This window comes from Vanacampus margaritifer, chromosome 1 (genome assembly GCF_051991255.1).
Source record: "Vanacampus margaritifer isolate UIUO_Vmar chromosome 1, RoL_Vmar_1.0, whole genome shotgun sequence".
NCBI lineage: Eukaryota > Metazoa > Chordata > Actinopteri > Syngnathiformes > Syngnathidae > Vanacampus > Vanacampus margaritifer.
Genome location: NC_135432.1, coordinates 6808764 through 6877157, shown reverse-complemented (window position 1 = coordinate 6877157; position 68394 = coordinate 6808764). Strand labels below are relative to the sequence as shown.

Below are 68394 nucleotides of genomic sequence, written 5' to 3'. Positions count from 1 at the left end.
GGCTATGACGGCGTCATAAACGCGGAGCACAATCGAGCACGCACAGGCGGACGTTTGATCGGACGACGAAGAGTGCCCCGAGTCCAATGCATATTCATCGGAGGAGTGTGTACAGTCTGCTACTTGCTATTTATTCCCCGGAAAAAAAGGCGGTCAAGAAAGTGTAACGTTTGCACGCGAAACGAACAAAGTGAAAGTAAACTTGTGCGAGTCCAGCGGTGTCTCCTTGCACGCAGGAGAGCGTTATAAAAAGAAAACACAATGCACACATTTGTAATTAGTTTGCGAAATTGTTTTGTCAAATTGTTACACTGTTGAATGGAAATAAACGTATTTTGCAATCAAAAAACACTTTTTCATTGTTGGTGAAAGCGTTTTACAGAAGTAAAGCACTATTTAGGTGTTTGTGGCATCATTCATGGACAAAAAGAAGTGTACAATTCACTGAAGTGCATGAAATAACATCGTTTCACAAAAAGCCCTTTTTCTCCGTTTTTTGTTTCAAAACAGAGAATTTCGGTGAAAGTAACCATTTTCTATTGTTGATTACTGAGGAACGGAATAAGGTAGAAACAAACTCTTTTCTGATGAAAGATGAGAGTCCAATCTTTCATTTGGTAGTATGTGTGTTTCCATAGTCCAAACACAACATTTTCTGTGGACCTTGAAAGATCACTCAAAATGCTTAAATCGGCTGGCACTGGCGACAACCCGTTTCTGAAAACGTCTGGCAGTGAAAGAGTTAATGTAAAACGTTGTTAGTCATAATGACTTAGTTAGTGGACTGAGCAGATAAGCTTCTTGTGCGGGATTTGATGCAAATATTAACAGCAGCACGTCTACAACGTGGCCTTGGGGTAAGTTTTGAATCATGAAAAATAAAATCAAGCAAGCGACTTGTGGATGTCATTGATTTCTGTGAACTGTGGACGGTGAAGCCGTGTGAGACTTCACTTGACAATGAAAGATGAGGAAATCAGCTCACCATAGTTGGCCTGAACACAATATAGTATAGAAAAGGATACGAGTTTGATTTGGAGCAATTTCTGAAGGGACTTAATATTTAATCACCACAGCCCAATAAACCGTTCTGTCAATGACAGGTAACTGTCCTTAGAGCTTAAATATTGCATTGTTCCATTTTGCCTCCAAGCACCACTAATTAATAATCAAGATGAAATAAATACTGGTGAAACAATGGTACCGACAATCATTATTATTATCATGTGATTGGTTGTATCCAGTATGGTATGTAGTTATTATTTTTATGGTCCATAAATAGAATGAAATGTCAAAATTTAACTCAAGCACACACTATTCCACTTTTAACAAACTGTCCGTTTCTTTTCTTCTTCCTTTTTAAAACTTTACATCCACTGTCACATCCTCACATTAGTTTGTCGCCGTAGTTATTACCATAATGCATTAATGAGCGAGCGACAATTTTGAATTGCTCACCTGAGTCAAATGGCCTGTGCTGTATTAGATATTTTTATGTTCCGCATCACACTTCATTCACCACGTGGCTTCAATCAAACAAAGCAGGAACAGGTCTAGTTTAAAAAGACAATCACAGCAATCTTTTATTTTATTTTTTTACTTTCAGTGACAGTTTTGCACCTCTCAGCTTCGGTTGTCCCTGGTTTGAAAGGGTCTATCGCCAGACAACATGTTTGTGCTACTTCCACAGATGTTCAGGATTGAGATCAGGGCTCATAGGAGGTTGCTTCAGAATACTACAATGTTTTGCTTATGGGTGAATGGCTACCTTCCAGGTGGGGAAGCAGCTTGAGACGGAGTACCAATTAGACAAAGTTGGGCTGACCTTTTCTTTGTAATTGCTCTTGAACCAAACACCTTGGGCGGGACTGCACCACGTTTCCATCATAATTGAATGAAACTGCTGTACTGAGCAGTTCAGCTGCAAGCACTGAAAATCTCTATTTTTACACAGCTGCTCTACTTTTTCTCTTTCTTTTGGTCTGGCTACACAACCACGAGGCATCAATTCGACAAGAATTACACAAGATTGGTTTTAAAAAAAGATTTCCGATTGGTCGTCCAAATGTGTTGTGAATCAGTTCTGTATTGGGTCAATGATTGCTAGAGTACAATCTTGTCATTCTGTATAAATTAGGTTTGTCCGAGAAACTAAAACAATCAGAAGAAGGACGAGCAACACAACATAATGGTACACTTCAAACCTGGTAACATCCTGAGACAAGCAATACGGAGAAAGATAAATTTTTGATTATTTTTTTTAATACATTTTTTTTTAGCATTAAGCCTACATTTTATCATTACATTTGTACATACTTTGCAAATATGATCAAATTTTGTTAATAAGTCCCACAGACCGCAATGACCTTGTAGAAAAAATCCCACAGTAGAGTGAACTTACTCTCTATGGGAGTTCAGGTTCACTTTCTCTGAATCCGGAACGTGAATCTAAACATAATATATCTACAATGCAATAGAGCCGAAAGCTTTAAGCAGACCTCGTCTTAGAAGGCATTGATGTAATTGAAAAACAGTGAATGATTAAATCAAGAGTTCATCATCAAGGGAGTAATAAATGCAACGAGATCCCCTTAATGCATATGTTTAAAGGCAAAGATGAAGAAATGACCTTGACAGTACTTGACAATCTCTGAAGCCATAATTATCTGACGGAAAGATATAACAAAGCTATCACATATATGCTGAAGATGATAGCTGACCAAGGTTGTTCATTAGAGCCCATGAGTATTAGCATTTCTTGTCCTCTCATCTTCTTCACTATTTGATTGTGATCAAGGCTTCAGGCTTTATATTTGCACTAAAAAAGGGAGATGTAACCAAAAACATGCGAGTTCTAAGAACACAACCAAAATAACTGCGATACAAACAATGTTAACAGGTCTTAGTCGAATCGTCTGCTGCACTGCCTACATCAGCCTCAGGCTAGATTTTCATTTGCATGCTACTCATGACTTGTCGCTCTGAAGGCATGTGCATCTAATGATTAATCTAATAAGTTAGGCCCTTCGGACATCCTGAGGTAGTGGCTCTGCTCTTCATGGCACTTAAGGCTTATGAAAAATGGCTGATGATGATGACAAGCTTCATTCCCCAAAACAAAACAATGGAGAGTGCTGCGGGTCCTTGTTGCACTCTGAAATGTACTGTTATTAACTAGTGTACATACCGCGCGTAGTAATTTTGCTTGTGTGCATTATCATGCACTTGTGAATCTGTTTATTGTCTTCCAACATAGGGGGGCTGAGACAGAGATTTTTTTCCCCATGTGGTCACACTGGCTTGCGAGACGCAGCAGAGATGGCCAGAGGGACGTGTGAGCAGCATGGTCTGTCTCAGTTGGATTCCTCTTCACGGTTGTTCAAAGGCACACAACAAAGCCACAACCCTTGGCAAGGCAAACAAGTACGTTTTGAGATTTGATTTCAAATGAAAAGTGCTTTACAAATAAAATGTGTTGTTATTATTATTATTATTATTATTATTATTATTAAATACTGCTCGTAAAAAAATTCAGTTTATCACTATAACAGTTAAATTTTTTAACAGACATTTTTATAATATTCTTCTCATTATAATAGCCATGATGTCACTGGGTATGCACATGCTCAACTCAATAGCCAGTGACATTATGGGAGGAAAAAAATGCAGAAAAGAAATCATGCACTGCAGACTTAATAATAAATCATAAAAATGATGAATAAATATTATATTGTATTAAATTAGATTTAGAGCTGTCAAACAATGACATTTTTGAATCAGATTAATCACATCTTAGAATTTTGATTAATCACTTAATAAAAAAAAGAAGGCTTTTTATCAACATTTTTTGCCCACCAAATTTGAAGAGCACCTGTTATGAGTTAATTCGTTCGACATTTAATGTTATGAGGATGTCTTCCACATTTATGATCCACTGCACACTCTCAACCTCCTCTTTTTCTAATCAATTAGTTAATTACGTGCACAAATTTAAAATGAAAACAAAATGACCCTAATATCTTGACTAGAACAAATATTCTAAATGTCATACGAAAAAAAAAATAGTAAATGCTTTACTGTAACGCATGTAGTTATGTTTATTGCTTAAACACAACCTGTGCTACCTTAAACGTAACCATCCGCTATCAAGCTAAAGGATTATCTGCGGTCAAAATTAACAGTGTGGTTAATCTGCGTTAATACATGATCAATGCAATTTTTTTTGCAAATAATCAATGAGCTAATGCTATAACATTGACAGCCCTAATTATATTGTATTATTACTTATATGTCTTAATTTTTGAACATACTGTATTGGTATAATGTAGGACAAATGCAAAAAAAAAAAAAAAAGAGGACATTTTAAGTATTTACAAATAAACTTGCCAGCATGATGAATTCTCGCAGCATTTGTGAGTTCACAAACTCCGGAGAAGATGAATGGATGCTGCAATTCATTATGTTCTCGCAGAATTACTCACCGTTTCCTTGTTGAATTTGAACAGCGAGACGAGTTTCGTGCATTTTTATCTGGTAAAGATGTCCGTGCCCCCCAAGATGAGACGGAAGACGAGATTTTCATCCGTTGCCTTGCCTTGATTGGTCAAAACAAAATGTACAAAGGTGCCGCATCGTCCAATCAGCTCGAAGTATTGTACAGCAAGCCCCGCCTTTCCCAAACTGGGTCTGCCAAGTGAAGTACCAGATTGATAATGTGAAGAACTCCCTCGAGTGAATCACGATTATCAATTTGGCTGGCGAGGTTAATTTGCAAGTACAGACGCTCCCCACCTTACGAACGAGTTACGTTCCGGACGATCGTTCGTAAGGTGAATTTGTTCGTAAGTTGCTTCAGTGCTATATTTTGTATTATAATTTATGTTTAAAGCCTACATAAGTATATTGAAGGTTTATATAAGTATGTTTAAGGCTTGTACAAGTAACCTGCATTGGTTTGTACTGAAAAAAACTTTTAATAAAATGGAGAGAATACGTACAGTACTGTACTGTACTACGTATGTTAGAGAGAGAGAGAGCGAAAGACACACACACAGTATGTACATGTACGTAATAAGATAAATAAAATGAAGTTTAACTTACTTTTGGAAGATGTACTCGATGCTTAAGGAGATGATGGAGGAGGAGGAAGAGGAGGATTTTATATCATGAGAGATTCTTCGTCGTCGCTGGAATCGGCTTCAAAAGTTATTTCATGGGGACCGGCGTTTTCTTCCTCCTCCTCCTCGCCACGTTGCTCAGCCTCCAATGAGCTCTCACAGCGCCAATCGTCGGTATTAGCGGCGGAAAGAAGCACTACGCGCAATACAAAATCTAACTTACAGCATTTCTTTCCGAACATTTTTCGACATACTGTACGCGCAGAAATGTTCGTATGTACCGTTGTTCGTAACTCGAATGTTCGTAAGTAGGGGCGCGTCTGTACATTCTTGAAAATATGTCTGAACGTATTTCAAAAAGTTCATGCGTACCTGCAAGTACAGTACATTTAAACATATTTGCCAGTCATAATGTTTTTTATTCCACATTGGCAGTTCCACGCTTCCAAAGATTAGACTGTGCAGCTGAGTATATTAAAAAATGATTCACAAGACCCTTGCTTGCTATATTCTATTTCATGGACAAATAACTGAAAATATGTCTGTGATGCAAATGAGTTATGCCCTCTTGATGAACCTGCATTTCCTCCACTCACACTTAATAGCTGCCTCTTAGTGCACCCAGCGTATTAGTCATTAACAAAATCAATTGACCGAACAAACTGGCTTGACAGATTCCTTCTTAAGGTACCCAAAAACACCCACCAATTGCTTCCAAAGGAGATGACAACATATCATTTCTTCAGGAAAAGAATGAAGTTGTGCATTGTATACTGTAGTATTTAATCAAGCTACAGTATATACTTGTAGTAATTTAAAAAAAAAAAAAAGAAAGAAGAAAAAAAAGGTTCAGCCTGTAAGAAAGTGGCCTTCTTGTGGGCAGAGGTAGTCATGTAAGCCATAAGTTACCCATCCAGGACATGAACAGATGGTGCAGTGAAAGCAAAGGATGCCCCACAATGGCAGCGTAGAGAAAGACCCGAGAGGAAGAATTTGATTTATCATATGCTTCTCACGTACGTTTATACTGTCCAGAGAGTAAGAGAAAAACAAAAAGGTCTGCTCACACTTGATATGATTTGATTGAATTCTTACTGGAAGGCTTCACAACGCTCATTATCCCTTAACTCGCCGTGAGGTCCACAAACATCAGTCTAATTATTAAATTGATTACATTCGAAGGTACTGTGGAACATTGAAGGGGAAAAAAAACATTTTATGTGCTTATATACATTTAGTTGGATTTCTGGGGTCAATGCTCATCCATCAAGTGTGAAACTAAACCAATGGAATCTTTTGTGAATGAGACACAAACTGACTCTGGTCGAGTAGGACCAAATAGACTCGGAAGAGCGTAAAAAAAAAGAAAAGAGAAAAAGTAACTCTCACTAACTACCAACTGAGTTAAAGCTGGGGAACAATAGTCTGTGTGAGGGGGGTAAATAGAAAGAAAGGGGAAAGAAGGGGGGAAGAAAAGGAGAAGAGGGAGAAAAGGGGGATTTTTTTATTTTATTTTTAACTCTCCGTCAGTTGAGGGCTGAGAGATGCAATTATGATAAGCTATATTGTATTTAAAATATGGAACTTTAAAAATTGTCTCCTAACAATGCATACCTTTCAAAACGTGTAGACAACGCCACCGTGTGGTGTAACCTGTTTGTATTCCCTTATTCTTAGATGTATCAGATTCGCACAATAACAATTGCATTTGTGAACCCATTTTCAGATGCAGATAAAACTATAATGTTATTTTTGAGGAAACTTTGATGTAAGTAGACAAATATTTTCTTTATGTTTAAATCGAAGCTCCTCTTCGCCGTCTGTCAGCAATGAATGTCCGTGCGTAAACACAAAATATTGTGGTCGCGAAAATATGTTTTAAAAAATTTCTGTACAAAGTATATTAATGTAAATATCGACTTTAACGAGGAAATCCGACTTCAGTCCAAATTCGGGTTACATCGCCAGCGTAGGAACGCAACTCCGCCGTAACTTGAGGACTACCTGTAGTCTGCTGTTTTTGTTCAGTCTGCGTGGGTGCATTGTCGCTGTTGTGTCGCTGTCATGGTTCACCTTCTGTTAAGTCTAGTTATTTCCTTGTATGGTTGCTCTTGTTTTGGGCTTTGTTTTAACTAGTACCTGGATTGCCTTTTTGTTTTTGTCTTATTAAACAACCCTTTTTTGAGCACATCTGCCTCCTCACTGTACCTCATTGCACTTGACTCCTCAATCTTGCCTCAAACCCTGACAAAAATGGCATGATTACTGTGGGAAATTAACGAAAAAGGAGGGACTATGGACGAAGCATGGGCGCCGTAAAGTCAAAACGACGTAGGTCGCATACGACCTGGGCCGAGCCACACTCTTTCTCCTTCAGTAATCAAGTAAATATAGGAAAGTCTGATTCAAAAACAGCTGGCAGTGACTGAGTTCATGTCTGAAGTCCTCCTGGAAAAGAGAGATTTGTTGTACATTCAAAGACATGCATGAATTGATGTTTACATTCTACCACTGTACGCCTAAAATGAATTTTCCCCTTAAAGATCACGCGGTCATTCACTTCCCTCCTTTCAGTGCAGGACAGACCAAGGATGGGAAGTCTTTTGTTTTGCTTTTTCTTTCATGAATTGTGCTCACACTCATGTCCTCTGGAGTTTTCAAAAATTGCATTTGAATTGAACATGGCACATGTGAATATAAAAAAACACGCAGGCGTGCTTTCGCCACTGGCAACTATCTGGCCCGACTAGCTAGCATTAAACGTGACATTTCTCTTGCCACCCGTGTCACCTTCACCCACTCTACAGGAACCCTCATGTGAGCAGGTTTCGAATTTTGCCATTATCTTGTATCTCCTTTGTGGCATCCCGCTGTCCCATCCTTGGGTATTCCCATGTGAAAGGCGAGAATCTGATAACAAAATGATTGTTTTAATCAATAAACTGTGATATTGGACTCCATGGAAAGACAATCCGCATTGTGGGGAAACCACCCTTAGTGAGGGTGGGAGGAGGGTGTGCATGTGAGTGCCATGAATAGAGACCGAGTGGAGAAAGAGAGCAAGAGATGCAGTGTGGAGAATCCATGTGTGTACAAGAAGGAGCTTTAAGTAGAGAGGGGGGAAGCAGAGCAGGCAGCAGAGATCGGGAGAGTCGAGGAGAGGGAGCAGCAGCGGCAGCAGCCCGTCTATCTCGTTCTGCCGCCTTTCGGATCTGCCCGAGCTGAGCGCAGCTGCGGGGCTGCTGCTTCGTGCTGACTGCGGGTGGATTCTGTAGCTCTGCACACATCCCACATTGCCCCGTGGCTCTCACACACAGTCCACAGATCTTCTCATCTACTTCCTTTACTGCCACACAAGGTTGACGGTTTGATGCGTTTGCTCTGGACTTGAAACACCAATGATCCCGAGGCAGCACACCCTCTCACTAAGGTAGGCACACAATTCTTTGTACCTTCAATCAACTTTGGTTTAGAAGAAGCAGCGCAAAGTGACTGTTCAACTTTATCCAAGAGGTGCTTAAAAGCACTTCATCACTGTACTTATCAGTTTCCGTCTCATTGTGCCTCAGCAACTTTGCGGCTTGCTCCCAAAGATTAACATGATGGCTTTTCATGAGCCCTCAAGTGCTGTCGATTCAATAAACTTGTTATGAAATTGGAGGGCGCGCGTGCCACATTGTGAGCACTGCGCTGCACAGTTGAGGAGGTGACAGCAATTTGGAATTGGTCATGTGGATTGCCGAGCCTTGACCTCTTATGTGTCTTAATGTTCTAGTAGCAAGATGAGGTGGATGTTTCACACATTTGTGAAAAGTCACGTTCAGCCTGTATACATTCCTTGAGGTGGTAATCAACGGGCAACAACGTGCTCCCCCGTCTCCATGTGACTGCTATTCTGCTTGTAATCGAGACGCACTCCCACAAATAGGGACAACTCCAATTATCACCTGGGTTTGCACAGCAAACACCTCATGTACTGTACATGTGCATCTAAACCGCGTCTTCCCTTTCCATCCATGTCGTCATGTATTTCTAAAGCATGCATGACCTCTGACACCGCCTAGTATGCGTAAATGTTAATGTGAAGTTTTGTACTGCAAGTCTTTGAAGGCTTCTCAGACTCATTATTTTGACAGATGGGACACTAACATAAACACTTAAGCGTAATTCTTCACATACCTTCAGAAGTCCAAAACAGTTTGTGTACAAACATACAGACACAATTGGAACAAGCATCAATGTCTGTCATTACTTTGAAAGGGTATTTGTCACTCCAGGTTGAGGAACAGACACACATAAGTGTTTTGCAAGCTGCAGTATGATGATGAAAGCCCATATCCAATATTCCTCATGAGAGACAAAATATTTGTCAGTCATGCTGCCAGTATAAAAATATAGGTGGCATCATCTTCTGTTTGCCAAATGTATTCTCAATTCCCATAATGAGGACCGCAAAAGGCATTCATATTAAAAGTGTTAGCTGGACTTCAAAGCAGAGAAAGCAGGCATCAGAATTCTTTGGTTGGATACAATCTGGAAACTACAGACAAAATGCCAAGTATAATCTCTCTGCAAATTCCAAGAGAGAACACTGACGGACTTTTAAAAAAGTTTCAAGCAGCGACTGTTTGAAAAAATAAACTTTTTCTGACATCTGCTAGAAATAATATTTCAGTCATGGGAAGTGAATGAGAATCAGCAGCTGACACCGTAGTGCTCAGTCGAAAAATGGTGGTGTGTCCATTGTGGATTGGGGGGTATCCTGCCCCAAAAAAGGGACTTCAATTATATTGGGGTCTTGTTCACAAGGGAGGGGAGAATAGAGCGATGGATCAACAGGTGGATCAGTGCAGTGATGCAGACTCTTTATCGGAAAGGTAGAGCTCTCTATTTGCTGTTCGGGAATACATTCCCAACTTCACCTACTGCCACAAGCCTGTCCAAAACAACTAAATGGCGGAAACAAGTGTGAGCTTCTTCTGTAGGCTGCTTGGACTCTACTTTAGAGATAGGGTGAGAAGCTCAGTCATCCCGGAGGGACTCTGAGCAGAGTTGCTACTCCTCCGCATCAAGTTGACCATGATAAGGTCGCTTTGGAACCTGGTAAGGATCCTGCCTGGACGCTTCCCTGGTCAGGTATTCCAGGCACGTCCCATTCATGGGTGACCTACAACATGCTTAAAGACTGTCTATGGATGGATGGAGGATAGTAGCGGGAAAATAGCGTGAAAATGTGATGACATCGCTTGCCACTCAAATATACGATTTTCTGAAGGTATTTTGTGGAAAAATCAATTAAGCACAAATGGAGTCATAATTGGTGGTGGCTCGATTCATTTAGCAAGTCAACATCTGTGAGCTCCTCTTGCGCTTCAACTGCATGTGTGTTTGTGTTGCAATTATGCAACCTAGTTATTACCACCATGCGACAGTACAAAGGCGTAGGCAACCGTTTCCACGTCTGTGTGGGAAAGATGCCGTTTTGCAGTGGCATGTTAGGCCAGGGTCATGAACATAATGGTTAATGGATTAGTTCAAGAGGGACTGTTGTACCTTGTAGATTCAACAAAGCAACATCGAGCTCTATCAGACCACTGTGCATTTGGTGTTTTCTGGATCTCCGGCGGTCGTATTTTCCCGGATAAAACACTTTCCCATGCTCTCTGTTAAGGTGCTTACTGTGTATATGTCATGTTGTTTCAAAGAGAGGTTAAAGATCAAGGCAGGTGCTATTAATCTTCATGTGCAGTTAGGGAATTCAACATCGTGATAAGACGTATCCATCCATTTTTTTCACCTCCTAGCTTGCTCAACATCAAGGGGAAGCTGGAGTCTATCCCATCTGATATGGGTGAGAGGCAGCGTACATTATAGCGCAGATCATCATTCAATCACAAGTCACCTAGATAAATGTTGCACTAAACTTAGCTGGAGGGAGAGTTGCAAAAATCGCACTGGTAAAGAGCCTACATTATGATTGTTTGCATAATCCACCCTGTCTTTAGACACTGTATTCTTCAACCTAGACTGCTGAACATGAATATTGCGCTTTTTTTTTTTTATTGAGATCAAGGATGCACTGTTGACTGGACACAATTGTACATAAAACAGGTATGTTTAGTATGGAGGACCAAAAGTGCCAAAATTAAATAAATGAATACACCATTAAATAATTAAATAAATGTGTCATTAATCAATTAAATGTTTCATTTTTTAATTAAATATGGAATTAAATAATTAAATGTATCATTAATTATTGAAATTACCTATGATTATTTCCATGTGTGTATGTATATATATATATACATAGAACATTATTGATGTTGGTTTTGCCCAACAAGCCTAGATCACTCTATATAAAAAAAAAATTTAAAAAATCCATCACCGTAGCCACCATGTTGCTAACCACTTCGGGCCGAAGCAGTCGATTAGACAAGATTTGAGTGAATCAGGCTTTAGCCCCGCCCACTAACTTTGACGGGCGAGTTTGACAGATAAAATAAATTCATGAAACGCTGCAACACAGGACCATGAAATAAATAAATACAGTGATGAGTGACACATTTATTTAATTATTGGTTTATTTAATTCCATGTTTAATAAATAACACATTTAATAATTTCATGACACATTTATATAATTATTGGTTCATTTAATTCAATATTTAATTAATAAATGACATTTAATTATTCCATGATACATTTATTTATTTATTTAATGGTGTTTTCATGTATTAAATTTGGGCACTTATGGTCCTCCATAGTTTAGAGGCACAGTTTTGATATTTGCCATCTACAGTCACTAGCACATCTTGACTCAATTTTGACTCACCTCAGTGTATGTTTAACGCAAGCAACAAAAACGTACAATTAAGTAGCCCAACACTAATTTCAGGTGTCAGTCTTTAAAAGGTCATCAAAGCGGAATGGAGGCTAATTGGTGTAAAATGTTGCACGAAACAGCAATATTTGTTGAATCAACAGCCCAATGACAAAGTGAAACCAGAGCAATTTTGAAAAAATGTCATGGACCTGTGGCTAATCAGCTTGACTTTACTACAGTTATGCCGATCAATAAGTCCTCAGGCTTCACCGGGTCAAGTTTCTTTCACATCTAACCCCTACAATTATTTTATAGTATACACACACTATTGTGGGTATGTGAATGAAGTGATGACATCAATGGTATGTTGAGCAATAATGACATTGGCCTCACTGGCATGGGATTTATGCGGCCAGCAAAGTATTCTAGTGTGAAATGAAGATTAAAAATAGCACAGTTAACAAGTTAGCACCCTTATGGGCATACCGTAGAACATATAAGTTAAGAAAACTATTAGATGTGTTGAATGACGAAAGGTTTTTAGGAGGTTTGTTTATACCTATCTTTACGTTTCCTACTTAAACAACTTTATACATTTAAAAAAAAACACACTTGAAGAGATGTAAGGCATGGATAAATCATCATCAACATTATTATTTTAGTCAGCAATTATTGCTGTCCTCTCATTTTACATGTGAAGGATGTTTAGGCCTTAATGCTCTTGTTGGTGTTGTTCCAGCTACGGTATCACTTAAGTTTTACTGAAGCAATGCCATATAAAGTAACAAAAAAAGAACACACATTCTGATAAATACAGAGGGAGAACAGCGCACAAGCGATCTTAACACCGCGGTGTTGTGACAGCCATGTCACCCACCACCCATGTGCACTCCAGTTTTCTTTTGGTGTGGTTTAAAAATATCAATGTGATTCCAGCAGTAAGCCACGCGAGCAGCTGCCATCTACTTGTGGCTGTTTGGTTCTCGTGCTGTGTTGCACTTTCTGTTGTTTTGTGCTTCATGGGTTTAATCCATTCTCACTTGTTTTTGTATTGTTTAATTAAATGTTATATTAAATGTTATGGAAATGTCTCGGGGACAAAACATGATGGTCACATAAATGTTGAACCGTTTGAAGGGAGAGTTTGCGGTGCTAAAACTGCATGTAGCCATGTAGCTGCACATCTCACTAGCGTTCACGAGTGACTTTCAAACATAGTCGTTCATGATGATGATGTGATCATGCCATCCCTTGTAAAAGTGAGTTGTTGTGAACGCATATCCATCTTTAACGAAATAACAGCGCTAGCATTAGTAAGCTAGCATTAGTAAGCTACCATTGGCACACTGAGCAAGCCAACGTTAACCACCCAGCTATGTTTTCATGATGTCTTCTTTGTAATGGAGTGTTACCATAACACAAATTGCGTTTTATGGAATGTACAATCAATTAAAGATCAAAAAGAGGTGATGGACATACATGTTGAGAAAAAAAAATCTTGCAAATTCTGCATATCCTAAGGAGCAAAAATTGCCCATGCAAACAATAATTTACGTGTCATGCACAGTTGGCAATTTAAATAAATTAATATTTTTTTCTTTTTCTTTTTTCGAGGGGGCAGGGGTGTTGCCTCAACTGATCAAAAAATATGGGCATTTTTCTACCAGAGTCAAGGGTTCCCATAGTTCATTTATCTCATTTACTATTCCAAAAAAGCATTTTTTTTTTTCTATAAACAAACTGAAAAATGTGTGAACAATTTGGAGCCACAACTGTCAACCGTGACTCAGGAAAGCACTCAAACTTCATTGTATGGTCTATAAAGATGTATTGGAGGCTGCAAACATGTCTTATTTGTCATGCCAGGACTGTCTTAAAGGCATGGCAGACACCTGTGAAACATTGCTGCACCCACGCTGTGTGCAAAGTGAGTTCCACTATACGAGATAAAGCAGAGGTTAATATATAGTGAATGGGCATTGTTAGGCCCTCAGGCAAGACATATTCTGACTGACAAGCATCTTTCCCCCCACCAATGGCAGCTACCCTTATGTACTAAATGCATTATGTATGCCATTCATCCACACATGCGCGTACACAGATGCATTAACAAAAACATGCATGTAATTAGCAAAGCCGACTAGAAGGGTATGGACGTGAAATTAAATGGTTTGCTTTATTGCTGTTGGCCATGAAAAACAGACTTCGCACATTGCATTTAGATGAGACAAGATCAACATAAATTTAAAAAATAAATAAAAAATCATACATAGAGGAGTGCGGAAAAAGCCAGTAAGAAGCTGGATTTAACATCTAAATGGCATAAGGCGGAGAAAAAAAAGTGAAGTGAAGATCATCAAGCATGGCATAAATAAATGCTCAAATTAAATTTTGTAGGAAGCTTGAAGACTCCTGAACACTAAAGACAAGCAGGTTGCACATCTAGATATAAAGCTGAACAACTAGATTTTTTTGCATATTATGCTGTGGCAAAAGTTGGTTGAAGTCGATCATTTTATAATGTTATTGATATTTATTCATAAGGCATATTTCGACAAACAAACAATTAAACTGAATGTGCAGTAGTTGTAATTAGTGGGAACCCTGCGCAAAAGTCTGTGCTACCTTTTCTCATTGTCTGCAAAACTGCATGTAAGATATGCCAGCCGTATACACTGACGTCAAGTGTTGCTTTCAGCGTTGTGAACTAACAAAATTGTCGCAATGTTGGTTGTGTCGTGTTACGCAATCAATGTCCTGTGTAATTTGGCATTGACAAAAACGCATGATGAACGATTAGTTCAGCTGAAGATTTTTCAACAGCGATGTAGTTTAGTAAAGTTGGGGTGGGACGTCAACTTCACTACTTTTGGTAAAGCTCTCCTTAAAGTCATTGCCAAATGTTGAAGGTTGAAGTGAATAAATGAATATCCCAGTTTGATGGGCCGTTCTGACCCGGTTGAAATACAGTGTTTAAAAGACAACATCATAAAAAAGGTTTTCATTGTTTGCTTAGCTACGCAGTGTTGACAACAGGAGGGGAATATTCAAAATGACGTTAACATCCTAATTTTTTTAATTTATTTTATTTTTTTAAATATATAGTTTCTTAATATTAATGTGCTAGTATTTTGATATTTTGAGTGACTGTAGTTTAGCTGCTGAAAGTGCTTTGATACAAACGTCTTCCATGGTACAAAAGCTGTCCTGTTACCAAGATTGGTTACATACTGTACTGCATTTGCAGTCAAAAAATACCTCATCAGATGCATTCACATTTAAATAACATCAGTACAGGAAACTCCCCAAACATGTATTATGCAGAGAAGCCCTCACAAATCATTAACTTTGAAATGACTTCCATGGTTGCCTCTTTCCATCTCTCTTCCCTCTCTTTGTTTTGTCACGACTGCACGAATGGTCGATACTTACCCTTAGATACAGTACAATATTTAAGTACATATCTTACTACAGTGCAGTGCACTCAAGGTGGGCAGATCCTGTTAATCGTGGCCCTGCACTTCCTCTGGCCACCATTAGGTGCTCCCGTTTCACCCAATTGTCTTGTCACACCTGGCATCATGTAGCACTGTAATTAGGAAGAGATATAACAGCGTGGTGAGGAAGTGTAGGGTGCACATTTGTTCTTTGACATGAGATGGCACAATGTTAGAGGTGAGGTCCTTTTTTTAAATATCTTTGTTAATCTAGATTTTTTTTTTTACCTTTTCTTAAAGGTGCATTGTGTCGTTTAAATCATCCTCCACCAATGCCCAGATGAGTGCAAAGAGCCATGACTGTTTTACTGTGACTGCACCTATCAACTTTTATACTTTTTCATACTTCTTACTTTTTTAGAGTGTGCAGACCCCACAGTGTCTTTGGGGAGAGGAGTGGTGGAGGGTGACGTCATGCGCATCCCCGCAGAGTAGCGGACATGTGGCGCTGTGCTAGCATTAGCCTGCGTTGTTAGTTAGTGTACGACACTGCACGCATGAGCTGCTAACTTTCCAAAGTTGGGATGCTGCAGTTACGCTTTGGGCCAGAGATAGCAGTCGTGAGTAAAAGAACGACAAACTGCACAAAGATCCTTTAAGTTAGCGGGATAACATTGGATCCAATAACCTTCGATAATGGTTGGTCCAGTTTTGGCCCCACTTTTTTCTTTCCTTTTGGCTAGGGTTTCAGTCCTTTTTTTGTTTGTTTAAACTTATTTTGGACTTGGCTAAATAAAGCTTGTGGTTTTGACCTCACACTTTTTGTCTGGCGTCCCTTACATGTTGCTGTCTCTTAATGATCCAAAGCGGCCATAAAATTCTGAATATGGAGTTGGAGTAGTTCAAATGTAGTGAAGATGGAAAGAGATTAATCCTAATGTGTAAAATGAAGTCACTTTAAACACGCACAGATTCTTAAAACTTAAAATAAAGCATTTATGCATGTAAAAAAAAAAAAAAAGTAGAGTTTTATTGTCCTTGCAATGTGTCCTCTCCAATAAACCGATAGATCCGCAGGTGTCATGCGAATGACCCAACTTCTTGGTAAAATGGGCCATCATTCTGCCATTTTTTTCTTTTGAAAAATGAGAGGCGCAGTTTGGGCAGTGAACTAAAATCAACTCACTCCACAACAATAGTTTGACAGTAGCAGTAGTTTGACATATACTGAATGATTAAAAAGAAAAAAAAAAAGGGGGCTTCAAGCTGTTAATTCCTACTCCCAGTTGAAATTTGCATAGAACATAGAACAAAGAGAATTACTATACAAGTTGTCCTGTATGTTTAAAATAACCACACAAAATTGCCTTCCGCAGGCTAACAAATAAAATTGAGAGCTGCTCTGTTACAACCACAAGCAACCCCCCACCCCCCACCCCGACCCACAAACCTCACTGGCAGCGGCAATTCTAGGATTTACTTTTAGGGGGCCAGTAAGGGGCCACCATTATATTTTAAGGTGCACTCAATTACTGCAATATTAATAGATGTAGCCTATAGCAATATTTTGAGTTTTTGTAAAAAGATCTATTTACTTAATTTTAATATTTAATTTAGACCTTACCAAATTAAAAAATATCGGATGGATAGATTGATTGATTGCCATAATTATGACTGAAAAAGAAAGTCGCTTTGCTCTCCTTTGTTAATGGCCTTTGCACCCACCGCAAATGTGAAATATGTTTTTCTTTACAAACAAGTGCATTCATCATGTAGTAATTCAACACGACCTGCATTGGCATCATCTGTTTTCAATCTTTATTTTGGTATTGTAATGTGGCTTTATGAAACACTTCATTAAGCACGGAAGTGAAACAAGGTGAAGTTGAACATTTCTTTGTGGTTGTGCTGCACTTAAAAATCACTTATGTGAAAGCAGACTGCTTGTGTATTCAGAGTTCAGAAATGGATGACTCAACCTGGTCTGGCTTGAAGAAAAGCTGAGTGAGTCAAGCTCACTGATCCTGGGAGTTGGTCATCATTTGAAAATGTGTTTCCATTTACAGTCGCTTTAAATTACAATTTTTAAACTTATCTAACAAAGATGCGGTTTGTTTCCAAATCGAAAACAATTGTGTATCTTTTTTCCAGGAACCTTTGTCAGACACTAAAAAGCCTCTTTAGATGGTCAAATGCCACCTTAAGTTACCTAATTCTTTACTATTTTAATGATTTTAATTAAATAAAGATAAAATTAATACAAGCACTGTATGGAATCTTGTGGAAGTTTGATTGAATTACAGTGGTGCCTTGAAATCTGAGTTTAACGTGTTCCTTGACCTCTCGTAACTCAAATCATATTTTTCCATAAAAATGACTGGAAATGCCATTAATGCGTTTCAGCCTTCCATTACAAACAAACTAAAAAGTTGTGATGTGCTTTTAAATGAGAAAAATAGCACTCTATAATATGATACTTGGAACAATAAAACATGTAAAATAGAGGTGTTACAAAAAATTATTCCATCTGGAAAATCGGTATTGATTTGGCAAATCGAAATGGAATCGTTCGGTTTTAAAGCTTGTTGAATACTTGAATCTTATTGTTCTGCATTTATCAAGGTATGTATGGAATCGTCTTTTATAAGAGATGTACACCAGATAGAAATTGGTTTGACACTGCTGTTGATTCGTTGTTTCTTAGAATTTAATTAACTGAGCAGCTTGGGTTTTGGAGAGCTTTCACATTCATATTACATATTACTGGACTGCGACAAAAGCTACAGCCGTACAATATCAAATTGAAATGTAATCCCACTGATGGAGAATCATATTGCATGTTTATATAATATTAAACAATGTTGCTACTTGATGCTATTTGTATGTTTTTTTATGTTTCACCTGCTTTTATTTATTTATTTATCATTATAGTACGTGATGTCTTCCTAATATTGTATATTATTGTTGCTGCCATAACCAGTGCATAACTCCACAGTGGGATCAATTGTCTTCTCGTGGATAATATATTATGATGATTTGACATGTCTTTGCTTCTGCACATCATATTAATTAATGTTAAATTGAGATTAGACTTTTTAATTTCCCCCGTCACACCTTGTTTGGATGAATGAAATTACACAGCAACTGTGGTTAACGTTATTATTTCTCACTGAATTTTACTCTACAGTGCCTCCACTGACATTGCATCAGCATACAGTACGTAGATACTGTTGACCTCATCCCAAAATGTGGTACAATTGAGCTTGTACAGCTTCACTTGAGATGGCCATTTATTACAGTGTAGCCACGCCCCTCACGATTGTGCAGCAGCACGATTCTCATACATGGAAATTCATATGTGCATGCCTCAAGAACGTGCAGTCATGATAAATAGTCACAAAGAATGACAGCTCTAGCAATTCTAAGTTTGCATTAGCATCGTAATAGAGCTGTCAAACTATTATTTGTTTTAAATCAGATTAATCACATCTTAGAATTGTTATTATTTTATGCCGGGAAACATATATATAATGTAATGCAAGTAATAGAGAAAGACTTTGAAAATATTATGAAGCGGTTTAACGCCAACAGACTGTCTATAAACATACTGTAAGTAAAACCAGATTTATGATTTTCAGTTGTAAAAATATAGATGTTGTAGCAACACTGACTGTGCAGGGTATAGAAATAGAAAGGACTGATGCAATAAAGTTTCTAGGTATTGTTAGTGATGAACATTTAACATGGAAAGCGCATATAGAACATGTCAAATCTAGGGTATCCCAAACCGTAGCCGTTTAACACAAGGTTAGAGAATCAATGAACAAGAATGCTTTGGTATTGTTATATAATTCATTGATTGTTTCATACCTGAACTATTGCATTGAAGTGTGGGGGTGCAAAGCCAAAACCTACACTGAACCCATTTTTCTTTTGCAGAAACGTGCTACTCGTGTCGTTTTCGGTAGTGGATACAGAGACCACACTAATTCAATGTTTATACAACTTAAAACATTCAAATGTAATGAATTGATGGAGTTTAACCGCCTTAAAATAATGTATAAAGCCCATCAGGAAATCTTACCAATTAACATACAAATCAAATAAAAAAAAGGGAAAGTGAGTACAAATTAAGAGAACAGATACTGCATTTTTTCCAAACCTTGCATAATTTAAAATGAAAAAACAAACAAACAAAAAAAAAAACAATATTTTGACCAGAACAAATATTCTGAATGGCATACACAAACATTTATTAAATGCTTTTGCCTACTTGAAAGCATGTAATGTTTACTGCTTAAACACAACCTGTGCTACCTTAAATGTAAACATCCGCTGTCAAGCTAAAGGGTCATCTGCCGTCAAAATGAATAGTGTGATTAATCTGTGTTAATACATGAGTAATGCGATGATTTTCTTTTTGTGATTAATAATTGAGTTAACGCTTTAACTTTGACAGCCTTAATTGCAAATAAGCTGACGTTAGCTACAGCTGCTACGTTGGTAGCATGACTTATTCATCACATTTTGAAGTTTTATTTGAATTCAAAAACAAATTAAAAGTCAAAAAGAAGTGATAAACAAACGTACCCGGTCGAGGTGTAATTCCACACTGCAGATCAGTTTGCTGGTCTTATGCAACTTTCTTTGGCAAACACTACATTTTCCATACTTTCAGCAAATCCAAGTTAACAGGTTATCTCTGCGGAAGTAAGTAAGTGCGCCTGCAAGGGAAATAAATTGATTGACATTTCGTTCCGTCTCTAACTGTCTGTTTTTCCCTTTTGACGCTGTTGGTCTTTTAAAAATTAAATTAGAAGTACTAAATTGGACCAGCGAGGACAGTTTTTTCCCCCTCACATTATTTTCCTTACTGTCAGGTTATACTGACTTCACAAATGTGGCAAAAACTATTCGTTTTTTCCCTCCAACTTGCAAACATTTTCAATTGCATGTCCACTAAGTATGATACCGAATGTTTGTAGGGTGCCTCCCACCTCTTTAGTTAGCAAAATCAGGCTCTTGATTATCCCGAATGAGGATACACAATATAGAAAATAAATGGACGAATGGGATGGAACAAATTGTCCACGCAGGGTTTTCAGTCTCCAAACACTTTTGCCATCCAAGTATTATCAAGCGCCTTTTGATTTGAGCAAAATTGAGAGCAGCTAATTTATTTATGTTTCAAACTTTTTCCCAGCTCTGCCTTGCGACAATCCTATCTCATGAGCTCTTTAAAGCTCTCTCCTCAACCTCATTAATTTCTCGCAGCTATTTGTCCAACCATGGAAGCTATCATCGGGTCATTAAAAATATTTCACTTATTTATGCGTTCGTTACAAATTTTTTTACTTGAGAATGAAACTTGTTTTTTGTTTATCACTTGCGGTAAAACGTTGTGTAGTATTAGTACAAAAAAAGCAGGAGGTCAATCTATAATGTAGTATTTACAAAAAGAAGTTCCCCATTTTTCAAGGCTTATCATTTTGTCTTTATTAAGAAATAGCAGTTTAAGTATTAATGGAAGAATTTAAGGTTAAATCTCATATTTGGCCAAGAAGACCAAGGCAAGCATGATATTCTCCAAACTGTCTTTTGGTGTATGCAGCAGTACAAGGCCATCCTTTTGCTTAGCTGCGTCTTGTGGGTCTGTTTTAAGTTCTGTCTTCTTGTGCTGGCTGACTGTATTGTGACGGGCGGTGTCAACCTGTCAATTATCATACTGATCGTGATGTCACTCAGCTTGCGTACGTCATTCATTATGCAGCCGTAAGGATGACACTCCAAACCTGTTTTGCTATACACTAGCACATAGAGTATTTGAGAGTAATTATTAACTCTTTGACTGCCAGACGTTTTCAAAAACGGGTTGTCGCCAGTGCCAGCCGATTTAAGCATTTTGAGTGATCTTTCAAGGTCCACAGAAAATGTTGTGTTTGGACTATGGAAACACACATACTACCAAATGAAAGATTGAACTCTCATCTTTCATCAGAAAAAAAAGTTTGTTTCTACCTTATTCCGTTCTCACCGAAATTCTCTCTTTTGAAACAAAAAACGGAGAAAAAGAGCTTTTTGTGAAACGATGTTATTTCATGCACTCTAGTGAATTGTACACTTCTTTTTGTCCATGAATGATGCCACAAACACCTAAATAGTGCTTTACTTCTGTAAAACGCTTTCACCAACAATGAAAAAGTGTTTTTTGATTGCAAAATACGTTTATTTCCATTCAACAGTGTAACAATTTGACAAAACTATTTCGCAAACTATTTACAAATGTGTGCAACTGTGGTACTAACAATTATGTGGATGTTTCAAATACAGTTTTTCCTTTTGTAACGCTCTCCTGCGTGCAAGGAGACGCCAGGACTCGCACACAGTTTACTTTCACTTTCACATTGGTCCGTTTTGCGTGCAAACGTTACACTTTCTTGACGGCCTTTTTTTCTGGGGAATAAAAAGCAAGTAGCAAACTGTACACACTCCTCCGATGAATATGCATTGGACTCGGGGCACTCTCCGTCGTCCGATCGAACGTCCGCCTGTGCGTGCTCGGTTGCGCTCCGCGTTGCGACACCGTCATAGCCGCCGCGTCAGCGGTTCCAATTTCGCCGACAAGCTCGGATTCACCTTCATCATCATCGAGGATGATCACCGTCGTCATCAATGTACTATTTTAGCGTTGGTCGATGCCTTTCGTCTTGTAAGTGTAGAGCTGCTTGCAAACGCTCGCCATTGCCCGTTCCCTCCTCCATCTAGCTCCATCTAACGTCTTCTACTGCCGCGTCAATGCTTTCCAACCACGGAGTCACCCTCATCTTCATCATCGATGATGATCATCGTCATCAACAATCTGCTTTTTTAGCGATGCTTTTGGTCTTTGAAAAAAACGGCTCTGGCGTTAGCTCCTCGCGACCGGCCGCCATTTTTCCTTTGTTTTCCATTCTGATCTCCTGCTCAACGCTCTAGCTCCGCCTCTACTGACGCCCACCCGATCTTGTCAAAAGAGAGTCATCGCTGCCCTCTAGGGGCCAAAAATAGTCATTAGGCTCACGAGACCTGCTTAAAACTTTCAGGAGAGCTCCGCAAGCCTTCCCAGCACCCGTTTCAAAAAAAAAAAAAAAAAAAAAAAAAAAAAATGGGAGGACGTCTTTTAACATCTTTGGCGCTCCTCCGTAGGTTTTTGCAGAACGTCATTTAACGTCTTTGGCAGTAAAAGAGTTAATTATGTTGCTAGTGTTTTTGTTTGTTTTTCAAATGGGGTGTGTACAAATGTTCTCATGCATTAAACTTAAATGTCATATTGTCGAATATTGCGATAGTTGCAATGCAATTATACTGTGGCAAATTTCAATTAAATTCATTGACAGTTGTTTTATAACATAGCTACTAATTACCTTTAAACGTCACCGTAGCTATTAATACTATAACATATTTATACAATAGCTCATAAAGATGTACAATTGAAGCTTTAGAGATAGTTTAAAAAAAGATTTCAATTTAAATCATTTTCCTGATGCCGTTCAGCACAAATAAGAAACAACCTGAATCCAAACTGCCTGCCTGACCAGATGTTTGCAGTAGTTATATTGAAATTGATGTTACAACAATAGTTGAGAGCCTGCATATTGTCAAGATTCCAAAGGCAGAATGACATGTTTGGAACGAACAGTTGCCGGTTAAATTTACCAAATGTATGAATTGAATTAGTTATTTTTCACATCCCTCCTAAACCATATTGTACTTTTATAATGTAATATTGCAAAATGCCACCTGATGGGTATTAATTATAATTTGCATGACCTTTAAACATGTTTTACAATGTTGCACTAATCATATATCCAGTTATAGTGCTCAAACAAGCAATAACTTAGCACACAATTAAGAGGAGTGCTGCTTTAATTTTTGTCAGCCGAAGGCGGTTGAACGCTGCCGCATGTACAACAGCATAACATTATTCTTCCTTTGAACGAAACAATAAGTGTAGAACAATATTATGACACTAATTAGTGGCTAAGTCCTTCAAAAGATTGAAAAAATAGCTTAACCACTCTATTTGTAGAGTTTTTGTTTTCTGGCTCTGTGACAAACAGATGGAATTACTTTGTGTGTGTGTGTCATACATTTATGCACTCGCAATATTTTCACATAAAGCAGAAGGGGACGTAAAGCAATAACTCACGTTTTTCATATTTTATTGTTCGGTGGTAAAATGGATTTCCTCATAAAAGAGTCATTTTGATCTTTTTTTTTACGTGAATCTTGTGCTGAGGAAGGCATCTCACAAATTGAAGGTTCACGAAGGACATGAAATGTTTTCCTGGAAGATCGATAAATTGGATCCTTGGATGCTAGCTGCCACAGACAACCAGCTGTTTGGGAGTGTAGATGCAATACCGTTTAGAGTTTAGAAACACAACTTTAAGCCATTAATACCGTATTTTACAAATTGGCCATGTATATAAGAATGTTTCTGCCTCATATTGGCACTTAATGTTGTGTTCCTAAATCCTAATTGGCTATATTAGACATTTTGAATTGATTTTCTTTCAATTTAATGGGAAAAAGCATTTTACAAAATAGATCAAGACAAAGTACTATTTATCTTTTTTTTTTTTTTTTTTTTTGTGCTGATTCCAAAAATTATCCTATCCGTGACTCAAATCCGTGATCCGATCCCAACCGTGAATTTTGTGATCAGTTGCACAACTATTGCTAAGTGTATACAGACGCTCCCCACCTTACGAACGAGTTACGTTCCGGACGATCGTTCGTAAGGTGAATTTGTTCGTAAGTTGCTTCAGTGCTATATTTTGTATTATAATTTATGTTTAAAGCCTATATAAGTATATTGAAGGTTTATATAAGTATGTTTAAGGCTTGTACAAGTAACCTGCATTGGTTTGTACTGAAAAAAACTTAATAAAATGGAGAAAATACGTACAGTACTGTACTGTACTACGTATGTTAGAGAGAGAGAGCGAAAGACACACACACAGTATGTACATGTACGTAATAAGATAAATAAAATGAAGTTTAACTTACTTTTGGAAGATGTACTCGATGCTTAAGGAGATGATGGAGGAAGAGGAGGATTTTATATCATGAGAGATTCTTCGTCGTCGCTGGAATCGGCTTCAAAAGTTATTTCCTGCTTCATGGGGACCGGCATTTCTTCCTCTTCCTCCTCCTCCTCGCCACGTTGCTCAGCCTCCAATGAGCTCTCACAGCGCCAATCGTCGGTATTAGCGGCGGAAAGAAGCACTACGCGCGCAATACAAAATCTAACTTACAGCTTTTCTTTCCAAACATTTTTCGACATACTGTACGCGCAGAAATGTTCGTATGTACCGTTGTTCGTAACTCGAATGTTCGTAAGTAGGGGAGCGTCTGTATACTTGTTTGCTGCGGGAGAATAAGACATACCATAGAGCGCAACAAGCATTTAAAGGAAATGAAAGGACCTGCATTGATTGGCCATAATTGAAGTAAGTTGTGACCACCCCTACAATGGTGCAGCCCTCCCTCTCGCAGATCCGGCGGCTTGCGCTCATCTGCGAAATTACCAACATTGGCTCTAACCCACCTCCATGCAAAGATACATCCCGGTCCCCGCCGGTGCCCATATAGTCAAGAGGCACTTGGAACAAATCACTTAAACATATACTTTGGTACACTTGCTTGTGATTAGGAGAATGGCGTCTCTTTCAATAGTGGTCTACATACTGAAAGACATCTCTTGTTTGTGCAAGCATTTGATGTTTTGCTACGGTTCTCCATGTCAAAAAATGGTCCACTGTGTATTGTGTTATGACAAGGCTCTTAAGTATACATGGGTGTGCTTCTCTCATGTGGGTTTATTCAAATGGTTTTGACTCCAATACTCTTAAAAATGGACCCAGAGGCAGTGACCTTAATACCCAGGCTTGTGCAAGCTGTGGCGTGGCGGCGCTGTGTTTATCTTGTTGCCGCTTCCATGTCTTGTATTTGTATAGCATTGTTCCTTAAGTCAAAACTAATCATCCATCAACTCTGAAGTGAACCATGTCAAGCTTAAAGTAATGGCATCCTGATTGCCTCGTTTTCAACATGGCTCACATTCCTTCACCTGCATGGTCTTTTGACTCTTTTTGCCGTTTTGTTTTTTTGTACAAATTATTCATCACCTGAAACTCAGGCATCTCTCTCAGAATTCTGAAGTTCATTGCCCCCCCCCCCCCCCCCCCCCCCCCCCGCCCAAAAAACAGTCTAAAACCTGAAACTCTTACATGACATATGACTTCTTTGCAGCTGGCGGGGGATCAATTCCCATTTCAAAGCCGTTCAGATTAACGGTCAATCTCTCCAGTGTATAGTTCGTCCTACATGAGCTAAAATACTCCAATCCCAGATGTGATACTAAACTGATTCAGCATTAGAAAATTGAGACCCTGGACATGTGGGGACCGCTTAGAATATTTCTAGTGATGAACAGCAAAGAATTGGCTTTTGGACAGGAGGGCAATGGGTTCAAATCTCTCTGTGGGTAATCATAAGAGAGACGAGCACTGTTGAAGTCCCTTTCAGGACTTGGTGACAGAGTGGTCAACAGCTGTTGGGCTCACGTTGCCTCATTCCGGACATCCTCAGTTAAGCAATTTAATTTAATTCATGTATTTATTTGATCAAGAGCAGCTTTGACTGAGCTTTTGAGTCTGTCTCTGAGTCTTTGATGCAAAAGTTATTCACAAGCTCACCTTAAGTGGCCTCATTTGGTGTTTTATTTTAATTAATTTTTTATTATTCATTAAGTCTGTGGAATTTAATTGATTATTCCTAGTGAATGTAGTAAATTACAGGAATGTGTCAACTAATTAACAGTTCCTCACATTTCTTTTCAGTTAATAAATGGTACAATCCTTTTAATTGCTTACTGGAAAGTGGTTTGTAGTTTTTTTTAGCCTCGGGTATCCATACACTTGGTAGTATGTTTCATAAGCACAAATACATGTACAAGAGTGAAGGCATTATTTTCGATATGAATAATCAAATACCTCCACAGTTAAATGTATTGTGCTCGGGGAGTCCAGAAGTGCTTCGTGGGGGCTTGATGCTCACATAACTCAAACCCCGCTTTGCACTACATTTTGGAGTACTTTACGCAACTTGTAAGGCACTAAATGTTCATGTAGCCTACTTGAAATGATTTGAACCAAGGTGAAAAATAATAAGTAATAAGACTAAATGAGTGTGACCAGCCCTGCAACTCTGAACAGGACAAGCGGCATTGAAAATGGATGGATGTTGCTTATAGCGGGGCTAAAATGTTATAGTCTCATGCATAAAGTAAACACAGACAGAAGTGTCGAACGTAACAAGGTTTTTGCCAACACAAACTTGACAGAGGAACCCTCACTCACAAGCGTGTGAATCAAAGCAATACTCAAGATTCATTTTCAGTATCACTTAAAAATCATTTTCTTTTCTTTTTTTTTGCAACCTTAGCCTATAACGGATGTGTTTGAGTATAGATGCAACCAATGCGGTCAGCAAAGAGAGCAAAGATCCAAATAGAAGATGACAGATATATGTTGAGTAATGTTTGCAACTGTCCATGAACAAAAGCTGAAGGGCTTCATGTCAAGTTAAAGTGAGGAGCTACAGGCCTCCCTGAAGCGAAGCATCGTCTGAGTGACCGACCACATTGAGACCCATGCTAGAAACAAGAGGAAGGTGGAAGCGGACGTCGCTTGGAACACTGTTTGAAATGAGATGTGTGCTCAATCCACGCATATACGATTGAGCGTCACTGCTCTCATCAGCACAACGTGGAACCAACAGAGCAAAGGCGATGTGACATTGCAGGATCAACTAATAGCCAACAAAAAGGAGACATTCTTTCCAGCGAGGTTTTTTTTTTCTTTTTTAAAGCTATGATATAAATGTAGCACCAATTGCGCTTTCACTAACCTGTCATGAATTTTAGTGCCTACAGGGTGACCCGATTTTCAAAATTAAAAACCTTGACAGTGCAATTTTGCTGAAAATCAAATACAATAAGTTATCACCAGGAACTATTTATAACAAATGTAATTGCTCATCAATCTGGTTGTGTTATTACTTTAGCTAATGCTAAATACTATCTTGAGTTGGTTGACATTTTAACTGCTATAAATACGTCAATGGACTAACCATTAGCCAAGCATTTTTGTTCAGTCCTGGCGGCTATTGGAAGCTAGTTGCGCCGCTCCTGAATTGTAACATTGGAAATATGCGTCCAGAAAAGCTCAGCTTGTGTCGGGTCTGACTGACGACTGCAGCATTAAACTAGTATAGGACTACATTTCCCTCGCTTCTTAGGCACGGGAGCAGGACGTACAGTAGCTCTAGTTCCGGTAGGATGAAAACACATCTGCTATAGCGGTGGGTGGATAGATACAAATACAGATATTATCAATACCAAGCCAGTATCGATATCGGATTGATACTGGCACTATAATATTGATCTAGAAGTTACGTTTCAGTTTGGCCTCTTTTATGCAATGCTTTTGTTTGGCGTCTCAGCCAGAGCTTGTCTGCGAGGGGAATAATAACAATAAAAGTGTTAACGCTATCACTACTATGCTAAATGACGAATGAACTCCATCTTTACAAATCACGTGATTGATGTCGGTGCGTCCCGCTGATCTGATTAAACGGGGGAGCATATGAATGGCAGATCGGAATGGATCACGTCACATGTAAACAGGTGACCAGAGATCTTCATTCGGAATGATTTCAATCGGAATGACTAAAAAGTCTCCTTGTAAACCCGGCTACTGATACCCTGTGTTTACTTGGTATCGGATTGATACCAACATTTGCAGTATCGCACACCACAAGTCTGCTAGTGATTTAACTGTTAAATTCCTTTTTAATTGGTTTATTGTATGAATCACTATGACAACTGTGTGATTGACATGCACATCGCCCAAACAATTGACTTGCTGAATGGACTAAAAGAAACAAGACGCTGGGGTGGGATCTGTGTAAAATGAGAAAAAAACGCTTAAACCGCGGCTCAAACCAGTTGAGCTCAAACCAGTTTTCCAGGACAGTCGCGGTTTGAGCCTGGTTCAAACCGCGACTGTCCTGGAAAAAATGGAGATATCGGACCACTCCAGCTACATTATTAAAAATATTCTAGGGGCGGCGTGGCTCCGTGGTAGAGTGGGTTATCTTCCATCTGTGAGGTTGTGGGTTCAATCCTCACTCCTGGTGACCATGTCGAAGTGTTCTTGAGCAAGACACTGAACCCCGATTTGCTCCCAGTGGACCTAGCAGTGCCCTGCATGACAGCAGTCGACCACTGGTGTGTGAATGTGAGGCATTGTAAAGCGCTTTGGGCACCATATGGTGTAGATAAAGTGCTATATAAAAAGCAGTCCATTTACCATTTAAAGTTTTTGCTCACAAGTAAAAGCAAAATTTTGCTTGAACGACAGCTCATATCTTGAAAACAAGTTGTTGTTGTTTTTTTTAATGTTGTTTGTTTGCTGCAAGAACATTAACAATGGTCTTTGTCTACATTTCTCCTTTTCCTTTCCGTCCTGGATGGTGATTATCACCTTTCTGTCTGCTTTTGTGCTGATGAAAATGTGTGCCTATAACGCCCATTTTCTTATCACATTTGATTCTGACGGTTGGGGAATTGGAAAGGGATAACACAATGAGAAGCCAAACTGGTTTGGATGCCACTACAGACTGCTGTCTGGCACGAAGACAGCACTGGTGATTTGACTGCCACATTTGGGCCGCAGAAATGACAGAATTGTTGTGAGGCCAAAAAGTAAATGAAGGAACTGACAGTCATGCAAAATGAGACACCGGTGCCGACTTTATTCTTCCTCAACAACAAATATACAACTTGGAGATTTTTGATCGAAAATCAGAAACATTCTGAGAAAGGTCAACCCTCCTATCAGGGTTGGCTTGAATCAAACCAGATATCTTTAAAAACAAAAGCTGTTTTTTTTCCTCCAGGAAAGAAAGGGAAAACAAGGGGGGGTGGGGGGGAAGCTGTGAGAGGGCCTGCTGAATTTACGTCATCCATCATATGTTGATTGAAAACATATCAATTTTTTGTAACTCTTCTCTCCATTGCACTCATTTAATTATTATTTTTTTCAATTGATTTATTTATTTAACACTGATGGCACCCTGGACTCTACTTTTGTAGACAGCGCACATGTGCTCGAGCATAAAAACTGGCACATTTTTCATGTCAGGGCAAGTCTAGTTTTTAGCAAGTTTTCGAATTTGGAAAACCGTATTTTATTTTTATTTTTATTCCACTAAGATAGCAGCCCTTGCACAGGTGATGTCATCTTCAGTTGACAGCAAGTGGGAAAAAAATAGGTATTAATTCTACATGAAAAATAATTCAGTTAACTCTTTCACTGCCAGACGTTTTCCGAAACGGGTTGTCCCCACTGCCAGCCGATTTAAGCATTTTGAGTGATCTTTCAAGGTCCACAGAAAATGTTGTGTTTGGACTATGGAAACACACATACTACCAAATGAAAGATTGGACTCTCATCTTTCATCAGAAAAAAAAAGTTTGTTTCTAGCTTATTCCGTTCTTCAGTAATCAACAATAGAAAATGGTAACTTTCACCGAAATTCTCTGTTTTGAAACAAAAAGTGGAGAAAAACGGCTTTTTGTGAAACGATGTTATTTCATGCACTTCAGTGAATTGTACACTTCTTTTTGTCCATGAATGATGCCACAAACACCTAAATAGTGCTTTACTTCTATAAAACAGTACACCAACAATGAAAAAGTCTTTTTTTATAACAAAAAAAACAGTTTATTTACATAGAAAACTAACAATTTGACAAACTATTTACAAAGGTGTACAACAGTGCATGTGTGATTATTTACAATTGTGTGGATGTTTGAACTACATAAATTTCACTTTTGTGTGGTAAACAGTGTAACACTCGCCTGCGTGCAAGGGGACACTGCAAGATTTGCACCACAGCTTTGTCTCACTGCGAATGCCCCTTCGCATGCAGACCCGACACCTTCTTGCTGGCTTTTTTTTCCGGGAAGTAGCAGGCATGTGTTCCAGCGTGTGTTTGGCCATGTTACCATCAAGTCGGCTTTCAGGATCAAAATACGGTGACCTGGTACTTTGTCTGGCTTCCTCATGCTCTTCCATCCCAACTTCCTCCTGGTCTTGTGGCAACAGCCACCCTCTCACCACCTGCTGGATGAACTCTAAAAAAGGTTGACTCGTCCCATTTTTTTTTTTGTACAATATGTAAGCATTGAACATGCATATTTGGAACAGATACGAAACAAACTTTTTGTGCCACTTCAATGTTTTCCGTGTGAATGGGTGGTACGAGATGTTTTGATCCATCTTGTCCACTCCATTCATCTTGGAATTGTAGTCCACAACACAAATTGGTTTTTCGAAAGGCACTTTTTTTTTTTGTGCCTTCCGCCACACCTCCACTGTCCGCATTTCATCTTTGTGAAACGTTGTCACCATCCTCAACAAACGTTTGTCCTGCCATGCCACAATTAAAACATTTGTGTTGTGCCTTACCAGTTTCCCCCCCACCCCAAGGCCAGTGTTGGTTAGGCACGTTATCTCACTGGGTTCACCCCTGTTCTTCCTCAGCGTTCCACAAACATTGGTGCGCGCTGCCAGGAGACGTTCACACAAAGCAATAGAGTTATAAAAATTGTCCATGAATAGTGTGTACCCATTTCCTGGCAGACGATCCAGTAAGTTGAACACTGTATCGGGGAGAGAACAACTAATGCCAACATAAGGTTGCATATTGAAACAATAGCCGGTTTGGGAGTCACACAAAATATATGATTTGATCCCATATTTGACCGGCTTTTGGGGGTTGTACACTTTGAACGAAAGACGTCCCTGGAAACTCATCATTCCCTCATCAATACAAATATTCTTGCCCGGTTGAAACAGTTCCTTGAACTTGTTTACAACGTGATTGAACACAGGACGAATTTTAAATAGTTTGTCGTCTGAACTGTGTGCCGTCTCGTTGTCGTTGAAGTGCAGGAAACTCCAGATGAGCTGGAAGCGGTTTCGAGGCATTGCGCGACTGAAGAATGGTGTCGTCTCTATTTCGTCCTGAGTCCAATACATTTCGATACTGGGCTTGTTTATATACCCAGTAAGGAATTGGAGTGCAAAAAATGTTTTGAGCTCAGACACAGACACTGGCTTCCAAGCACGACTCCTGCAGTGTGGCAGACTTTCAGCCCGTTTTTGCATTGACTGACGTGCAAATAAGTTTGTCTGATCAGCAATGTGCTGCAGAAGTTCGTCTGTGATGAAGAGCTGCAGGAAGTCAACTGGCCGGGTTGAATTCAGCTCTGCTGCGGCACCTCTTGGTCCTGGCTCCACAGTGAAGGGGAAGGAGTTTGGCTGCCAGCCTGCTTCATGCCAGCCAGATTTTTGGGGATCTGCAAATATACATTTCAATATCATATAATATTCATTTTAGATCAGTGTGATGCAATATATATATATATAAATATATATATTTACGTTTTTTCTTGGATCCACTGGTTGATGGACCTTTATTCTGCTCACTCCGAGGAGCGTCACTCTGAGCTGCAGCTGAAAGAAATATATACAATTACAATAATATCGAAAGAGCGTTTTCTTTTGTTGTTGCGGTGTATTGAAAACACTTTTTTTATACCTCTCTTTGTCGTCTTTGCAGTGGGACGTCGCTGTGAGCACGATCCACGATCTATGAATGCACATTCACGTTACACGAGGTGCTAGCAGCGTGCTAGAAAAGTATCTCATAGCAAGTTTGTGCTTACCTTCGACGTCTTCTGCGGATGAAATACTGTCCGAATCACTTTCTCCGTGGTCAGACTGTACCCACTCCTCCGAAGAATATCCATCGGACTCAGGATACTCTTCGTCGTCGTCCGATTGAACGTCCTCGTGCGGAGAAGTGCTCGGTCGTGCACCACGTTTTCCGGCGCTAGCACTGCTAGCCTCCGAGGCCTTAACACGCGGTCGAAGCTGCCGCCGCGTCAACGCTGCAACTTCGGCATCAACCTCATTGTCGCCATCATCATCACCTTCGTCGGATTGAACGTCCTCGCGTGCAGAAGTGCTCGGTCGTGCACGACGTTTTCCGGCGCTAGCACCGCTAGCCTCTGAGGCCTGAGGACGTGAACGAAGCTGCCGCCGCGTCAACGCTGCAGCTTCGGCGTCAACCTCCTTATCACCATCATCATCGCGGTCATCATAATGGTGCACTTTAGCACTGGTTGATGCGTCTCCTTTTCCAAAAAATCGATCAAGCGTGGTCTGCTTCTTACCGTCGGTCGCCATTTTTCGTCTCTTCTCAACTCTCGCCTACTCCTCGACGCTCTAGCCCCGCCTGGCCTTTTATACTACTGACGCCCCACCCGATCTTGTCAAAAGAGAGTCATCGCTGCCCTCTAGGGGCCAAAAATAGTCCTTAGGCACAACAGACAGACTTGAAACTTTGACCAGACATGCGGGAGGGTTTCCTCTACCCGTTTCAAAAAAAAAAAAAAAAATCATTGGATGACGTCTTTTGACGTCATTGGCAGTGAAGCGTAGGTTTTTACTTGACGTCTTTAAACGTCAGTGGCAGTGAAAGAGTTAAATTGATTCCGGACAAAATATTAACTTTTTACTGCTGAAAATGGCTCAATGAGCCAAGTATCCCTTTAAACCCTAAAAAAAAAAGAAGAAGATATAATTCTCTTGTACAGTGAATGTGGGGTTAAAAACCAAAAGTTTCATCTACAAGATCTGATCAAGAGCTTCACAACTGAAAGCAATTTAAGATTTGATGGAAGATGGAAAAAAGAAATTCTCCGATACTGTATGTGCTGTATTACATTGATCTAATGCTTTAATCTTGAATTTCCTCTTTCGGAAACATCTGCATGATAATGAAACATGTTGCATCTTTTGAAGTTACAGTCACCCCCCTGCGATACACTATAGCAAACCATCACTTTATAAAATGACACACCAACCTAAGCAGCAGTACGTTAAATGCGGAGTACATATAAAAAGATCCCTTCAAAGTGAAGCGGATTGAATGGGATAAAAAGAATATATAAACGTAGACGGCACAGACATAATTGATGACTCAAGGGATCAATAGCTGAGGAAGAACTTTGGCTGTCCAGTGTTCTAAATGCTCAAAACATAGATTGAAATAAATTATGTAATATAGATTATGTTGCCCTAAAAATCTTTCAAGTAAACCATGGCAGAAGTTATTTTAAGTAATTTATTCAAATGTGCTTTCCCGTGAGTGATGTTACATCAGTCACGGAGAAACATCCTTCTATCTGGAAGCGTCTGTGCAGGAATCAGGCAGCAGGCTGACGTGTATTGGGGCAGATGGAGGGTTGGAAGGAAGCAGAATTGCTTGAGATATTAAAGGGAAGTAGATAAAAACAACAAACAAACAACAAAAAGCTCCAGAGAATCAAAATGTTTGAGCATTGTGCTGTTTGAGGCTCGTTTTTCAGTGGCAAGCAGAGAGGTGAGCAGATGGACTGTTCCACTTTGGATTCACTCTAATATTACCTTAATTTTGCTCTCAAGAAATATTTACCCCTCCTTCTATTGCACTGATTTTCCTCACAAGAATTGTCATCAGATCAGGCGATTATTTAAAAAAAAAATCTAATTAATTACAGGATTTTTAATTAATTAATATAATTAATTGATTTTAATCTCATATCTGCTAAAGGTCCCCAAATAAAGAATTCAATTTCTAGGACATCACAAAATTGAGAGAAGATTTGAAATCCAAAAGTTTAAGCACATCAACAAACCAATTAGGCCAGGCATTTTTTTAAAGGTCCATGTCGCAATATACAGAGTTTTTGCAGATTCGCGTCCCCTCTGGCGAAAAGCGGAATGGAAGCCAGCGACGTGCACGTGCCCGGAGTGCCGAGACGTTAGTTAGTGGTAATTTTATTGTGCATTGCTAATCATAAATAGACCCTATCGCATTTTCGTGGCGAGGTCTTAGCTTTTTAGCAATGAGAAACTAAGCTGTGGGTCCCGTTTCATGCTTGCATCAACTTGTGGTCTCGCGGGTGCAGATTTCCGGACACGTACAGCTCAGGGTAACGCACTCTGTGTGAACTGCAGTCTGTAATTCGTCATGCAGTCAGTGTGAACTCAAAGTTTGTGTCCTGTGCCGCATTCGAGTCCATTTGTTAATGTCTCTGCTCGTAGTTGCGCCCGCTCACTGCAGCATACGAGTCCCTCAATGGGAAAAATTGACCTGACTTTTGGATTCAAGTTTGTGAAAACGCATTTAAAATGACAAAACACACAAATTAACAACTTATCCAATATAAAATTATTCACAGAACATACATTACTCAATATATGATGAAGAAAATGGGACTCTCAGACTCCGACATTTGTCTCCAATGCTTACAAAACACTACAGACACTTATGTTCATGCTTTATGGTTATGTACTCCGGTTATGCATTTCTGGACTAAAGTCTTAGAAAAACTTTCCGCTATTTTGGACTGTAGGATACCTTTATCTCCAAACTTGTGTTTGCTAGGTGACCTAACAACAACTGACTTACCACATAAACAATTTCAATCTACACTTGTAGCCCTTACTATCGCTAAAAAAACAATTCTTGTTAACTGGAAAAATAAACAAACTCTGAATATCGACCAATGGTCTAACCTCCTCATTAATCACATTTTAATGGAAAAAATATCTGCCTCAAATAAAAACCAAATATTAAAATTTATAGAAACATGGTCTACGTATATAGAATTTTTTAACCTAATTCTGGTTACTTAATTCTGTCTGTTAGCGAGAGCCACTACATCGTGATAACTTACATTGATGTTTCTGCATTTGGCAATTTATTATTATATTATAATATTAGTATGGGATTTTTTTAATGGGCTTTAGGTGAACTGATGAATACACACACGCTCGCACGCACACACACACACACACACACACATACATATACTCACCCACATACAAAAAAAATATATATATATATATATATATGTGTGTATATGTATATATATGTATATATATTTAAAAAAAAAAACATTTATTAAATTTTAATTTATTTGTTGTTTTTTTTTTAAAAAAAAAAAAGAAGAGCAATGATGATGTCAAATCAAATGAACAATACTGAGCTCTCCTGGAAAAAGAAAAAAAAAAAGGAAAAATTGACTTGACACTCACGATCAAATGCGTTATTTTTCTTAAAGCACTAATTTGCAACATAATTAATTCATCTAATAACGCGTTAAACTGACAGCCTTAATATATATATTAGGGGTGTCAAGTGATTACATTTTGTAAACATAGATTATATACAATATTTACAATAATATGCAATACTTTTTATTGTATACATACAATATACAATACATATTTTTAATGTTTTGATACTCTTATTAACATAAAAGTAAACTAACAGAAATATGGCTGCATCTTTTAGTCATTGATACAATAATTTCATAATAATTCATAACATTGAGCTAAAATGAAAAAGCTGTATTGAACTGTAAAAAACGAGCGTGATGTTGATTTGTGTTAAGTTCATTATGTATGTAGCTGGGGTATATGAGGAGAAGCCTGGCGAGTAAGACTCACTAATGGAGAAATTGTAGTCAAACAAGCTATTAGTCATCTTTTACTGTATATGATTTTTTTTCTCTTCTAGCTGACTAACAGAACTCAACTCCTTTTCAGATCTTCAGCAATGTAAGACTTGTCGTTCTGTTCCTTTTCTGTCCTTTCAACATAGCGACAAGACTTTCTGCTTTAGTATTCTTTATATTAACAGGATGCGTAATGCTGATTTACAAAAGGTCTGTCACTCAAAATCAGCACAGAGAACAAAAGAAAGTGCAAGAACATCTTTCATCAACTTAAGCAATGCCATGGAAACGAAGATTTTGCTCCTAACTTGTTCATGTAAAGAATTTTTTCCTGTGGCTCATCTCTGTTGTCAAGATGGCCCAATTTCAAAGCGAATTGCAAGCGAATAATACATAAAAAGTTGTTTATTTTATGTATTATTCGCTTGCGCACAATTAACAAAGCAAATGCCCCCCTTCTACCTGAGCAAAATACCAAAAGAAAGAAAACTCCACCCCGTTAGACTGCACTTTGCATTAGACTTGCACTGAGCATTATAATTGCGCCCTTTGCATTTTAGTGTTACTCAAGAGCAAAGTATTTTGTTTTTTAGGTTGTACAGTACTTAGTGTAAAAAGTTCAAGAACCTTTGATGTAGAGCAGTTGGTGCTATTCATAGAGAGAGAGAAGGAGGAAAAGAAACCAAAGATTTAAGTTGTTGTTGGTCTATGCAAATAAAACAGTCCAGCTATGCTTCATCAAATTGTACAAATTGGGCAAAAATGGGGGTGTAATATTGACAGTGACATTTAAGAACATATTGATAAATTATATTACACTCGGGATGTACATCATGAGAAAAACTTGATAATATTATTCATAATCCGTATGCGTAATATCACACATTGAAATTCATATTTGAACAGACCGCAAGGCATAAATATGCATATTAATATAAACAGCGCATAGCGTGTATGTCAATATGCTTAATACTGTATCATGTACAATGCACGTTGTCCTCAAGCATTTCTCTCACACACAGGGGAGATTTGTTATATAAATGAACAGTGCACACAATAAAATATCATCTAAATGTTTGTTTTTGGCAGTGAAAGCGAGTAATTCCTTTTGAGAAAGTGCGCCTCGACTTCATCATAACAAATGGAAATAGTGTTAGCGATGAAGAGGCCAATGTCAGACAAGCTTGAAATTTGACTCACCATCAACACACGCACACACATTTGCTGGCGTCAAGACGAGTGGAAGACTCACGCTGCCCTTATCATTGACTTGCGTGCTCCAAGTCTCATTCACATATTTGTGGTAGTCACATTGCGACAGCTTTTTGGTGGCGTTATCCTTCAAATCGGAAATCTTTTCCGCACCTTCTACTCGCCATCTGAACATGCCTGTCGCGCGCATCTTTTACTGCAAATGAATTACTAATACGAGTCTTTGGTCTTTCTAATACTGTGACAGTGACAACACATGTGATTACTGTATATTTGGGTCACAGAGAAAAGAATCACAAGATTTGTAAAGCTAAGTGATAGTTCTTTCTTTTTTTTTTTTTTAATGGTGGGCAGTAGTTTGTTTGTGTTGGGAAAAAGACTCGAGGCTGTCTCTATCTTATAATAAAATAATCAGTCACGTCCTATTTACATAATCTTACTGTTGTACACAGCTCCAAGTGTATCTTTCTGTGCTCTTGGAGATACAGCCTTTGCCAATTACTTTTGTTCTGGCGTTTTGCTTGCTTGTCTTTCTAGCTCAGAGAAGAACACAACCCCATTTCTGCTCTTTTATCTCTCGCATCGGGCCAATGAAATGCAGAGGAAATGAGAAAGCAATAGCACTTTTTGAAAAGAATACGTGCCGGCCCATTTGGAGGCTGATGTTTGATCAAGCTCACAGAGGAACGGACCTTGTTCATTCTAGGACAAATTGTTGATGAGTCTAACAAGACATGAAATTGCAAGCCTGCAAATTACGTAACTGTAAAAACACAACTGTTATTGCAAGTACTGAGTGTGCGTGTTTTGTGTATGTGGCGCACGCTTCTTATGCAATCATCTTACAGTATGTTGCACATGCACACAGACGGGGAAAATCCAGACTCTTCCATTATTTCTCATCCCGACAAATGCATAAAATTGGTTTCCCATTCCCAGCTATGACCAAATGCAGATGCCTTGCTCACAAAAAAATTAAAAAAAAACACAGTCATGACAATATATCGCCCATAGCCAGTTGAAGCGAAGAACTAATGGCAATAACTGTCATCGTAAATATAATGAGCTGTAGTATAGTGCTTTTAATGTAGTCCTACAATTGTTTGGCATGAAATGGATGTAACAAGTTTACGTCCTCCTGATAAATGACAGGCAGACTTGCTTGTATTTATTTGACCCTAACATTTTTACTTCAGCTCTAAAGGTTTAACAAAAATTCTGCATTAATTAGCAGTGTAAAGTGTTGTTTATGCCATCTGTATGAGGATTTGCTTTTTTTTATTTATTTTTTCATTGTTTAACTCATTCACTGCCATTGACGGCTATAGACGTCAAAAATTAATTTGCACTATTTCTATTAGTTTAACATTTTTCCCACTTTTGTTAACAAGAGTATGAAAACCCAGAATTTGTTATTGTACATTTAGAACAGATACAACATTTGTGATTAATCGTGAATTAACTACTGAAGTCATGCGATCAATTATGATTACAAATTTTTATCGCCTGCTGCCCCTAATTTTTAATAATATTTTCGTTTTTTTTCTTAAATCGCGTCAGGCGATTCAATTTTTTTAATAATTAATCGCTTGACTTCAATAGCTAACTCACGATTGATCACAAATGTTATTTATATCTATTCCAAATGTACAATAAAAAAATTATAGGTTTTCATACTCTTAACAAAAGTGGGAAAATAATTGTTAAACTAATAGAAATAGTTAAAATGGATTTTTGACGTATTTCCGTCAATGGCAGTGAATGAGTTAATCTGCCTTGATTACTTCAAACCTCCTAAATAAAATACTGCCCTAAAAGACAGACCCAGTTATAATAGCAGCAACGGCAACCAGTATTTTAGTGTATTTATCTGACATTGTTCACTGTACTGCAATAACAAATGCCAGATGCTTTGTGCGGTAAAAGGATTGCTTGCAGATCCATCTGGCATAGAGCCAAAAGAAACAATTACTGTGTCGTCCATGAATGGCATCTACGAGCAGGCATGCGCTGCCACTGCACAGTAATTCTTTGACTGTAACACTCTTTTATCATCCGCACTGATTATCTTGTGCAACTTGTGAGTAAGCAGCAGCCAATCACAAATTAGTTTTAGGGCGACAGGCAAGACTACTCCTTGGTCAATAGCTAATCAAAGGGTGTCAGGGCTGGAGAAAACACCAACGCATGGACCGTAGTACAGACTAAACTAAAGCAGAGAAATCAAACAGTGTTTATTGAAACAAATGCTAACTACAAACTAAAAATCAATGACAACAAAAGGTCGGCTCGAATAAATAACTCAAGGAATGCTAAATAACTAAAAGGGATGGATGGAGGCACAGCATAAGAATCTCTACTAGGAACAAGGAAGGAAACATTTCATTTCCTACTTTGTCATCATCACTTTGTTACCACTACTGTATTTTTACCGACAGATAGAGGTGGGCATTCCGTCAGTCCGTCATTCGTCAACAAAACAGGCAGTGACAGACTGAGAGGTCCGTCAGTACTTGCCCCAGTCAGTGATGATTAAACTGACAGATAAAAACCCATTTCATTCAGTGCTTAGTCCGACATAAAAATTAAAAAAAAAAAAAAGTTTCCTGTCATTTGTCTAAAAAACAAGTACTCGACAGCAACGGACTGATGGAATGCTCACATGCGGTTATTTTGTTAACAAAAATGCCTTTTCAATTTTAGTTTTATTTGATTAGTTTTTGTGAATTGTTAACTTATTATAGTTATTATAGTTTTGGAATTGTCATTATAGTTAGTTTTTATTTCATTTTGAGTTTTTGTTTTTTAAATTTAGTTAGTTTTAATTAGTTTTCAAGGTGGTTCTGTTAGTTGTTATTCATTTTAGTTATTTAAAAAAATGCTTTAAGGTGGAGTCCAAAGTTTTTACTCATCAACTCTAGATAAACACAGGACGTAGACATGAAATCTTTCTCAATCTACACCTCTGGGCTTCTGTTAATGTGTGGTGGTGTTTTTGTTTTTTTGTATTATTTGTGTGCAATATTTAATGAGCACCATGGTAAAATGAAAAAAAGTCATGCATTTCTTAGCAAGCGTTGCATTTCATATGAGTTATATGAAAAAGCAGGCAAGGCGAGCCATTGGAGCCAAAAGTCAAGCACAAATTGTCGCCAAGGAGCGACGTCATCTAAAGGTGCTTTTCTATTGGCTGCTGCTATATGAAGTCACTTCAGTATGACACACTTTCAAACGTCTTTATTCCGGTCAATATAAAAAAAAAAAAATGCTTAAAATCACATTTAAAATCACCCCAAAAGGCTCATGTATTAAATTAATTACCTAAGACTAAAACAAAGGACATTTTCGCCATATTTATAGTTAGTTTTAGTTAGGTTTGTAAACATAAAATTTTAGTTTCACTTAGTTTTAATTTTTTTTAAAGCATTTTTGCTTTTATTGTATTTCATTACTAAATTGTTTTGGCAATTTTAGTATTTTCGTTAGTTTTCGTTAACTAAAATAACCTTGGTAGCGGAATAGAACAATGTGGGTGGATTTAAGGAGCAATGTTTGAGTTTCGTTATATCAATAAAATTACAGTATGGGATGAGTCACAAAAAAGCATGCAAATCTGCCATCTGATTTTAAGGTTGTGTAATCACAACATCAAACCACTCTGAACCCATTTTTCATGCTTATTGCAAAACTGGAGCCTGTTCCAACTGACTGACAGTGATGGACTACATCCCGGACTGGTCACAGGACACACAGAAACAGACAACCATTCACACTCACAGTCACGCTGGCTGTATGAACGAGAGTGGCTCAGGCCAATGTGGTTTGGAGACACGCACTCTGGCTTCTCTAGGATCCCCCCTGGTGATGGTGAGTGGAAGGAGCTATATAATCCTCCCATGCATACGGAAAACATGTCGGATCAGTAATCTTGGTCATTCTCTTTTCAATCATGCACCACTGAAAGGTTTGGTTATGGGATGTTGCCCATCCCTCTATTGTCCTCCTCCCTTTGTTCCAACCTGCCATTCTTTTATAGTAATAGTCTACGCCCGCTCACTGTCCTTGACAGTGTCGCCTCCCGACCGCTGTGTTTATACCGACGGTAAATTTGAATACAAGTGAGTTTTGGTTTGCCACACACCTTGCAATCATTCGTTCATTACTGCAAATTTTCTCAGTGAGAAGGTGATAATTCCTCAGCTTCACTCCTGGGAGGCAGCTTTCATTTCATTCAAACTGTCAATCTGCTTTATGACTTGGGGTTTGTCAACAATGAACATTAGGGAGAAAAAAAAGATAAGATGTGCAAAAAAAAAAACTGTGTGCTTTCAGGCATAATCTACAATGCTGTACATCGATTTATTAAACTGATTATAATGGGGAATTTCAATTAACAATCCACACAGAATCAAATACAAAATCAACACTTTTCAGGGGGCAGAGAAAGAGAGAGAGAGAGAGCAGAAGCTTCCAGTTAATAGGCTGAAAGTCAACAAATGTGATTTCAACTCTGACTTCATTACCTGACTCAATTATTTGTGTAGAGGCAATTAAAAAAATCAGTTTTCTGTCCCCTTTAAATGTCAACCATTACCATGGAAGTAACATTTAGATGATGACACATTTCTATGAACACTTAGTTACAAGTTACAATGAAGAAAATATGTGCTCCCTCTAACATTGACAATTCCACCATCCATTCATTCTTTTAACAAGCATATTTATAATCTTTTATATAACTTGTTTGTTCACACATCTTCTGATGTGACATTGAATTCTCCCTACAGGGTTTAATAAAGTACCATCACATCCAATTACCACCCACAGCAAGTAGTACAGCACACCACAAACCAAGAAAAATCGTGGGAAAGTGTTTGCATCCCGAAGCACGCTTTGGCACATGATGCAATAAAAAGAGCACAAACTATCACTTTTACTATGTGAAATTTTAAGGAGACTATGATTACTAAAGAGTGTGTTAGTACAGGCCAGGACTTTAATATAGGTTCTAAGAATAAAAGCATGGTTCTCTTTGAAGATAATCTAAATCTACTGAGTGTATGTGCATAGAAATTCATTCACATCAAGCTTCACAACTATCCCCTGACCCCCTGCCCGCCCCAGAGATTTCACAACTCTTGCCGTTTTTTGCTACCTTTTGGTAGAAATGAAGTCATGGAGTAAATTTTTTAAAAAAAAATGCTATGAAAACATTTTCATGCTATCACAGCACATAAATGAATCTAAAAGGTTTGCCTCAGCAACTTGTCTGCGTCTCAAAGAACAATGCATTAATTTGTATGCAAATAACTGCTTGGTTTGCATGACAAAAATGATTTTTCGCTGGAATTTAATCTGTGTGACTCAACAACCTTGGACTTATCTCATGTCTCTTGATGAGAATGTGAACAAGTCCCAGGTAATTCAGGGTTGTAGAGTCCTTCATGGAGGTCGCAGTCTCACTCAAAACCAGTCAGCCAGTCACGCTCCCCATTCAAGCCACTTATTGTTTTTCGATACAAGTCATTACAAGACTTTCCCAACGTTTTTCCATGGGCTGATCTTCTGTTGGCGACCCGGTCAGCTCCGTCCTGCCTTGGAATCCACCTCAGCCTTCTGCCTGCAACAATGAGTTATACCTTAGTATGTTTTGCTGTTTGTTTGGGACTGTGGGTGACCTGGCCCCAAAACTCTTCTCCACTTATCCTAACTGAAATTAACTGCTCTGTATCTGTTCATAACTTTTATGGACAGAATTTCTAAGCGCAGCCAAAGTGTTGAGGGGTTCCGATTTAGTGGCCTCAGCATTGCATCTCTGCTTTTTGAAGATGATGTGGTGCTATTGTGGCGACCCGGTCAGCTCCGTCCTGCCTTGGAATCCACCTCAGCCTGCAACAATGAGTTATACCTTAGTATGTTTTGCTGTTTGTTTGGGACTGTGGGTGACCTGGCCCCAAAACTCTTCCCCACTTATCCTAACTGAAATTAAGTGCTCTGTATCTGTTCATAACTTTTATGGACAGAATTTCTAAGCGCAGCCAAAGTGTTGAGGGGTTCCGATTTGGTGGCCTCAGCATTGCATCTCTGCTTTTTGAAGATGATGTGGTGCTGTTGGCTTCATCAAGGCGTGATCGCCAACTCTCACTAGAGCGGTTCGTAGCCGACAGTGAAGCGGTTGGGATGAAGATCAGCACCTCCAAGTCCGAGACCTGATCCTCAGTCGGAAAACGGTGGCGTGCCCTCTCCAGGTCGGGGATGAGATCCTGCCCTAAGTGGAGTTCAAGTATCTTGGAGTCTTGTTCACAAGTGAGGGCAGGAGGGAGTGGGAGATCGACAGGCGGATCGGTGCAGTATCTGCAGTGATGCAGACTCTGTATCGGTCCGTTGTGGTGAGTTGAAAGGCGAAGCTCTCGATTTACCGGTCGATCTACGTTCCTACCTATTGTCATGAGCAGTGGGTCGTGACCAAAAGAACAAGATCCCGGATAAAAGCGTCCAAAATTAGATTCCTCTGCACGGTGTCCGGGCTCTCCCTTAAAGATAGGGTGAGAAGCTCAGTCATCCAGGAGGGACTCAAGTCAAGCTGCTACTCCGCGTAGAGAGGAGCCAGTTGAGGTGGCTCGGGTATCTGTTTCGGATGCCACTTGGATGCCTCCCTGGAGAGGTGTTCCGGGCATGTCCCGCCGGCGGGAGGCCCTGGGGACGACACAGGACACGCTGGAGAGACTATGTCTCTCAGCTGGCCTGGGAACGCCTTGGGGTCCCGCCGGAAGAGCTGCTTGAAATGGCTGGGGAGAAAGAAGTCTGGGCTTCCCTCTTAAAGCTGCTGCCCCAGCGACCCCGGATAAGTGGTAGAAAATGGACGGATGGATGGATGGATGCTCTGTATCTGGACTGTGAAGTTATCTGCATGGCTACATAGATCATACACAGAATGAGAAGGACCGTCTGACACGATTTGACAGATTGGAAACCTGCTTCAGTTGGTGCTTGACCCGTGTATTTTTTTGAGGCTTCGCGTCATAAAGGATTCACCGAAAGAGTGGGCACTTCATCGAAAAGGTGATGGGCCGATGGAGAGACAAAAGTGCACACCTATGACATCCAGTTAGTTACACCCACATATTTAAGGTTCTACTGATGACTCACCCATTCAGATTATTTTGATATGCTCCATGCAAAACTCTCTCAACACTTGTCCCTGGATTGACCTTGCATTGCTGGTTGGTCCCTGAGTTTCCTGCCATGTTGTTCCCACCCAGCCTTTCGCCCCATCCATGAGTTCCTCCTTAGCATGTTTGCCCTGTGGCAATTGGGGATTTTGCTACAACAGTAACGTATGCATCTGTCCGTCCTGTTAATTGTGAATCATAGAATAAAGATAAAATAAAATGCAGATATCCCTGTCCCACTTGCTGTTAATTATGGAGCATTAGATGACCTGGCCCTAAAACGCTTTTACGGTCTCCAAAGGGTTTCTATCTGGACTTCCAGCTGTGTATCTGCACTGTGAAGTTTTCTGCGTGGGCGCCTAGTGTCCACTCATTTGTCAGTAGACTTGCTACAGTTGATAATAAAAGGACTTTTTCAACATTCTGGTGGTTTGGTATCCTGCTTTTGGTTTCTAAACCACACACTTCTGTGATAAAAGGTAACGCAGTGCCAAGCAAGGTTGTTGCAGGTTATTCCACATTTAATTGTAAAAGTTTTACAAACTGAAATTGAAACCGTGAAGTCATAGCATACGACATTGTGTTAGTGTGCTTTATGAGACTTTTGAAGGTATGTTGCTTATAGTTTTGGAGTTGGATCTGTCATGGAGATTATTGCTCTGAACGACTGAGGTATCAATGTGTAAATTTCTCAAGGAAGTTGTTTGTTTTTGTAAATTGCCAGGGGGTAAAACATTATTTTATTCATCATTGTGTCTGTTCTCTCATTTTTCTTTCAGATGGGAAATGCCTCCGAAACGTATCTGTTTGTGTCCAGAATATCAAAAGAGAATGACTTCCTCATGGGGACACTGTATACAATTTTTGGTGAGGTTTTGTTCTTTTTCCTGCATTAATGAATACTACAAAGTGTGTCATGGCCACACTGAAAAAAGCAAAATGATGCAACTACTTTGACTACTTTTTCAATAAATTCAAAGTGAAAAAAACAGTCAGGCGGTTTCGGTAATGTGCACAATATGGCAATGTAAACTACACCCCTATAAAACAACAACAAAACAGAAGCTACAGTAACAGTGGCAACACAAGATGGCCACCCTCTGGCTGTGTCCTATATTGATATAGTCCATCGTATATAAGTCCCGTGGACAGTTGAGCCGGCATGCGAGCAACTTCCAGGTTGCATTTGAAGCACCAAGAAGCAAGGAGTGTTGCAATTATGAGAAATGAGACCCACCCAGTGTGTAGGTGGAAAGAGGTGTCGTGCGTAGGCAGAGCGCTATTCAAGCTAGAGCCGCCACTGACTACATAGACCTTATTTATCTACTAGAAGAATGATATAACCAGATGACTATACAGTATGGCAGGCCTCATACACTTGTGGAAATAAAATGTTGTCTTTATTCACACACATTGTGACTTTTTTCCCATTAAATTATCTTTACGCTTGCATTTTGTCTACAAAACAATATTTATATAATTTTCCATTGCGGCTCTAATTATCCTCTACAGATATCTGTTCAGCTGCTGGAGAACTCAGATCAAATATTGTGTAACTGTCCCTGGTAGGTGCGCTGTCAGTGCTGGGAAATGGGATCCTGCTGTTCGTGGCCTATAGAAAAAAGTCCTCCTTGAAGCCAGCTGAGTACTTTGTAGTCAACTTGGCCATCAGCGACCTGATGATGACCATGTCCCTATTCCCTATTGCTGTACCATCAGCCTACATTCATAAGTAAGTCTCTTTTTTTATCTACTGTATTACATCACTTAGGTCGTCTTCATCTGTCAAGGCCTACGTTCTCTGAATTTGATGAATATGTCAAGCTTGCCGCAGCAGCAAAGATTACAATAATTAGACATCCATGTGGGTTGTACAGTAGACTTCCAAAATAATAAAAGAATTACGGTTACGTTGGTTAGGGTTACCATTTTGTGCAATCACATCTAAATCCATATAGCTAACATATGCAATGGTGACACAAGTGTGCCTAAAAAGCATTTAAAGCATAAAAAGAATTATTTAAATTTGTGTAACCTCTTTTGAAATCATGACTACAGCTTTGTAGCTCGCCATTTACTATTACGCATAAAATGCTGACAAAATGCCTTTCCAAAAACATTCCCCTCATTATTAAAATGTTGCAATGTTTTCTTTCATCTAACACCCCTTTTATCCTCCCTCCCCCCCACATCCAGGTGGCTGTTTAATAAGATCGCCTGCACCATTTACGCCTTCTGTGGCGTTTTGTTTGGCTTGTGCAGTCTGACTAACCTGACGGTGCTTTCCTTCGTCTGCTGGCTCAAGGTCTGCTGCCCAAACTATGGTACGGTGACTATCAAGTTCTTATTCGGAGTCCTGATTTTAAATTTTAATTGTGTCTTATTATTGTAAAGTAACAGTACTCTTACTGGAGTACTGTTTTTATTCTCAGCTGTCTTGTCATTATCGATTTAAAGAATATAGGGAGAGCATAGTTATTAACCTTGAAATTCAGGATTAAAAATATACATTGGCTGGGGAACACTAACCAGCTCAATAAAGTACTGGATGGAGCTGGGCCATGCACCTTTTTTGGCATGTTGGATAGGCTCCAGTTGTAAAATGAGTACTACAGCCTATTTGCTTTCTGTAAAATCGGAGAAGGAGCTTGGGGTTTTGCTTTGCCTAATATAAATGAAGTGGGTTGACAGTGGAACTTCATCACTGGTTTGCATGTATATTTATAGTATATTATTTTTAGTTACAGCCACCCACCCCCCAGAAGAAGAAAAAATTCCGTGACCCACCAATTCTCTGCTGTGATAGTATATTTTTTCTATAAAATTGTTTTAAGTAGACCTCTGCAGAGGAGCTATTACTCCACTGTCCGACAATAAAAGCGCCACTGCCACCTACTGTAGTGGATGTGCTAAGTCTGACAAACAAAACAAAAAACAGGTTCCCCCCTATTTGAGAAGGACTGATTTACATGCAAACGCCACACAGCACATGCCCTTTTGAGTAACACTCGCCAGGAAATCCATCACTATACAGTAGAGTAGATTGAACATAGAATGCAATTCCAAAAAGTACAACGTCCTTCTCAAAGGACAGTGTTGTCAAGGTGAATGGTTTTCATTAAATGGTTTTACAGAGAGCTTTTTGTCATTATTCACCGGTGAATACATATAATACGTGAGTGAGCATCATTGCAACCAGCATTGAAAAGTGCAATAGGGTAATTGTGGCGTGACGTATTTACAGTTGATCCGTCTATAATTCTTAGCACAGGCAAGCAACTTGAGGCCATTCCACATTAGTGATGTGCTGTCTTGGCGCAAGAAGGCATGATGTCATTGTTTTTTCAATAAAGGTTTACTGTCTTTACTGTTTTCTTTTAGTGTGGTGTATATTTGGCAATAAAACTGTTACAGAGGTATGAGTCAAAGAGGCTGTAAAAGGGAGAACATTGAATATTGGCTATTTTAATGAGGCCATTTAATATATTTTGGTGGAACAAATGCATCCCACATATTGTTCCACGCTGAGAGTTGATGTATTTATGTTCTTGCAAGTATGGGTGGGATTTTATATGTTCGGACCTCTTTTAGTTTTGCTGTCAAATAAGCAGCAGCTAAGCTTCTAATTCTGTAGACACTATGGGAAAGCTCATCTCTTCAATCGACATTCAAAAATGTTGCTTTTTTTTGTTCTTAGTGGAATGTTTATTTGAAAAATAGAACATCAATTCTTGAGCAAGTTCAAATAAGACAACCGCTTATGCATATTTCAAAGTACCCTCAAACTTGAAAGAATTACAGCTACCTTCGAGAAAACTATTCATTTTAGTTTATCCTTCACCAGTCCAGATCATTTTCATGTTTGAAAACATGAAAGTGTTCAAAACTGGTAATGCCCAACTCAAATCTGACAAGTGTGAGTTTTACACAACCTAGCGCTGAACCTAACCCAAGCCTGCCTCTGGCAAACGACTCTTTTAAACTCACTCACCACAAACACAATTAAATGTTGATTCAAAACAAAACTAACACACTAATGCAGGTCTAAAAGTATAAAAGCGCTATAGAAAACCAGAAAAGCAACCAGAAAATACAAACAGAGAATACAAATGTGACAACAGTTTCTATGTGCTAGATTGGCAAGCATCAATATTCTGAAATGATCTGTCTTGGTCTTTGTAAATAATAAATTATTTTATCTGAGGCAGGTTGACATCCACTACTGAGAAAAAGTTAGGCATACTGTATTGTGCTTTTGGGTGAGATTTTCCAATAAATCTAAGATACACTGTAACCGTTACAGGGAAGCTTAAATTTGACCTTGTCTATTTTTTGTCCAACTTTTCAGTGTTTTAGTATACTTGCTGTTCTCTAACAAGGACCTGAATGACAACATTCACAACAGGTGTTTAATCCAACAATTGACAAATAAATATGCCAGTTTTCAATATTCATATTTAAAGAGTCCTCTGCATCATGCTGTTCACATTTTGAAAACTTAAGAGGCTTCCAACATGGGATGTTTTAGAGGGACGTTTAAACTTTGAGGCTGCAGAGAAATTCAGGCTTTACCCAATGCAACTGCAGTGAGTTTTTAAAAGTTGGCACTTCTGCCTCCAAGTAGATTCTGGGGTCCCTTTCAGCTCCAGTTGTGTCATTGAAGTCAAGGCCACATTTTAGGAGGACCCTTTTTGAAGCCCCCCGACCCCACTCCCACACACACCCAGAAACACATCTATAATGCAGAACACACCACTCTGACTGTAAGACTCACAAATAAAACGGTCTGAAATGCAAATGAGCACAAGCAATTATGCCCTCATCACTAATGCACCAAGAACTATGTACAAAAAGCAAGTCGTCTACCAACAATCCACTAAGCAAAGCTGCCCTTTTGTTCCAACATTACTTTATGCACTTAACAAACTGTTCCGTTAACACCTACAATACACTAAATTGCAAAACAGGGTCAGGCCAATAGATAAATTCATCCTGATTTACATGTACTGTGAAACATTATGTCACTCTATTTCAGTGTTTCTGTCTTCATGCAGATAAGTATTAAAGACAGAAGGCGATAGTTGAAATAAGTGGCATTGTCCATTGAGCAATGGAGCCTAGCCTATTTAATTCAGTGCACGAGATGTTGCACATCAGAGCTTTTTTGTGGGATGCTGAAGTATCCCTAAATTGAATCACTGAACCCGTCAAATCTGAGAGATTTACTCCCCTTTCTGTTGTCAGCTAGGAGTTACCATGAAGCTTTTTGTCCAGTTGGAAACATTTCAGGTGGTCAGAGACAGCGTCAGTGTCCTCTGTTTAAATTAGAATGAGCGCATCCAAATGTTGTGTCATGTACATGTTTCAATATTATAGTCAAGGTGCTACTGACAAGCTAACTGACTGGATGACAATTAACATTAGAACTCCTATTAGAACACAGTGAGAGGGAGGAGCAAAGAGAGGATTTTTTATTAGAGACAGACCGATATGTTTTTTTCAGGGCCGATACCTATGCTGATTGTTAGTAGTCAAGGAGGTCGATAGCCGATATTTGGAGCCGATATTAATTTCCCGTAAAAAGGGGGAATAAAAATATAAGCATCAAAACAATTTTAAATACAAATGCCAATCTTGACTTTGTTGTAATGTCTTAAAGCATGTTTATTGAACACATTTTCAGACTTTTCAAAATGTAGAGGTTTAAAAATATATATATATATTTTAGACAAAAGACATACTTTTAAATTTCCAACAAAATGTTCAGGGAGCTCCCAAGGTTATCAGTATGTCTTAAAAGGTTAAATGGACACTTAAACAAGTAACTACTATAGGTCTCTATAGTTTTCTTTCTACAGTAAATATGTTTTCCAAAATTTAAAAATACCTGAAATCTTAAACTTTCATATTTCTTTGTTTTAATATCGAACAAAAACAAATGGTTCAGAAGGTTCCCAGGGTTAAACGCATCTCTTTTTAGTAAATAAAAGGTTCCCTAAAATAGTTTTAGATTTACCTTATCGGCCATCAGATAAAAACTTTTTTTTTTTTAAATGGCCGATACCGATTATTAAAACGCCCAATATCGCCCTTGCTGATTATCAGTCTAGCCCTATTTTCAATATTAGTATTCAAAGCATTCACAAAAGTCAATTTCTGTTAATGGGTTTTACAGATTGTGTAGTCGCTATAGTTGGCTGGTTTACTCCTACAAAAAAAAAAAAAAGTTATGCAGTAGTGCTGCTTTCCAAGAATGAGTTCTCTTCCCTGCAGAAATGAGACAGGTTGCAATATGTTGGTTTGATAAATCCAATCCATTCCTCTTTTACTGTGGCTCAACATTCAAATTACTTCAGATTGGATGGTTTAGTCACAGACTTTCCCCAAAAACGTTATGCGTCTCTTTCATGGAAATTGCGTTAAAATGTTTGAAACTGTGAAATTTATCTTGCCTGGCCAGGAACTAAGCACCGCTTAAACCTCTGATCCGAGAATGCAGCACCTAGTGTGCATTCTGGAATGATCACCAGTCACATGACAAAATTCACTCTCACATTCACGTCGACTGACAATTTACACATTTTTGGGATACTGAAAGGTTCCAGTCAAGGATCAAACCTGCAGACCTCCCTTTATTCTGTTGCACTGGACAATTGCTTTAGTCCATATCAGAGACTCTTCTGGAATCCACAACAGGGAAAAAAGAAAGGGATCCTAATAAACAAAACGACTTCTCTTTGCAGGTGAACGCTCAGGCATGACAAATGTGACGAATTAGTGGTCTGCCAAATTAGTGGGGTTTTGTTTGTGTGTGGAAGATAATATAGGCTGTTTCTATGGAAAGCTGAACATGCATGAGAAAGGAAGGAAGTGTTTATACTTTGATGACACAATAATGTGAAGGTTTATGTTCATTGTAACTGAAGGGCAAAAACCATGATAGTATCTGCAGACTGCTGACACAAGTTTCATTTTTCACATTTGGAATTATTACAAAGTGATTGCCGTCATATATACTTGCACGAGACTGTTTCAAGGAAAACAGACAGAGGTTTAATTAAATTAGAAATGTGTGTTCAGGTGGACTCGGTTATACGTTCAGAATGAGAAATGTTTTTATGTGATGTTCTTTCTTTTTTTCGTGTTTTGAAGATGGTTATTTATTTATAGAGGTGATCAAATTAATATTTTGTGAAATTTATTAATTTCAACTTTTCAAAAACAGTTCTCATCATTTTTTTAATGAAGATGAATGTGGCAAACAAAAAAAAAGTTTAATTAAAAAACTTTGTTATTTTAAATCTAGTCTGTGTTGCCATAAGTGACGTGTTGGTCGCTAATGATCCGGTTCTTAGAGTAAATTCTTCCAAATGAACAAGAGCCATTTTCTGATCAGGAGCCAATTAGTTATTGTTTTTTCTCGTGTTTTTAGTCAAGATGTGTTGCAGAGTCTCGTTTCCACACTAAGGAGAAGAGTGAAAGGGGAGATTACAGACCAACATCAATGAGCATAAAAATACAATTAACATTTGATCACTATCAGATTAAAAGTGTGCTTCAGTCAAATGTTTGGTTAATTCTAAATAATGAGAACATTATTTGCTTTAGTTGAGCTCCAGTAAAAGGTCTGCATAATAATCCCATCAGTCAATAGGCAACATCAAAGTTCATCCTCAAAGTGTTTGTAGCAACGTATTGACCAATTAATCCACGGATAAAGGTAGATAAAAGGGGATTGCTGCTGGCTTTTCTTTGCTCCACGTTTAAAATGATCAGATGCTACAAAGTGCATCTGATAAACCAACAAAACATGCAGAAACCTTAAAAACTGCATTCATCATTGACACCCATTCAATCTTGCCGAATATGATGGATGCATTTTCAGTAGCCATTTGAAGGAATACCACAGCAACTGTATTCAAGCGCCCATTCTCAACTTCACTTGTAAAGTACGTTAAAACAACCATTGTTGCGATGTCTTCTTTTACCTTGTGTCATCCAGTATTACAAGCTGTAGAAAAGATTTTTAATATGTTGCTACTCGTCGATAAATCAAGTATAGCTCTACAGTCTGCAGACTCAGGTCAATTAGTGGAGCCCAGAGTTCAATGTGAACACGGTGAATAGCCTTTTAGCTGTTATGCTGCATGCAAATGGATAAGTTGCCAACAGAAGTGAAGTCAGCCCCAAGTTAAAGATCTTTTAAATCAAGGACTATGCTTTTCTCCAATAACTTTGATTAAGGTCTTCATATCTATTTCACTTTACAGTGTTTTAGTTTATTGCTTTCCTTTGCTTTTAAATATCTTGAAATTGTTTGTTTGTAAATATGTTTAAATGTTGTCAATGTAAATTTCTTTATGAATTTTAATAAGCTACTTTTGTTCACTTTGCTTTGCGAATGTCTTCTGCTGTTGTGTTTGTTAATGCTTTTAGGTGTTGCACTTTTAAGTGATGCAAATTTAGTTACTTTGTGTATGAAATGTGCTATATAAAGAAAGTCGCCTTACCTTGCCTACCTAGCGATGAACACCTATTGCATTTATAATGCTGATAAGACGTAATGACGATTGAGGGCAAGATAAAGACTCCTTCGCTGCTACTTTTACTGCTTCTTTTATCAAGGCCAGAAAAGCTACCTTAAGCTAGTTTTGTTATTGTTAATAGACACCTGTTATTGTTGATACCTAATGATGAACAGGATAGTTGACTTTCAAACACATCTTGCGCTTTTGATTAGATCTAAGACTGTTGATTGACTCGTGAGAGCTGGATCAAAGCCCGAAAAACAAAAGATGTGAGAGGGATGAGTCAGAGGCCGCCCTGCTTGATGGACTCATCCTGCCATGTGTTTCTTTTGAGAGGTTTTAATCAAAATGGGTCGATGGAAAGGAGAGGAGTTTGTAGCTTACTGACAACATAATCAATACAGAATTTTTCGTGTGATGTTAAGTGGAACTGGCTGGGAAAGTAAAAGCTAGGAAAGTTTTCATTTGAAGAGACAAATCCATCATGTACTGACTGGATGCTGCATAAAGTGTGCTCAACTCCATTTTATTTAGAGAGCATTTAAAAAACAACAACAACGCACTGGTGATGAAGAAAAATCATTCACAAAACAAAGGCAATTGAAAATAGCATCATTTAAAAACAATAAGACACGAAAATAAAGGCCCGTGTCATGAGAGTCTGTGGGCTCTATTTTCACAGACAGGCAAACTTGCGCTCAGCATAAAAGCAAAAGAGATGACCAGAATGGGACTGAAGCATTGAACTATTTCTTCACGTGTGTCGCTTGACAACAGACGAACTTCCAGCTGTTAGTAAACTACAGTTGTTTACTTTCAAACTTAGCTTGTAGCAAACGTGAATTACAACATACACGCTGTGACCCTGACACGGATGATCCCGGCACCCTCATACTGGTTATATGAGGGTTCAATGTCTCTTGTCTACTAACAGCTATTTGTCAAACAAAACAACAACAAAAGAAGAACACCACATGGTGTTTGAATCCTGACACAGTGGTCATCATGTATATGTTTTACGACAACTTTCTTTTCCTCTTTATTGTTTGTGGCCAATTGAGCATGCTTGATCTGAAAATTTATTTTGAAATTGCCGATAAATATTCCCCAAAAAGATTCCATATGACTTTGTACCTAAAACGAATTTTGTCTTGTTTTGGCCAGTGATGCCGTTTTGCACAGGTTTACGAAAACTAAAATTTTAGTTTATTTTTTATTTGTCATGTTTTTTTTGTTATTTGTATCTCTAATAACCAGGAAATGCCAGGAGGAAAACAATTTCAATGAGGATTTTTTAGTCCTGCCATTTAAGGGTTAATCAGCTCTGTGTAATACAAGCCCAGGTTGAAATTTTAATGTGCTGCTGAGATGGTTTAATCAGTGAAGGGATGCTTGACATCAGATAAAAGATGTATAAGGACGAGCACACACACGCAGCCTGACACACATACACGCACACACTCACACAAACACGACAGTGCATTGTACGCCACAGGGCTTAACCAGCCACCCCCACCCTTAGTTTGGACCGTAAAAGGGGCTGACATGCAGCTGAAGAAGCTTGGTGGTGTTGCAGATAAGGCTTGCAGTGTTCCCCTCTGCACTGATGATGCAATCACCAGAATCAATTAGTCATTGGGCTGCTCTGGTATTTCTTATGGATCATTTCACATCCATAACTGTAACCACACTAATATGAATGGAAGTGCATGGAGGGGAACTCACACACAAACATTTTTTTTCATTACTGCATTAGCCTAGAAAATACAAAATGTTTTATCATTATCAGGATGACATTCAGAGGTTTTTAATCGTACCACAAGTAGTGTATCTATTTTATTACAATGTCATACAATCGTTTCCTATGTGTGTAGTGAACAAACACCTCACAACTGCATGTGACAAATAGTCTCCTTACATGCAGATGGGAGCCTTTGGATTCCTGGAATTAAGAATATTGCTAACTCTACATGTGGTTCATGTGATCACTCATGTGGCTGAAGTCACACTAAGCACTTCAATGTATTCATAAATACATGCCAAATAGTCATTATAGTATTGAGCCTTAGCCTTATTGAGTCACAAACAGCATTTAGGCTACATTTTCCCATGAAAATTTGGTGGGAAACTGCATAAAAATCAATCACTACATTAAGTTTATGAAATTAAATGGTTCATTTAAATGTTTTATTTGTATAGCACTTTTCTACCGTCAAGTGTTTCTTTTGTTTATCACTTTTCTACCTTCAAGGTACACAAAGCACTGTTTAACACCTCATTCATGCAGCCACATACAATGATGAATAGATTTACACAGTTTACAGTCATTAAAGAAAAAAAAAACATTTCATTCACAGAATGAGCTCACCAGAAGCAAGTGGGAGTTCAGTTGCAATCAGAAATCAAAGAACATTCTACCTTGTCACATAGGAACTGACATTGAGAGATTGAACCCACAATTTACGAGTTAAGGACGACCTTTGTAATGCCTGAAGAAAGTTTTCCATTGACAAAAAAAAAAAAAAAATCTAGTTCATTTCACAACCTGAAACTGAAAATGCTGTAATTTCTTTCTCTGTACTTTGCCGCACTTTACCATCATGTGGTTGGGTAATCTTGGTTTTATTGATCCACCCATTTTCTAAACTGCTTATCCTCTTTCGAGTTGCAGGTGTGATCTGGATCCTATCCTAGCTGATTTTGGTCAAGAAAATTACAAAAAATTACTAAAAGACCATTCAGTGAAATTAATTATTAAAGATGCTTAAAAGACCTAATTAAAAGAATGAGGGGAAAAAAGAGTTTCCAAGCTGGATTTAAAAGCATTCACACTTCTGTTCCATTTGTTTTCTGCACAACAGTCACTATAGATGATGTAGCGTCTTCAATAACTCTAACTGTATGTGTGGAAATTTGAGCACAATCACAGGGAGAACACAGAAAAGCCGGAGTCCAATTTGAGGCAACATAAACACAAAATGCCAAATATATAAATGAGGCTTCCAAATTGTGAAAAATCAAGCTTGAAAGATTCCGAATGAACCCCTGACCGGTTATTTTATCTTTAATGCTTGCGATATTATACTAACATTTACAACCATAGACTGTCTATTCTCATTTGGACTATTTAGTGGATGCCAGAAACAATAAGTACACAGTTATGGAGCCTTTTTCTTTTAATATGTGGAAGAAGGTCTAATTTTTCCAAAATGGTCCGTGTGAAAATGTGTGACCCGATGGTCTTAACTGGTTTCAACTAGATAAGTGCGCCATAGTGCAGATAGATAGGAAGACGCCAAGCCAGGACAGGTCACGGAGACACAACGACCTAGCTCAAGTTACCTATGCAGTTATTAAAAGGCCTCTAACAAGCCCCAGTTTTAGCTCTGACACTGTGGGCATCCAAGTCATATAGTCATTGCAGAGGTGTTAGCTATCAGCTAGCTCACGAGCTAACTGACTTCCGGGGTTCTTTGAACTCGGCCGGTGAACCGTCGGCAGGCTACTTTGCTGCGTCACCACCTCTCTTGGTGTGATGGTCCACACAATGGAGGCACTTCAGGCACAGTCAACTGTTTATTAAACATGACAACACTCCTTTTTTAGCCTGTGGCTCACACCACATGACAAACACATAGGCTACTTTCTGCTAGTTAAAGACCCTCAGTCCTTTACGTTCCAATATATTACAGCAGCTCGCATAACACAAAGATGACTAACAACATTGAGTTCTGTAAATTGTGAGATCTAGTAGGTATGATGAATTTTTGGGATTTAGAGATAGCTCGCTAGCAAACTGCACGCTGCAGTGGTAGAAATAGGAAAAGTACTTGTAACTCTTAAGTAAGTAAGTAACTATTTAATGCACCAGATAGCCATTCCAACAAAGGCACTCAGTACATATAAATGGGGTGGGGTTGCCCGACTCATGCTGGATGCCAAGTGCGTGATTGGCTGCTGTTATAGCCACCCCACAAAAAAAAAAAAAGAACAGAAAAACTAAAATGACTTCACAATTACTATATAGTTCTGAGCCTTTGTTCTCAGCAATTATTTCCAAACTTGCATAATGTTTTTAGAAATAAATTTCTGAATTCACTTTTCTGGGTCTTCAATTTGTAATAATGATAATGTTAACAATATTTGTTTTTAAACAGAAAGTCCTTTGAATTTATTTTTATTTTTTTTGTGAACTGTGTTTTCTGAGCAGTGTGTACGTTTTTTGCCCATATTGATACTCGCATGTTCCCGCGAATGCTAGTATTTGCTGTTGGATACATTAAAAGTGTTGCATAATTTAATAAAAGAAAGTTGTTGTTTTTTAAACTTTCAGTCATTTGTTTATTCCCTTTATCTTCTATTATGAAACTTGAGCAGTATGTTTTGATTGTTATCTTTGTTAAGAGTTAATTCATTGCGCGTTGAACTTGAAATGACGAGTTTGTTATGATGTCCTCTCCACATCCTGTCATACATGTCCCTATACAAGCACATACTGTTCCCCTTGCCGCACGTCTGTGAGAAGGCAGCTGAGAAGACAGGTTGCCCTGCTATGTTCGTCTGACCTTGAGATTTGTTTTTACAATCCGACCCTTTGTTATGCTCTTCCTCAGGCAACAAGTTCTCCTACTGCCACGCCTGCCTGCTGGTCGCCGGGGTCTGGTGCTACGCCGGCGTGTTTGCCGTGGGGCCGCTGCTGGGCTGGGGACAATACGGGCCCGAGCCGTACGGTACGGCGTGCTGCATCGACTGGCACGCGCCCAGCCAGAACTCTTTGGCTATGAGCTACATCATCTCCCTCTTCTTCTTCTGCTACATTGTTCCCTGCACGGTCATCTTTCTGTCCTACGTGTTCATCCTGTTGACCGTCCGTGGCTCCCGCCAGGCAGTGCAGCAGCACATGTCTCCTCAGAACAAGATCACCAATGCACATGCACTTATTATTAAGGTATGATTCCATCACTCATTAGGTTTTTACGCTACACATACATTACTCATAACAAGTTTGGGATAATGAACTTTCGGGAGACTTTTCAAAACCCGAAAAATACCCCTGAGTTATCCCTTTCCTAACCCGAATATTTGGTTATACAAATGCGATCGGGTTACCTCCGTTGAAATGAACATTGGTTTGTGTTCTGTTCAAAACACTTTTGGAGCAAAGAGGAAACCCATTACTTTATTAGTGTGGTGAATGACATGAATACAATGCCATTTATTCACAATGGAAAGTAAGAAGCAGAAATGACATCTTAACATTATCACACACAGGTAAACGGTATACCAAATGTTTCAGAACCCGGAATTTTTACCTCAACCCGAACATTGACGGCATGTAAACGTACACAGCAAATCGGTCAGTGTTAAATTTTCAGTGTTCGATCAAATATGCAGTGTTATTTTAACACTGTCAGTTTAAATTTCCTTAAGGGGCTGGGGTGGATGTTGGGTGTAACGTGAATAGCACTACCTTGAGTGCTAAATTGACCACAACCGACGAAGGAGAAACTTTCCAAATTTCCAGCGCACTTTTCAACATTTCAATAGCGATGCATCCAGTTGTTTATGTCAGGTTGGCGTGGATCAGTGGTAGAGTAGTCGTCTCACAACAATTAGAGTGTGGGTTCGATCCCAAACCAGTAAAGTATCCTTGAGCAAGATACTGAACCCCCAAGTTGCTCCTGATGCCGTGTCATCAGTAGTCAAAATGTATAGCGCTTTGAGGGACTTGTAAGGAGAAAAAAACACTATATAAAGTACTGTTTACCAGAGTAAAGTGTAGTTTGAGTTAACATTTTTAACACTGACACTAGTGCAATACACTCATAAGTGTTTTAACACCAGAGTTAACTGTAGTTTGACAGAATTCAATGTTTAACACTGACATTAGTACTTTCAACACTACTCAGTGTTTTCATGTGTATTTTTTAACACTACACAGTGTTGGAGTAAACCTGGTTAAGTGTGAAAAAAGTAACACTTTGAAAAGTGGCAGATTTACACTCATTGGTGTGGACACATATAAACACTTTTCTAATGTTAGATTTAACACTTTTTGTTAATCTCACACTGGTGATTTTGCTGTGCAGCATTCCAATTTAGAGACAATCAAATAAGGTTTACCTGTAGAGGTTGTTGTAGTACATTTTAGGTTCATCCTGACATTTCATTCAAAAATCAAAAATCCCGAACCTTTTATGAGTAGTGAGTAGTGTATGTACATTTTTGTCTACTGGCATGTTTTTTTTGCTTTGTTTTTAGCTGTCGGTAGCAGTTTGCATCGGTTTCCTGACAGCATGGAGTCCATATGCGATTGTGTCCATGTGGGCAGCGTTTGGTAACCCCTCCAAAGTCCCACCTATGGCTTTTGCACTGGCCGCTATCTTCGCCAAGTCCTCTACACTTTACAACCCGATTGTCTATCTGGTTTTTAAGCCCAACTTCCGCAAGTCCCTCTGTCGGGATGTAGCCTTGTGCAGAAGGTCACTCTGCGGGTGTTTGTGTCAGCACAACTCCACGCAGAAGGGAACGTGCAGGCAACCTCATCACAAAGAAGAGTGTAACTCGCAGTTTTCCAACGGACTACTGGAGAACCACGGCACGTGCAGACATTGCCCTTGTCCGGAGATCACGACTCCGAGGGACAACTGTATGGACTACGGCCCTCAGCAGACTGCCGCGATGCTCCAGGGGTCGCAACATGGCGAAGTGGCGGTCAGTCAACTCTCCAATGAGCAGCAGAGTGACTTCCTCTAGGCTGAACTCGCACATAGGAAGCGACTGCGAAGTCAAGCGAGGAAGTGGGAAGACAAGTCATTGATTGGATGAGAGACTGACTACAACTGGTGACAACTACATTCACTGGTGACAAGAACACGTCAGGACTTGAAAGGCCAAAGTTTAAAGACCTTATATAATGCCTCAAATAGGTGATACTGCCAAAACACAGCTTCAGTCATGCAACAACCAACATGCAAGCAGATCAAAATCAAATCAGGTAATGTAAACATGCAATGATCTGATCAGATTCCAGATCAACTTTAAGAGGACTCGGGAAATGATGATGAGGATTCAGAGGGAAGAGCTCTCTATGAAACTACCTTTAATATATTTATTATGAATAATGTATTTGATGCTGTGTTTGGTTTAGATATTTATTGATGCATGCCTCAAATTGGAAGACGACATCATTGTACTAATGTAAAAAAAAAGAAAAAAAAAGAAGAGGATTTTTGTTTGGTTTTAAGGTGTCAGCCCAAGTCATTTGATGGAAGCAGCCAAGCATCCGCTGGATTTCACTTAGCTGTCGCCAGGAAAACACTGTGACACAACATTCGTTCCATTCTCTATGTAGACAGTAGGATGACCTCAGGATACAAAATAGCCACAATCAGATTAACTGGTCAAAAATGTACACTTTCTTAAAAGATGACCTCTTGAAATAAGCTACAAATCTTACACTGTGACAAAAGGTAGTAAATAGTAACATTTTGACAGAATTAGTGGTTTGCTTTTCTAGAAAGAATCACAAATATGAGTGAAAAGGTAAAAAATGCAAAGTTGATAATAATCTTAGTAATATTTCTTCCAATAGCAATGCACCCACTATAATTTGCATTTGCCCCAAAAAATTATGTAAAGCTTTGATTTAAAGTGTTGATAAAAGAGAGAACTGGCTCTTATTAACATACCTGACAAGTATGAGGAGCTTAAGAGGGATTTATGCCAAAATATTTTGGCATCAAAGAAATCAGGTAGCTGCCCCATCTAAAAAAAAAAAAAAAAAGCAACTGTGCAGCTGTGGGAACTTTTAAAGATGAATTTGTGGTATATCTTATTTATTCATTTCATTTTTTTTTTAAACAAAATGTTGTTTTTCATAACTTTGATGATATTTCTTTTTTTATTATTTTATTTATTTATTATTTTTATACTTGTCAAAAATGTGAGAGATACCTACAAATGCAGTTTTTTTTTTTTTAAGTCAGACAATCAAACAATGGGTTAGGGTTAACCCTAACACCAAATGAGAAGGTGCTAGTGCAGCATCACCAATACTAATTTTCATTAAATGCCTCATTAAGAACTCACATAAATGAAGAAATGTACAGAATTGTCAGGACTAAGAATTCTAACAATGTATTCTGAAAAATATTAAAATGTAATATGATTTGCTGGATGTCCATTCATGCTGACGCAAGCTAGTGCGCGATTAATGACCGCCCCTCACTTGGAAAGCCTGTACTGGGGGAATTCCAGTTGCAACGCAGCAGACACGTCCACATCAAAATTTAGAGAGACTGGGGTCAAGTTGTATTTTACAATTTAAAAAAATTTGCTGAATTTCACAAGTTACTTCATGTTAAAGATTAGATAGAGGTGTCACCGTCTTACAAATGCAATTATGCCATCTCGTGGCAGAAAAGTTATTTCAACACAAATCAGTGTATGTTTTTTTTTACAGTACAGTACATCTTTTTAATTTTAACTAAATTTAATGAGTTATTATGAAATTACTGCGTCAATGACTAAAAGATGCAGCCATATTTCTATTAGATTAACATTTTTTCCACTTTTATGTTAATAAGATCATGAAAACTTGGAAAAAACTATTATTGTACATTTAGAACAAATGTAAAATTTGTGATTAAACGCGAGTTAACTATTGAAGTCATGCGATTAATTTCGATTAAAAAATTTAATTGCCTGACACCCATAATATATATACTGAATGTAGTTTTTATATCACTTTAAATATTTTGTGCAGATCCATCAATTAATCCAGGGTTGTAAATGGATATTATTAAAAGCCAAGGGGGTGAATACTATTGAAAGGCGCTGTATTAGAAGTATTTTTAAATATATCATATAGGGTACAGAGAGATTAACCCCGCAAGCCAGATTGATAATTGTGATTCACTCGAAGGAGTTCTTCACATTATCAATCTGGGACTTCACTCAGCAGATCTGTTCGGAAAAAGAGGGACGTGCTGTACAATACTTCCAGCTGATTAGACAAAGTGGCATCTTGCACGTTTGTTTTGACCAATTAACGCAACACATGAAAATGTCGTCTTCCGTCTCATCTTAGGGAGGGGGGAAGGGAAAGCACGAACATCTGCACGAAAAATGCACAAAGCGCCTCTTGCTGTTCAAATTCAACAAAGAAATGGTGAGTAATTTTACGAGAACAGAATTAATTGCTGCATCCATTTAGGTCTGTTAGGTCTGTTTGTTTACCCCTCGCCATCGGCACTTATTGGTTTTGTCCCGCCCTAAACAACGCCTGATTGGTCCGACCTAAAAAAAGTCGGCTGCAAATGTATCAGCGGGAGCGGTCCTAGATGTATTCTCCTGAGTTTGTGAAATCACAAATACCACGAGAATTCATCTTGCTGGCAAGGTTACAGAGAGATCGCCTTTCTATGCACGCATGCGATTTGCAGTAATTTATTTCCCATGGCTAAATTATAACAATAATAAGTTAAAATTAGAACTGCCAGTAAGCGATTATCAAAAGAAACATGACAATAACAACTCTTAAGATCGGAGCTAAAAAAATAACTGTTATGGAGGAGATCTTGTTTTCAGGAGAGATTGCACTTTTGTGATGTTTCCACGAGGTTTTGACTTGAACTTTAGAACCACTTGACATTTTTCTGTCTCAGGTGGTAATTGAATCATTTGTTTTATTGACTGCTCTCTCTGCGCTAAACTCTTCAGGAAGAGCATCTGGACAAAAGAGCTTCTTTCAGAGACCTACAATGGCTTTTTCAATACTTAGTAAATAGCTTTACTTTCCTCCTTGGGTGTCGATCCAGTGCACATTTATGGTAGACATCTGTAACAAAATAATAACAGAAACAGTGTCATTGATTGTTTTCTAAGCTAAACTGGCTGCCCTCCGTTGTATTTGCTTGAATCATATGTCTGGTACTTTTTGTGATGTATTTATTCTACAAAGCAACTCAGTTTGACAGAGCTGTGGTTGTACAAAATTGACAGTTTTAGGAATACTTGAAAATGCCTTTATAAAAAATATCCGTTCATTTTTAAAAAGAGTATTCCCTAAGCACTTGTAAAGTCTAGTACAGTGCCTCACTTCTTGAGCAATTTCCTACTAAATTCTCACAAGCTCATGCGGCTTCTAACTTCATGTGATCTAAGGTCACAGCCAGAAACACTTCTAGTTTAAAACAACCAAGTAAGTTATGTGAAAAAAATGTAGGATTCAGAAAGACTGAGATAAAGGAGAAAATGTTCACAAATGATCAGAGGAATTCAAGACGCATTTTACGTGTATCATTCAACCAAAGATTATAGTCATTTTGGTCACTAGACCTTCACTTACTGTAGATAATATGTGTTTGTTGGCCGTGTTGGAGCTCCAGATCAGGAAGGAAAATTTGTCTTGAAATGGAAAGGATAGTAGACTGAATAATGTTCGTTTTCTTTTGTTTCATTTTTCTGAACAACCCTAATCAGTTCATATCAGCTGCGTTCTCAATTTTCCAATCACCTTAGATGAGCTAAGATGGGCGAAAGTTTGGAATCAGTAGCAAAGAAGTCGCTGCCCGATCCCGACACAATTCAAACACGTCTCACTGTCAAACTGTGTGTGTGAAGACAAGCGGAAATAAAACCGAGACTGTTGCACTTAATGACCTGGAATAGATGGCAGCTTGGCTGACCTTAGCTAACACAGCATTGACCTCACCTAACATTAGCTAAAGGCTAGTTAGCGGGTTAGCATGGTGGGAGACAGCTACCATTTCAGTATATATATATATATATATATATATATATATATATATATATATATATATATACACGTGTATCTACATTTAAATAATACACGGTAAAAGCCCAAAGCTATCATCTGTAATCAGTAGATCACAATTTTTTGACATGGGAACCAAACAATGTGAGCATATCCAGAGCTGCACGTTGCTGCACGTTGCTGCACAGAAACAATAGCACTTTTATTTCCTTTTCTTTCTTTTTTTTTAACAACATACGTATCAGGATTTGGGTTGTATTGAGCAAAGCAAGAATGTGACAGATAAAAAACACAAAACAGGATTTTGCTCTAAGGAATAAAGCTAAATTAACCATAAAATGAAGAGAATTACACTGTAGGAGAGTTTTTCTACAGCATGGTTGCTGCATCTATTTTGTTGTTGATTTTGTTTTGTTTTTTACCTCTGAGCTTTGTCAAAGAATGTATCTGTCAACTCAACTGAGCTTTTTCTAATGTCCATAGTGTGCTGAAATGTCAAGGGTGAAAAAAAGCATGAGCTAGTAATCATGTGATCCAGCATCAAGAAGTCTTCTGTTATCGCACAAGTAAGCAGGGTACAGTATCATCACAAATATTCTGTGCTACGTGACATATTACAGAATTCAATATTAAAATCTTTTCTAGCAAAAATAAAATGGTCTGGAGTGCGTGTTGATCCAATTTGAGACATAACACTAAAATATGCTACAGTTTGCAATGCAAGTTATTCAACTTTATGCTAATTAATTGTGTTGTTAGTATGTTCCAAAAAATCTATTTTTTTGCACTGTTCTTATATATGTATATGTAAATTCAAATACAGTACAGAGACATTTGTGAAATTGTTGTCCTCAATTTTTAAAGGCACAAATGAAACTATGAGAATATGATGAATGTGATGCGTTGTAAAAATATATATATAAAAAAAATGTATATGTTTGTATATGAAAGAAAAATATATGAAAAATGTTTATCAGATTATGGTTATTGAACTTATTGTGAATAAGTTAAGTTTAGCTGCACTGTACTGTGAAAAAAATTATAATTTTCAAAAAGAACATTGTCAAATGGATATTCTGTTGTGCTTATAAGTTCACATACCCTGGCAGAATTCTTAAGATGTTGTACCATTCTTTAAAGATTTTTTTTTTTTTTTAATGGGATTCAATTTGAACTTGATGGCAAATAAAGCAAATAATTAAATAGTCCACACTCTGTCATTGGTATATTTTTGACATATGTTTCAAATATAGTACTGCCACTATTTGACAAAGTCGGCCATGGAATGTAAAGCATATGAGCACAACTGTATCCAAGGCCAAAATAATTTCTCCTTTGTCACCGGTGCAGCTGAATGATGAATAAATTTCATTAAAAAATACCTGAAATTTCATGACTTCTATAACTGTTTGGCTTCAAGAAACTTTAAGTACCTCTTTGCCCAGTGAACATGCAGCAATGAAAAGCAAAATCACAACATTGTACAAAGCATGCCATTCAACATGGGAAGGTTGTCTCTGAGGACAGGATCCATCTGAATGTTTCAAACAAACAGTGGGAGGAAATAAAACATCACAACTTCAAAGCTGCATCACAATATTATTTGCATTGATTTACCAGATCAGCCAAAATAGCCATACATAAATTTTGAACAAAACAAACATACGCATGATAGCCTTTTCTCAAACACTTACATCACAATCACTCATTCATTCATTATTTCATATACAGCACCCAGAAAACTGCTCTGGGAGAAGCCAGCATCAATAATCACAGCGTGCTGAAATGACCTAGATGCACAGAAAAGCAGAGTTGCAAGGAGTTTTCTCAGGGATGACATGGCATGACTTGTTTTTTGTGACTAGCTCCAAGTCAGCCCTTAGATCATATGTGTCAAACTATCGCCACGCATTTACATTCAGCTTTGTAGAGCCATTTAATTAACTAGCCCGCACATGCTGTAAACACTTCTAAAAGCATGACACTGCAAGACAACAAAGTGTTTTTAATAGTGCAAACATTATAACTCAGAGCGCCAGATTTAGCAATACCACAAGTGGTAATAATTTAACTGTACACAACTAGAAACAACACCACTTTAACTATATCGTGTGTGGCAAAATGACACATTAAAGAGGTATAATACCACAGTCAAACATAATAAATGTAAAACATGCTAGGAATTGCTTCTGCCTCGAAATCCTTTACACGCCACAATATATATACAGTATATATATTTTTTTCTTTTTTTTATTGCGCGTGTGTGCATGCGTGCGAGTGTTTGTGTGTATTCATTAGTTCACCTAAAACCTATAAGAAAAATCCCATACCGTTCACCTAAACCGAACACTTCCAGCCAGAGTCGTGAGGCCGTCAGGAGACCCGAGGAAGGACCAAAGAAAGGAAAGTGAAATCCAGCACCGACCAGACACCACCCACCAGGCCAATACAATATACATATTTTTTAATGGCTTGATTTAAAGCACACAAACTACAAAGCCCTGTGAAGTATATATACAAGTATTTGTTGACATTGCTCGTTAGTTCACCACATTATTAATGTGAGGTTACTTGTGAGTTGTTGGACATTGCAGTCCATTCTGAAAATCTCTACAGCATAGGACCTTTCCCCAAACGTAAACATGTTGCCAAAAAAAGATGCCAATTATCCAGCAAATGGCATATTTGCCCCCTGAGGATTATTTTGTCCTTTTGTGAACTTCAAATATTAATTAAAAAGGAAGTCAACCTGAAACATTTCTTGACAATAATAAGTTCTATGCAGCCCTACTAGTCTAATCATGGTATTCTAGTTAATATTGCGTTGTTGGAATATGAGTTAAGCAGCAAAATCTAGCAGTTTTTATCAATATCAGAAGGCGGCCATTTTGCCACTTGCAATCGAGTGAAAATGACATCATAGCTGCTAAGGTCTCAGATAACAACCAACCACAGCTCAGCGGCAGGAAACAGGTGAGCTGTGATTGGTCGTTGCCTAAGGCTTGAGCAACTGTGATGTCATCATCAGTCAACAGCAAGTAGCAAAATGGCCGCCTTGTGATATTGATAAAAAAGTGGCTATTTTGCCACTTGCTGTCGAGTGAAAACGACATTATAGTTGCTCATATCTCAGATAACAACCAATCACAGCTCAGCTTCAGAAATCAGATGAGCTGTGATTGGTCATTGCCTGAGCCTGAGCAACACTGATGTCATCTTCAGTCGACAGCAAGTGGCAAAATAGCTGCCTACCTGAGATGGATTAAAAAAAAGAAAAAAGGCTGGATTTTGAACTCATGTTCCACAGATGTAATATTAATCAGAATGTCATGGTTAGACTAGTGAGGTCACATACAACATTCATTCCTTTATTTAACCAGGTATGAAACTCATTGAGATTAGGAATCTCTTTTCCATTTTTTTTATTTTTTTATGGAGAGCTCATTCGGTAATTTTACCGATTTGACATGTCATCATCATATCTCTCTTCTTTTTTTTTTTTTATTAAAAAAAAAAACTTTTTTTATTTTTATTTATTTATTTATTTATTTTTATGTGGGTGTGTATGTGCATATGCGTGTGTGCGTATGTGTAATCATTGGTTCACCTAAAACCTATTTAAAAAAAAGTGTGACCTGGTTAACATATTACTGTCAAGAAATGTTTAAGGTTGACTTCTCCTTGAAGAACATTTTAAAAAATCTGGTCATTTTCAGTGCACTAAGACAACTGCGACGTCACGGGGTACTCACTGCCTTGGAGCTCACAGCAAAATTAGACTGACAAGGGGGGGGGGGGTATCTCGCCTGGGTTAGCAGTGCGTCATGCTGGCGTGGCCACCCAAGGTGCACCTTGGTCCACACGCATCGACGGCCCACTGACATGAGCGGAGATGGGCGGCCTGGAAATGAGGCCAAAATTCCCCCATCGTGGTCGCCATTATCCTGCGATGAGAAGGCTGCCTGACCTGAACTGTCCCTTCGGTGTGCGCATCACTTGGAAAGAACCAGAGAGTGCATACTTAGGCAAATTTGGCAATGTGTAGAAAATGACATTGTCAATATTAAAAAAAAAATATATATATATATATATATATATATATACCGAATGAACAATACTGATCTCTCCAGAAAAAAAAAAGTTCCACTTTCCCTCCAACATTTTTAAATAGTGCACTGTGTGTAAATATATATATATATATATATATATATATATTTAAGGTACTGTAATTTCTTTCTGTGTTTCAGTTTTCAGCCTTGTTTTCTGATTTTTACGTTTTAAGTTCGGCCACGAACTTTCATTTCGGTGCATTCCTTGTAAAAGCGAATGGACATTTTCATGATTGGAACTGCAGTTAGCATGTGTCAAAACCGTAACTCAAGCCAACATTTTTGAATAGGAAAATAGGAAACTAAATTAAAAGACGTCAAATACCTTATTCACATAAAAATACTGTTTAATTAGTTTTAAATATTTCTGTTGAACAATTCAAAAGAAATGGAGGATTTTTATCAATTTTCAATACTTTTTATCTATTGTTAATTTTGTAAGTTTTAAGTAACAGCGAACAACGATTTTGTCCACGGGTGTATAATCAACACAACCTTCTCAACCAGACATTGTGAGCCTAGTTTGATAAC

General features: G+C 38.4%; 1 protein-coding gene and 1 long non-coding RNA gene across 3 annotated transcripts; one reads left to right on the top strand and one right to left on the bottom strand.

Moving 5' to 3' along the window:
- The first annotated feature begins 8206 nt into the window (after window positions 1-8206).
- opn7b (opsin 7, group member b) lies at window positions 8207-61148 on the top strand. Of its 2 annotated transcripts, none has more exons than XM_077551832.1 (6): window positions 8207-8547; window positions 45226-45313; window positions 46016-46178; window positions 46643-46770; window positions 57588-57922; window positions 59236-61148. In XM_077551832.1, the coding sequence occupies exons 2-6, from the start codon at window positions 45226-45228 to the stop codon at window positions 59728-59730; spliced, it is 1209 nt and encodes a 402-aa protein (XP_077407958.1). In that variant the 5' UTR covers window positions 8207-8547; the 3' UTR covers window positions 59731-61148. The 2 variants fall into 2 exon arrangements, with proteins under 2 accessions (XP_077407958.1, XP_077407955.1); XM_077551829.1 differs by lacking the exon at window positions 8207-8547 and adding an exon at window positions 41000-41141.
- Window positions 30253-32382, bottom strand: LOC144040629 (uncharacterized). Its single transcript, XR_013289784.1, has 3 exons — window positions 32093-32382; window positions 31936-32007; window positions 30253-31850 (listed from the first exon to the last, which is right to left on the bottom strand). It is a non-coding gene; the product is annotated as an uncharacterized LOC144040629 (long non-coding RNA).
- Window positions 61149-68394: the final 7246 nt, after the last annotated feature.

Coding starts and splice junctions, on each gene's coding strand:
- opn7b (XM_077551829.1), top strand. CDS start 41,067: ATGAACGAGAGTGGCTCAGGCCAATGTGGTTTGGAGACACGCACTCTG. Junction 46,179..46,642: donor CCATCAGCCTACATTCATAA/GTAAGTCTCTTT, acceptor CCCCACATCCAG/GTGGCTGTTTAATAAGATCG. Junction 57,923..59,235: donor CACATGCACTTATTATTAAG/GTATGATTCCAT, acceptor CTTTGTTTTTAG/CTGTCGGTAGCAGTTTGCAT.